The following is a 72089-nucleotide window of genomic DNA, read 5'->3' as shown; positions in this document are numbered from 1 at the left end:
TTCTGAGTTGTTTGCGTTAGAACGTTCAACTTGCACGGTTAGCCGCGGGGCATGATGGGAATTAGTATGCTCAATATGGGCTGGTTTAGCGGCGAAGTCCACTTTCGTTTGGATGGGTTCGTCAATAAGCAAAACCGGGCGTTTGGGGGACTGACAAGGGAACCTCCCCATCGCACCCCCCTCAGATTTAGTTATAAGTTGGCACAGTGGATAGGCCTTGAAAAACTGAACACAGATCGATCGAGAAAACAGGAAGAAGTTGTGTGGAACTATGAAAAAATAAGCAAAATATACAAACTGGGTCGTCCATGTCTAAGATAGGCAATATTAAGGACAAAATGAGCCGAGGAGCCCCGTGGTCCCGTGGTTAGCGTGAACAGCTGCGAATCTTGAGGTCTTTGGTTCAAATCTGCCCTCGACCGAAAATTTTAACTTTTTATTTTCAGTTTATGTGACAAACCCTTATGTTTTCATCACTTTTTTTGGGAGTGATTATTACATCCACAAGAAAACCTAAATCGGGCAAGGTAGAAGAATCTTTTTACCCATTCGCCAAGTGTACAAGTTAGGTGGGTCGACAACATATTCCTGTCATGTGACGCACATGCTGTCACTAGTGTCGTATAGAATATATCAGACGAGTTTTCCTGTGGAGGAATCGGTTGAACTATGACCTTGCGATCAAATGTTTTCGGTTCCCATTGGAGAGACACGTCCTTTCGTCAACTAATCGCACGGTTTTGCGGTGCTGTCGCAAAACACAGACACTAAACTTATTACAGTGAACAGAGACATCAATGAACGAACGGACAGATCATAACTTTGCGAAAATAAAGAAAGCAAAATTTTCAGCCGAGGCCAGATTCGAACTAAAGACCTCTCGGTTCCGCAGCTGTTCACGCTAACCACGGGACCACGGCGCTCCTCGGCTCATTTCGCGATCGAGGAGTGTCTTCGCCCTCACCTGGTGGCTGTGTGGTGTGCAATGTCTTGTAACGGAATAATCGCTGCGATATACCTTGACGGCACGGTGACTACGGAACATTGCGTGAAGATTTTGGAATACGATTTCATCCCCATTATCCAAAGTGTCCTTGATTTTGACAAGATGTGGTTCATACAAGACGGAGCTTCGTCCCATCGAAGCAGGGGAGCGTTTCATGTCCTGAAGAAACACTGGGGACTACATTCTGGCTCTGGGATAGCCAGAGGCCACGGGCATGTGCCTCGATTAGCCGACATATTCACCATAATGGAGTTTATGTTGCTAAAATTTGCCAAAATCCTAAGAGAAATTAATCTAAAACTAAATAAGGAGAAAACAAAAACTATGGTAGTAGGGAAGACAAAAGAAAATGGTAAAGTTAATATTGAACTGGAAGATGATGTTCTAGAGCACGTTGAGAAGTTCTGTTATTTGGGGAGCACAATCACTAACGACAATGAATGTATCACAGGTTTAAAGAGAAGAATACCCTTGGCAAAGCAAGTTTTCCAAAATAAATGGAATTTACTAACAGACAATCATATAAGGCTAGAAAGTAGGAAAAAGTTTGCCAAAACTTTTGTCTGGAGTGTCGTACCATACGGATGTGAAGCGTGGACTCTGGGAAAGACAGATAAAAAGAGACTGGAAGCAATGGAAATGTGGATATGGAGAAGAATGACGAAAACAAGCTGGGTAGATAGAATAAGTAATGAACAGGTCTCAAGAGAAGTGAATGAGAACAGAACGCTGGTAAATTATATAGGAAGAAGAAAATAAAAAATGATAGGGCACATAATGAGATACAACCAGCTCCTAAAGAATGCATTTGAAGGAAAAGTTTTAGGGAAAAAACCAAGAGGCAGGCCAAGAGCAACGTATTTTAATAACATCAAAGAAGATATGGGGATAAAATCGTATGAAGAATTGAAGAGGATGACAATGGAGAGGAGGACGTGGCTAGGTCGACAAGGCATAGCCTTTAGTTTATGATGATGATTGACCATATTCACACATGCGACTCCTCTTTGTGGGTCTATACTTAAGACAAGGTGCACAGCAATAACCCCAAAATCATTTCTGAGCTGTTAGCGACTCAGGAGGTCATCGACAGCATCGATGTCCCGAAACTTCAGCAGGTCATGCAGAACTTCGATATTAGTCGGTGCCACATCATAGCCAATCATGACAGGCGTATCGAACATATCGTGACCTAAATCCGAATATCTTTAGTGACGTTTACATGTTGAATAAAGTGTGTGCGCATCTTAGTTTGTAACTAATTTACGTTTCTTTTCATATAGTTCAAGAACTGTTACCCTGTATATGTGCTGCTAATTAATTTACTTCGTCAGAATATCACGGTAATGGGTGTGTAATGGATCAGACAAAACACAAAAAACTACAACTGATTAAAATAAAGGCGTGCCTTGTCAAACTTACTGCACTTGCACTATTTAATAAGGAATGTTCTTGTCAGTTATTCTCTAGATATATACCACAAAGGAAATCAGTTCAGTTGAAGCAATTGTGTCTCAGATATGTGGAATAGACTCCATTTAAAAGTGATTTTATCACAAATTTGAAAAAAACTTTAATAAATTGATAGAACAAGCAAAGAACCATTGTTAACTTCAGTAACAATATCAGCGCCAATATTTACTACTGCTTGCGCTAGTGAAGGTGTTCTGAGACTCCTAGACTAATTACAAGCTGTCTGTTTTGTCAGGATCTGTCCATGAAAATCAAACAGTAAACAGCAACTCTCTGGAACGGGTGTTTTACAATGAGGGCAACAAGTAAAGATGCAATTAGAGCGCTGAGCTATGAAAAACCCGTTATAGCTGTCTTATCAATGCTGTATAACTTTTTTATGAAACACGAGACGTTCTTGCATCATGCAAACGGAGCACTGAAGGCACGATCTCCAAGTGACCTCACATAGGTCATGTGTTCACGCCGCTGCGTGATGTTACCTAATGCATCATGTGATAATATATGGAGCAGAGTGTGGAAGTTCGACAGGGGTCAACGAAAGCTTTCTACTAGCGCTGCGAAAGGAGAGAGTGGCGATTATGTTCCACGCACCTTTCACGTACTGCGCGAGTGGTCTGCCCAATGCAGCTTCGACACACTGACCTGGTACTCTGTGGAGTCAAACCTTCTCCAAACACACGACATCCTTTCGTAACCCAGTAAGTCACCATGACCTAGAATTGTATCTCCACAGGACATTCTATGCGGAATATTCTGCCACGGAAATCTTAGCCGGCCGCGGTGGCCGAGCTGTTCTAGGCGCTTCAGTCCGTTTCCGCGCGACTGCTACGGTCGCAGGTTCGAATCCTGCCTCGGGCATGCGTGTTTGTGATGTCCTTAGGTTAGTTAGTTCTAAGTTCTAGGGGACTGATGACCTCAGATGTTAAGTCCCATAGTGCTCAGAGGCATATGAACCTTTTTTTCTTTTTTTTTTTTTTAAATCTTGGCTCCTACCACGTTCTTCTGGGATTCAATTATTAAATAATGGATGATGTCGGGAACAAATATGTTTTATCCTTTATTATACCTCGTATATTAGCCCGTTGTTTTTTCATCGTTGGTTTGCTTTGGCAAACATATCGCAGAATAAATAGTGTTTGATAATCTGTGTTTGTGTCAATACGTTGTAAGTAATTTCATTCGTCAAAGATAACTTTATAATCTCTCAGAGGACTATTTGGAGTCAATTTCCAATAGGTTATCGCCGCAGGAAGAGATTACTGTAGTTTCCACATTGATAGAGTATCATCTATTCAGAGATTAAGAAACTTCCTGGCAGATTAAAACTGTGTGCCCGACCGAGACTCGAACTCGGGACCTTTGCCTTTCGCGGGCAAGTGCTCTACCAACTGAGCTACCGAAGCACGACTCACGACTGGTACTCACAGCTTTACTTCTGCCAGTACCTCGTCTCCTACCTTCCAAACTTTACAGAAGCTCTCCTGCGAACCTTGCAGAACTAGCACTCCTGAAAGAAAGGATATAGCGGAGACATGGCTTAGCCACAGCCTGGGGGATGTTTCCAGAATGTCCCAAGTTCGAGTCTCGGTCGGGCACACAGTTTTAATCTGCCAGGAAGTTTCATATCAGCGCACACTCCGCTGCAGAGTGAAAATCTCATTCTGGAAACATCCCCCAGGCTGTGGCTAAGCCATGTCTCCGCTATATCCTTTCTTTCAGGAGTGCTAGTTCTGCAAGGTTCGCAGGAGAGCTTCTGTAAAGTTTGGAAGGTAGGAGACGAGGTACTGGCAGAACTAAAGCTGTGAGTACCGGTCGTGAGTCGTGCTTCGGTAGCTCAGTTGGTAGAGCACTTGCCCGCGAAAGGCAAAGGTCCCGAGTTCGAGTCTCGGTCGGGCACACAGTTTTAATCTGCCAGGAAGTTTCATTTCAGCGCACACTCCGCTGCAGAGTGAAAATCTCATTCTGTATTCAGAGATTGGTAAATAAAGATCGTAACTATCTGTATGGCTTCAGATGCTGTGCCTGTTATTGTGAATTTTACTCGTGATGTTAGCGTATATGGAGCGTTTTCAACGTGGTGCTGTCGTGTTATTGTTACGAAACTTTCAAGATTTATTTGCTGAAATAGCTGAACGTATCGAAGACGGCTTTAGATGGACAAGCTCTATTCAGTTTTCAAAAGTTGACTGACACGGCTAACTTCAGTGACTGGAAATTTAGTATGGAAATGTACGTAAAACTCGAGAAACTATGGGAAGCCACTGCTGGAACTGATGAATATCCGAAGAATGTACGGTAAGCATTATCCAAAATACAATTTAAGGAGAAAACAAACGACGCACCACGGAGGAATTATCCGAATGGGATGGGAATCGGTAGATTGGATGTACATATACACACAAACAAACAGTTTCAAAAGAATTGGATCATTTATTCAAGAAAAAGAGCTTCACAAAATGAGCAATTCAATACCGCGTTGGTCCACCTGTCGCCCTTATACAACCAGTTATTCGCTTTGGCATTGACTGATCGAGTTGTATCGACTGATAGGTTATATCATCAAAATACTGGGCTAGTTAGAGGGCCATGCACATAATACTCCAGAAATTCTCAATTGGGGAGAGATCCGGCAATCTTGTTGGCCGAAGTAAGGTTCGAATGGTTCAAATGGCTCTGAGCACTATGGGACTTAACATCTGAGGTCATCAGCCCCGTAGCGGTCGCGCGGTTCGAGACTGAAGCGCCTAGAACCGCTCGGTCACACCGGCCGGCTGGTAGGATTCGGCAAGCACGAAGACAAGCAGTAGAAACTCTTGCCGTGAGCGGACGGGCATTTTCTTGCTGAAATGTAAGGATGGCTTGCCATGAAGAGCAACAAAACGGCGCGTAGAGTATCGTGGACCCAGACCATCACTACCGCTTGTCGAGCCGTATGGCGGGCGACGCTCACGTCGATATCTCACCACTGTCCAGACCACCTCCAAAGATGTCTTCGCTAGTTTTCGTCGCTCATTTCGAAGCAGGACTAGTAACTGAAGAGATTTCTACTCTAGTCTATGAGATTCCAGATCGAAGACGTGTCTTGACGCCCCGGACAGTGGTCAGATAGAAAGAAATAGAACCTGATTGTCGGCCGTTATATGCCCTGACAACCAGGAGCGCTATTTTCATTTCATAGCAAGAAGAGGAGTTTGTGGTGAAAGGGTACAGTACCGCCCGACATTGAAAATAACTACAACATACCTCATTATTTTTGTCAGAACAACACATTTTTTTGTAAAATAACTCAATTTCAATTAATACAGCGAAGCCGGATACCAGTGTGGGAAAGAATGACAATTTATTTATCTAATTGATCACATGTGCACTCCCACAAAATAAATCCCTACATCCAGTTTGGTGAGATCTGTGAAATGAATGAATGTATGGTCGTCTGCTAACCGCAGATAGTGAATGTGAATATATGATCATCTTTGAGACGATCCTTTGGCCACCTTTGGTGGGACCAAAGAGATGAAATTTACCTGAGCTTTGAGCGCCTGAAATGGGGCTGACCAATATGGTAGCAAGGTGCTCCCCCACTTCGACAGAGGTGCGAGAGGACCTGAAGAACGGCCATGTTTCGGCACTCTGCCGCTGGATCTTGTGCTGTTAAGACCTGTCTTAGGTGTGCTCCGTAAAGACAAATGAATGGAGACATGGTATGCATGTGGAATACTTAAGAGTAGTTTGAAATAATAATTTCTCTATTTCAGGAACCTTTGTGGGGAGAATTAAATGTCAGGCAGGTAATATTAATGGGATCGTATTAATCTTCGGAAGTGACCAACGGTCACAATGAAACCATGTGTAGTAACAAGTTGAAATACTTCCGTGTGCTTAAGTTAAGCTGAATTACTAGCGTGTGTACTATAAGTTGAAATATTTAAGAAATGGCGTGTGCAGGACTTGAAATTAGAGACGAGTACTTCCACGTGGTGAGTATTGTGTGAGTCTCAATCTGTGTATGAGACAAAGGAGAAAGAGAAGTACTCGTCCATGGTATCAGTTGAGGACTCGCGTGTGTGATGAATATGTTCTTAATATTACTTTGCGTGTTATGTTTCCGTGTGACGCTTGATTCAAACTATAATACTCTGAGAGAGAAGCAAGGTGAGTCAGCCGTCTATCCAGCAACGCCACTTTGCTTGCATTGCACAGGAAGACGTGCATTTATCTCCAGAGCTCATAGTAGGAAAGTAGAATTACGAAGTGGGGCAGTGTCGTGTGAAACTGGGATAAATATTAATTGAAGTGGGAAAGCTGAAAGTGATAATGTTGTGACTATTCCCTGTGTTGTATTTCATGTTGTAGTGTGGTGTATGTCATGTAATTTAAGTATGTGTGGTTTGCATGGCAGAGTAGCAAGGTAGTTTCACAGGTAGTGGGTTATGCGTGTTCCTTTTGTACCGCTCGGTCTGGAGGAAAGTTTCGTGATGATGGTTGTGAGAGTCGAAGTGTGAGATATAGCAAAAGATCCACCACACTATCCAGAAAGTGCACTGTAGCGTTAAATAATTACGAGACCATAAGGTAGAGAATCACCAATGTAAAGCCATGCCCACTGGGCGGAATTTCTCATGTGTTATCGTTGTAGGTTATAGAATTTGTGTGTTTAGGTTATAGAATTTATCGGAATAAATAAGATAGTGAAAAGAAAAAGATTGGCGGCCTTTTCCTTCGAATTGTATGTTGTCATGATATCCAGAATTTATAATGTGTGCGACACTCATATTCAGTGCGATGGCCCGGTGTTGATAAAAGCCGTTAAATAAAAAAAGAAAATGTGGTATTGCCAGTGCGTAGTAAACAGTCAGAGTTCTGTGAATTACTGATAGTCAGACGTGCGTTTCCGTTGCGTATTATTCATATAGGAGGATAATTTGTAACTTAATTGTGAGTACGAGCGTTCATGTTACTCGATAAATAAGAATGAATCCACTCGCTTGGCAGACCACTCATCTTGCAGGCCTGACTGCTTGATGCCACAGTATGAGCAAGGCATGTGGGTGCCTCTCAGTGGCACAACTTGACTAATAGAAGGGATCGATTGGTAGGACATGTTCTGAGGCATCAAGGGATCACCAATTTAGTATTGGAGGGCAGCGTGGAGGGTAAAAATCATAGAGAGTGACCAAGAGATGAATACACGAAGCAGATTCAGAAGGATGTGGGTTGCAGTAGGTACTGGGAGATGAAGAAGCTTGCACAGGATACAGTAGCATGGAGAGCTGCATCAAACCAGTCTCAGGACTGAAGACCACAACAACAACAGCAAGACTCCTTTGGTTGTCATCCTCTGCGCTCTTACAGCACAGCAGTACGTCGCCGATATTCTATGAGTTGTCTTGCCCTTCATGGCATGCCACACCAGGCTTACTTTTCGGCAAGATAATGCTCGCCCGCAAACGGCGAGATTTTCTACTGCCTGTCTTCGCTCTTTCCAAGCCGTACCTTGGCCAGCAAAGTCGCCGGATCTCTCCCAAATTGTAAGTAAGTTTGAAGCATTATGGGCAGAGCCCTACAACCATCACAGAATTCTGACGACCCAACGCGCCAATTGGGCAGAATTTAGCACAGTATCCCTTATGGGGACATACAACAACTCTATCAATTGAATCATTAGTTGCATGACGGTCAGAGGTGGAACAAAGCGTTATTGACTTGCTCAATTTGTGAAGCTCTTTCCTTTGAAACAATCATCCAATTTTTCTGAAATTGTAATCATTTGTTTGTCTGTACATGTATATCACATCTGCCGATTTCCGCCCCATTCGGATAACTGCTTTATGGTGCGTATTTTTCTTTTTTTCGTATCTTTGAGTGTATATTGAAGGTACGAAGAAAGTGAAAGGAAAAATCTTAAATGGAACAAGGTGGTTATTAAACGGAACATTTGTCTTAGTTTGTTTAACCGCAAATTCACCTGTGTATCCAAAATTTCGTGGAGCAACGACTGGTAGAGATGGGTGGCAAAATTGACAATCTTCATTCTAAGATCAGAGTTAATCTACACTCATGCTCATAAATTAAGGATAATTGCAGAATGTGGTGCCACACAACGTGGCACTACACAAAACTGGCGCTAATATCATAGGCACATAGGGAACACACACGACACAGATCTGTAAGTCCACGGTATTGGTGATAAGTTGAGAAAACCGTCAAGAAACACATGTGCTACAAAACGCCACTGTTTCCTGCGCATGTACCCCGACGTCAATATCGGATATGATCACAATGAACACGTACACAGGCCGCACAGCGGGTTGGCACACTCTGGATCAGGTGGTCGAGCAGCTGCTGGGGTATAGCCTCCCATTCTTGCACCAGTGCCTGTCGAAGCTCCTAAAGTGTCGTAGAGTTTGAAGACGAGCAGCGATACGTCGACCGAGAGCAACCCAGACGTGCTCGATGGGGTTTAGGTCTGGAGAACAGGCAGACCACTCCGTTCGCCTGATATCTTCTGCTTCAAAGTACTTCTCCACGATGGCAGCTCGGTGGGGCCGTGCGTTATCATCCATCAGGAGGAAGGTGGGACCCACTGCACGCCTGAAAAGACGGACATACTGGTGCAAAATGACGTCCCGATACACCTGACCTGTTGCAGTTCCTCTGTCAAAGACATGCAGTGGTGTACGTGCACCAATCATAATCTCATCCTACACCATCAAACCCCGACTTCCATACAGGTCCCTTTCAAGGACATTAAGGGGTTGGTATCTGGTTCCTGGTTCAGTCCAGATGAAAACCCGGTGATAATCACTGTTCAGGTTATACCTGGCTCGTCCGTGAACATAACCTGGGACCACTGTGCCAATGACCATGTACTTTGTTCTTGACGCCAGGGTTTACGGGCTCTCCTGTGACCAGGGATCAGTGGAATACACCTTGCAGGTCTCCGGGCGAATAAACCATTTCTGTTCAGTCGTCTGTAGACTGTGTGTCTGGAGACAAGAGTTCCAGTGGCTGCGGTAAGGTCCCCAGCAAGTACTCCGTAGCCATCTGCGGGTGAGATATCGGTCTTCTTGTGGTGTTGTACACTGTGGCCTCCCCATACTGTAGCGCCTGGACACGTTTCCTGTCTGCTGGAGTCGTTGCCATAATCTTGAGATCACACTTTGTAGCACACGGACGGCCCTGTTTGGCTCTGTTTGGCCAGCCCCCAGTCGCCCTAGTATTCTACCTCTCATAACGTCATCAATATGTGTTCTTTGAGCCATTTTCAACACACAGTCACCATTAGCACGTCTGAAAACGTCTGTACACTTAGTCGCTGCACCGTACTCTGACATGCATCAACACACCTCTGCGTATGTGGAGTGCTGCCAGCGCCACCGTGCGACGACCGCAGCTCAAATACACCGCATGGTCATACCCCGAGGTGATTTAAACCCGCAAACCGCCCACCAGAGCGTTGTTTCACAAAGTATCAGCATTATCCTTAATTTATGAGCATGAGTATAGATCCATTGGGCTCCTACAGTGCTTCAGAAATGTGCGATTGGCTTCTGAGGAAAGTATGAATGTGTATTTGTCGAAAATTATGGCACTTGCTCAACAAACTCGAAGCATTGGTAAGAAAATTGTCGATGACTTTGTAGCTGCGATTGTGTTAAGTGGACTTCGAGCCGATTTCCAACCCTTGATTATAGCGATTGAGAATTCGTATGTCACTGTTTGGAGTTATTATGTGATTAACTCAAGAACCAACGAGTCGTCAATTTGCTTCGACAAATAAGACTACAGATTCGACGCTGACAACTAGTAGGCAGAACAGTACACGCCAGAACTCTAACATCAATTGTGATGTAAGTAATTCCAAGGCATTTAAATGTTATAAATTTCAGAAAGTTGGTAGCAAGATAATTGAGTGTAGAAAAAAGGAGAAGCCAAATAAATGTACAATTTCTACGAATACTGTTACAATAGAAAACGAGAATGATGGCTCTAAATGCATCTTCGCATTACGGTGACGGTTGGAACAGGGTGAAAATTATTGAACTATATGAAAAAGGAGGGCAACGGCCATGCCGCATTGGATACACCGGTTCCCGTGAGATCACCGAAGTTAAGCACTGTCGGGCGTGGCCGGCGCTTGGATGGGTGACCATCCAGCCGCCATGCGCTGTTGCCATTTTTCGGGGTGCACTCAGCCTCGTGATGCCAATTGAGGAGCTACTCGACCGAATAGTAGCGGCTCCGGTCAAACAAAACCATCATAACGACCGGGAGAGCGGTGTGCTGACCACAAGCCCCTCCTATCTGCATCCTCATATGGGGATGACACGGCGGTCAGATGGTCCCGATGGGCCACTTGTAGCCTAAAGACGGAGTGCTATATGAAAAAGGAACATAAATTAGTCACAAACTGCGGCATGCACACATTTTATTCAACATGTAAACATCACTAAGATATTCCGATTTAGGTTATGACATATTCGATTCGCCTGCTATTATTGGCGATGATGCGGCGCAGACGATTAGCGAAATTCTACGTGACCCGCTGAAGTGTCGGAACGTCGATGCTGTCGTCGATCTCCTGAGTGGCTGCTTTCAGCTAAGCAACGGTTTTGGGATTATTGCTATACACCTTGTCTTTAATATAGCCTACAAAGATGTGGCATGTATTCAGATCCGGAGAACATGGCAGCCAATCGAGGCCCATGCCAATGGCCTCTGGGTACCCCAAAGACGGAATGCGGTCCCCAAAGTGCTCCTCCAGGACATCAGACAATTTCCTGCTTCGATGGGGTCGAGTTCTGTCTTTCATGAACCACATCTTGTCTAAATCAAGGTCACTTTGGATAACGGGGATGAAATCGTCTTCCAAAATCTTTACGTACTGTTCAGTAGTCACTGTGCCATCAAGGAATATCGCACCAGTTATTCCTTGACTGGACACTGCACACCACACAGTCACCCGTTGACGGTGAAGAGACTTCTCGATCGTGAAAGGCGGATTCTCAGTCTCCCAAATGCGCCAGTTTTGCTTATTGTCGAACCGATCCAAATGAAAGTGGGCTTAATCGCTAAACCAAACCATACAGCGCGTACTAATTCCCATCATGCCCCGCGGCCAATCGTGCAGTTTGAACGTCCTAACGCACACCGTTCAGAAGTTATGACGATTTTATATCATATAGTTCAATAATTGCCACCTTGTATGTAGATTCTGGGTGTACGTGACCCGTTCGTCAATTTCCATTCGACCGCAATTTCAGAAGTTTCGGTAGCTGATAACAGCAATCTTGAGGCAATTGGAGAGGGAAACGTTCATCTTCAAGTTACAAGAATAAACAGACAACTGTTAACGACAATGCTTATATTCCAGGCCTTGAATACAACTTCCTGTAGGCTAGTCATACGAAAAGACGTAGATTGTGCGCCTTGTTTGATGATGTGCAGCGTGGTATACACAACAAAAGTGATGTAGCTGTCTCTGAACTACCAGTAGCAACTGCAACTCAGTTAAGCAGCGTATATCAATTTGAAGAAGTTTTCCAGTACGCAGATGCTGTAGAAATCAAGAGTTACGAAATGTGGCATCGAAGATTGAACGTGCAAGCATGAGATTATTAGAGGGAAAAATGACTGATGGACTCAACATTGACTTACGCGCACGTGTGTCTTACATAAAAGGCAAACGTTCTCGACAACCTTCTCCTAAAACATTAAGTAGAAGATCAAAAGATCTACATGGCATAGTGCATTCTGACGTTTGTGGATCAATCAGTATGAGTTCGTGGGGAAAAGCACGTTATCTAGTCACTTTTACGGATGATTTGTCGAGTCTTTCTGCTACGTACTAAAATCAACAAAAGAAGAAAAGTAAATCTTTAATTTCTTTTAAATATTTACTGTTAAAAACAGTCTTGACCACGATTTATTTATCAAGGTGACCGTATTCGACCACTGCTGTGGTCATCTTCAGACCATTGAGTAGGAACCTCTTTCTGTTGGGCCGGCCGTTGTGGCCGTGCGGTTAAAGGCGCTTCAGTCTGGAACCGCGTGACCGCTACGGTCGCAGGTTCGAATCCTGCCTCGGGCATGGATGTGTGTGTTGTCCTTAGGTTAGTTAGGTTTAATTAGTTCTAAGTTCTAGGCGACTGATGACCTCAGAAGTTAAGTCGCATAGTTCTCAGAACCAACCACCTCTTTCTGTTGGAGAATGACTACTGGTGATTCTCCAACAGAAATAGGTTCCTACTCAATGGTCAGAAGATGAACACAGTAGTGGTAAATCGATAAATAAATCGTGATCAAGACTGTTTTTAATAGTAAATATTTATAACACATTGATCACTGCCACTCCCATAATGTGTTCAAAAGTATTTAATTTCTTTCTGCGTGGTTCTGTAATGATGTTCCGTAGCAGATTTGCGGTACCCGGCGATTGTGCAACTATATATGTATCGCATAACAGATACTGAAAATTCTTATCCTTCGCTGCTGTCACGCCCATTCATTTTTAGTGCTTGTGACGACAGATCGCTAGACTGCCTCTTTTTGTGCGAACAGCCACTGGACCTGTGAATCTCTTTTATACGGCAAACAAATAGCGAAAGGTAAAAAGCGTTGTCACCACTATTTTGCCAAATTGAGGAGAGTTGTGCCGACGAAAAAGGCCGCGAGGCACTGCTGGATGAAACGTCGGGCTGTACCGACTAGTTCCGAGAATAGCCGAGCTAAGCCGAGAGAAGGCCTGCATATCGTCTACGGACGCTGTTAGCTACGCCGTGGCTATCACCCTGTCTTAGCAGTATTGGAGATCTACGTTGCACAAAGGAACGAGCCACGCAGATGGCTCAATGCGCAGAATTAGATCGCTATTAACGTCTCTCATTTGTGACGATCGGCTCAGCGGAACCAGATGCCGTAACTTGTTTCTGCTGGAATTGCTGGAGTCTGCAATGACTTGCGGTGCCGACGTGGAAACCATCAGCAACATAAACCAGCCTGTTGCATGAAGGACAGTGCGGTCACTTACTACACTGGTTCTGATTTTTTAACGTTTAAATTCTGATTTTCCTACTTTTATGACGCATACTGTCTGCTAACATGAAACATCATCATATGCATTGTCACCTTAAAATTATATTTGTGTATTGTTGTACAAGTTACTTTACGACAAATACTCTGTCCTTTTAACATTCATCTTATGGAATATACGATTTAATAATGCTCATAAGTCTTTCATTTAACATTGTAATGTATTGTACTGAATGTTAACCGGGGGCCTAGAAACGACGTTGAGGCTCCGTCCCCGCCGCAGCCGCAGTGGTCCACAACCCCACGACGGATACCGCAGTCCACTTCACCCCGCCGCCGCCCCACACCGAACCACTCTTTCAGCGCTTTCAGGGCTATTGTGCGGTTCGGCCACCGGCGGTGGACCCCCCCCCCCCCCCCCCCCCAGGGAACATCTCACACCAGACGAGTGTAACCCCTACGTTCCGTGGTAGAGTAATGATGGTGTATACTTACGTGGACAACTTGTTTGCGCAGCAATCGCCGACATAGTGTAGCTGAGGCGGAAGAAGGGGAACCGGCCCACATTCGCTGATGCAGATGGAAAACCACCTAAAAACCATCCACAGACTGGCCGGCTCACCGGACCTCGATACCAAGTCCGCCGCGCGGCTTCGTGCCGGGGACCAGGCGCTCCTTCCCAATCCGGTGCGTTAGACTGCACGGCTAACCGGGTGGGCTTCCATTTAGCATAACTAACTATCATATGCAGAACTGATAATGAATTAAGGATGGGTCCGCCTTTTTCGCAGGTACACAAGTACTGTTTTCTTCTATCACCCAAACATGTTTCACCATACTTGTGATATGCTCAGCAGATTTTTTTTTTTATTTTCGTGAAATACTTACAAGCAGGTTATTTTTAGTTTAAACAATACGATACATCAGATCTTGTTGTCATTTAAATAGTAAGTGCGCTTTACCTTTTATTTCACATTGTGTGCATCCTGTGCTTGCCAAGGAAATTCAGCCACAGGTCTAAAATAGGAGACCATATCATCTACAAACTTGAAGCATGTTAAGTAGCCTGCATTGCATTTTTGTTCATTATCCGGTCTTTAAGATGTATATTCTGGTAAAATTTGTGGCATACGCTTCTTGTTGTCCTTACTGTTGAGGTATTTTCTTAGTCCTTCGCTGTGACAAGTTTTTTTTTTTATGTATGGAGAACTGTAATTATGAAGAACATTGTTTTAATATTTTGAAGTCACTTGTAGCGTATGTGCGTTGCCGTGGTAGGAGAAGTTATACAAGTTATTTTACGACAAATACTCTGCCCTTTTAACGTACACTTACGGAATATACGATTTTATAATGCTCATAAATCTTCCATTTAGCATTGTATTGTATGTTAACCGGGGTCCTAGAAACGACGGAGAGGCTCCGTCCCCACAGCAGCCGCAGTGGTCCACAACCCCGTGATGACTACCGCAGTCCACTTCACCCCTCCGCCGCCCCACACCGAACCACTCTTTCAGGGCTATTGTGCGGTTCGGCCCCTGGTAGACCCCTCAGGGAACGTCTCACTCCAGACGAGTGTAACCCCTATGTTTGCGTGGTAGACTAATGGTGGTAAAGCTACTATTGTCGCCTATATACGAACATAATCCTACCCTTTCAGTTAGTATGACAATGCATATTACACGTATCAAAAGATGATACACGAATATGGACCATATTTTATGTTAATTTTGAAGTATGCTTTGCTAAGTAGAACAGTTTTTTAATTTCCATGCTTGTAATTAGGTTTTTACGTCTTCCATTGTTGTTTCAATATCTGGTCGTAAACAAAAATGTTGCAATTACGCCAGACAGAAAAGAAAATAAATTGTGATCACTTACGACTGCAAAAGCTTCTTCGGCATTACAGTTCCTGTTCGAGTATCTCCTGTCCTCTTTATCAGAAAAAACTTTTTGTGAAGTAAAACAACAAGTAAGAGCCGTCTGTTCATACACCTGCGGAGCAAGTTGCAGAGTCCGGAGAGGGAGGGATTAGTGGAACTTTTCTCGAGCTTTCCTGGTCGCAAGTTTCACTGAGGGCAGTTTACAGGACATCGCTTCCTTCTTCCCAGGTTTGTTAACTAAACAAGCTAGGTATAAGAAGTTGTATAGGGTTTTGAAAGTAGGAGATTCGTAGTGACAGATGTAAGCTTTCGATGTGAGCTGGGAGCCGAGCCTGGGTAGCTCAGCTGGTAAAAGCACTGTTTTTGAGAGGCAAACAGCTGAGTCCAGTCTGCCACCTAACTTTAGTCTGCCAACCGTTTTCAACTCTGTCCTGTGTTTGTAATCAGCTCAGTAATCTCGCTGGTACGGGAATCTACCACGGGCGCGTTTCAGCATGAACAAAGAGACAGGGAACGACCTTGACTGCGGAAGCGCCCAGCGATGTTATCTGTGCTAACAACAATGGCCTCGCCCTGGAGTGATAAGGCCGCTCCTTATCTGGAGATGTAACACAGCTGGTCGGCAGAAGTAGCCGGTCTGACCTTCCCAGAGGACAACAGCCTCGTATCTGGCGCGCCGCTGTTGCTAAAGCCCTGTCAGTCACCATCATCACGTGTGATGCGCGCCGCTCATACGTGAGCGCCCAGTGACAGCAACGAATCGCAGACTGCGCGGCTTCGTCCACAGTCCCTGAGCGTCGCTTCTCCGCCGTCTTCGCGAACAGGCTGTTTCAAAAAGTGTTCATCAGCATCTTACCACACCGTACAGTCGATTCTCGACAATTTGAAGTTCAAGAGACTACACTCTGTTCATCATAACAATAAAACTGTTGCAAAGAAACACAAACGCGATGGTTGGTCAGAAGCCGTAGCTCAAGTACACTGGTGTTGTTACGCTCTTGGAAGTAGGTCCTACTTATGTATTGGATATATTATTACCAAGTTACGGTACATGAAACTTTTATCGTCTTCAGTCCCAAGGAAAATTTTCTATTTTTTAAAATATTTTGTCATAAGAGCATTGCATATGGTTATCATGAATGACCATTGTAATGGGAATTTTTTGTTACTGTTCATTCGGGAACAGATTTTCTTATATCCAGCCAGCTGGACACCCTGGGACTTATAAAGCAACTATTGATGATACATGGTCGTCCAAGGAAGAAGACAAGAATAAGTTTATATTATTTATTTATCATTAAGAAACATTACTTACAGAGTGTTACAAAATTGTGACACAAGAAAAACAGTTTTGTCACAGATATTTCTGAAATTGTGGTAGAACATCATAATCGATTTCATTTGTGGAAGTCAAAGAAACATTTTCTGTCACTTGTTATACACAAATATACTTGGCACTCTGAGCATATGAACTTGGTTTTAGCTTTGCAGCCCTAGTTTCGGCACCTCATCCATTTATTTTTGTCTGTAATTGGGCAGAGAAGTAAATGTTTGCTCCCACTTTTCCTAACATCTTTGTTTGGGATTTGAACTATTTTTGCACGTTTTGTAGGAGCCACTTCATGAAATTTAGATTCAGAGTCTGAAGAGTAAATGTCCTGTCTCGCAGCAGTTGCAGCTGAACTCAGTGATTCACCAATGGAAATCTTGAAATCTAGTAAATCCATAACTGATTTCTTTCCAACACCTAGTGCCTGCTGATCCTTTTTGTACTGAATTCACGAGTTCACAATTGCCATGTCAGTGAAAAGGAAGAAGACTCTTACAGGCCACTTCTTCGTGCATGTGGAGATTCGATAGTAGGAAATCATTCTGTCACAAAGATCCACACCTCCCATTGACTTGTTATAGTCACTGATACATTTGGGTTAAGGTACTTCAATCAACTCTTTTGCTTTTCTGTCCCATCTTTTCGCTACATTAGTAGGAGAAGCACCAGAGAACGTAGATGCTACTGTTACAGAACGATTATCGATCCATTTCAAAACAGAAATTTTTCCATTTTCTCTGACGAACTCGTCGAAGGAATCTCTCCCTCTCTTCATCAATTCCTTGTCTGCAGTGAGTTTCGATTTGAGAGCAGATGGAATATGGCTGATTAAAATCCTTCGTACTGCATATATTTTTCTTTCCATCAGGTACTGTAATAGTGTAATTGATGTGAAATATCGGTCATAATACACGACATGCTCGCAGGGAACCCTACTCTCCACCAGCATCTTCACCACAGAACCTCCCATACCGTTCTGGTTGTCCAGAAGGCCAAGTGCTTGCTCCTTGGTAAATGAAAATGTCAAGTACCAGACGATCAGAAGTTGTCAGCACAAAATTCTTCAGACCGACTGGACATACTGTCTAACAGATATTTTGCCATGAAAAAGAATCATTTGTTCATCTATCGAAAGGTGGCTAGAAACTGGCAGTGAGAGACATTTTCTCCTGATACTGTCAAGCTCTGGTTGCATTTTCCATAGTTTGTTATTTCTCTTGAGTTTGTCTGGAACAATCAGATTATGAACAAAATGCAAGTAGTTCCTCAATTTGAACATACGATTCCTTGGAATTGTAGTTACTGCAGGGATCCTCAATCTACTGCTTTAATACATTCTCAGTCTTGGTAGTTTCATACAACCTGTTATTATGTGTGCACCAACAAGTTTCTTAATTTCTGTAGCTGTTGCATTTAACAGAACCTGGTTATCCTGAAGCGCCTTTATGTTTGTCTGTTCAGCAATGAGACACTAAGTGTCATTTCCAAAATACTGTTCAAAATATCTTACTGGTGTCGATAGTTCCCTGTCATCCACTAACCACTCCTTAATGGTAATATTGGCTTTGTGATCAATAATAGATCCTTTTTTCCAAAACATTTTTCTAGGTTCTCCTTTTTGTTTTCCAGCAGTCCATTTTCTCATAGTTGAAGTGCTTGGGCATAGATTACTATCTTCAGTTTCATTCTGAAAGAAGAAATAATAAGTAAAAAAACTGTTTTCAGACAAATAATTGAAATTCAGTATGTTTTCCAATCTTCAGTACTTTTTGAGTAGGTATCTCAGAAGGATACTATCTTTGTAAATGAAATTAATAATGGAAGGTTTACCATGTCTGATGAACTGTCACTTTGGGTTTCAGGAACATAAAAGTCTGTATTTGTAGTAATATCAAGGTCTTCCTCGTCTCAGAAGTCCCCTACGTCACTCAAATCACTGCCCTCTTCTATTACTCTTAGCAGTTCTCATTTGATTTCAGCATCTGTGAGTCGTTCATTCACGCCTGAAATAGGTGAGAGGAAAATTAGTTGTGGATCTTTAAAGGTAATTAAAAAATAGTAATTACGAAAGGATTATGCATAGTTAATTTCATACATCTCACTAAGTAATGAGAAGCACAGGCATCTGATAGAGTAGATGCTGCACTCATAAATATTAGTCAATGATCAACTACAGTAAGAGCAAAGCTGCAGCCATCTGTCCATCCGTCTGGACTTCATTATTAACTCTGAAAATAATAAGAACTAACGGTTTTAGGCTACTACACAGATTGTAATACAATTCTTTGATCTATTTACATACACAACAATGATAAATAATAATAGAAAACTGAGTATAACATTCGTACTTACGTTTCTTTCTGGAAGACATCGCAGAGATATTATCAGGAGCGGCGGCCTGAGCAGAACCTCTCAGTGTAGCCAACAGCTGAAACTAAATGTCACAAAAAAAAATCCGGACGCATCTCAAATGTCCAACATACTGCACATATGGTTACAGTATAGAAAAATCCGTAACTTCTCTTAAAGAAAAATAGAGAAGTAGTATCCAGGCCGCTGGACATGAGGACCGAAGAGGTTAAGATATGTATTAACAGCCATCAACGTTTTTCTTAATCATGGTTTACCTACGCTGTTTTTATTTCAAAAATCGTGTATAGTCACAGTTTCTGTACTATTATCCTCCGATTGTCGCGCTATTAATACGCAGCATGAAAATGGCTGACGCTGCTTCCTGCTCCTTAGTGAAACACGCGTGTGGAACACGGTTAAAAAGTGCCGAGAAATAGGTCGTCCGTAATATTTTTCGTAAATTAACAGAAAAAAATCGGCTTTTAAGTTTTCCAAGGGACTGTATGTGATACAGTTGAGATACACATACGAGGTGTGGCTAGAAAAAAACCGGACTAGTACTGGTGAAACAATAAAACGAATGCAATAAGGCTGAAAGTCGCGTGGCCTGTCACGTGACTCTCGCTCCGCCTACTGCTCGAGTTTCATCTGCCTCCTGCACTCAGTCTGCCCGTGGTGTCTGTTTTAAGTAGTTGACGTTTTGTCTGTGCGTCGGAAAATGTTGAGTGTACAGAAAGAACAGCGTGTTAACATCACATTTTGTTTCAAACTAGGAAAATCTGCAAGTGAAACGTTTGTAATGTTACAACAAGTGTACGGCGATGATTGTTTATCGCGAAAAAATCGGTAAACTTGTTCCTTGTCAACTCCTGTTAACTCAGACACTGCTCTGATTGTTAAACGGCGATCTTGTCGAACAAGTTTACCGATTTTTTCAATGTTTGCATCAGTTTTTGCTGACAATGGTCTGCCAGTGCGAGTGTCATCACTGGTGTCTTCGCGGCCATCTTTAAATCGTTTAAACCACTCAAACACTTGTGTTCGCGATAAACAATCATCGCCGTACACTTGTTGTAACATTACAAACGTTTCACTTGCAGATTTTCCTAGTTTGAAACAAAATTTGATGTTAACACGCTGTTCTTTCTGTACACTCAACATTTTCCGACGCACAGACAAAACGTCAACTACTTAAAACAGACACCACGGGCAGACTGAGTGCAGGAGGCAGATGAAACTCGAGCAGTAGGCGGAGCGAGAGTCACGTGACAGGCCACGCGACTTTCAGCCTTATTGCATTCGTTTTATTGTTTCACCAGTACTAGTCCGGTTTTTTTCTAGCCACACCTCGTACAGATTGGATGTATAACGCAAACGGTAGCTTACGAGATTGATAACCTAGTGCAGTTCATGGATCGCTCGCTCAAGTCTCGCCATAGTTAACTACCTTTTTCCATTCAATCAGAGATACCTACACCTCGTAATTGTAAAGATCATCATAATTTTTATGAAAATGCCCATCTTCTTGTGTGTGGTTACATATTGCACGCGAAATTCCTGTTTTCATTTCAAATATAAATTCTTGGTTATCGATATTTTATGAAAGATTGTAAATAAAGCTTGCTTAAATTAAGAAAACATAACGTTTTAATTTTTAGGGCGAAAATGAAAAACGAAATATTCTTTATTTGGACCATGTCCATCGTTTTATACCACAGATGTAGTCTCACACGAACCAGAGTGACAAGTCTCGTAGAAACAAGAAAATAATTTTTACAGCACCGATCATACCATACAAATGCTGCATTTTTACATTTCCCACTGTTTCATTACGATACGAACCCAACAGAGCTGGTCTGGAGCGAAGTTAAGGGATTTGGCTCGAGGTATCAAGACCGTTAAGCTGCCAGATGTATTTATTATTTATTTATGTATTTATTGTTCTGTGGGACCAAATTAAGGGGAAGTCTCCATGGTCATGGAACGAGTCAATACATGAAATTATAACACGATATTAGAAACAGATAAAATGAAATATAAGAAACGTATTCAGGCGACAATTCGTAAGTTTAAATAAAGAAAATCAATAATGTAACACTGGAATTTGCTTAATTTTTCAGCTCTTCCAGGAGCTCCTCGACACAATAGGAGTGAGCCATGAGGAAACTCTTCAGTTCAGACTTAAAAGTGTTTGGGCCACTGCTAAGATTTTCGAGTTCTTGTGGTAGATTATTGAAAATGGATGCAGCAGAATAGTGCACTCCTTTCTGCACAAGAGTCAAGGAAGTGCATTCTACATACAGATTTGATTTCTGCCTAGTATTAATTGAGTGAAAGCTGCTAACTCTTGGGAATAAGCTAATATTGCTAACAACAAACGACATTAAAGAAAATATATACTGTGAGGGCAATGTCAGAATTCCCAGACTATTGAATAGGGGTCGACAAGAGGTTCTCGAACTTACACCACATATAGCTCGAACAGCCCGTTTTTGAGCCAAAAATACCCTTTTTGAATCAGAAGAATTACTTCAAAAAATAATAACATACGACATAAGCGTATGAAAATATGCGAAGTAGACTACTTTTCGTGTTGAAGTGTCACTTATTTCAGATACTGTTCTAATGGTAAATAAAGCAGCATTTTGTTTCTGAACAAGATCCTGGACATGGGCCATCCACAACAGCTTACTATCTATCCGAACGCCTAGGAACTCGAACTGTTCCGTCTCGCTTATAATATGCCCATTCTGTCTGATCAAAATATCGGGTCTTGTTGAATTGTGAGTTAGAAACTGCAAAAACTGAGTCTTACTGTGATTTAGCATCAAATTATTTTCCACAAGCCACGAACGTATTTCATGAACTACATTATTTGATACTGTTTCAATATTACACACAAGATCCTTCACTATCAAGCTGGTGTCATCAACAAACAGAAATATTTTTGAGTCACCTATAATACTAGAAGGCATATCATTTATATAAATAAGAAACAGCAGTGGCCCCAGCACCGACCCTTGGGGAATGCCCCACTTAACAGTGCCACATTGGGACTGAACATCACTACCACTCTCAATATTGCGGAGAATTACCTTCTGCTTTCTGTTCTTAAAGTAAGAGGCGAACCAATTGTAAGCTACTCCCCTTGCTCCATAATGGTCCAACTTCTGCAGTAATATTTTGTGGTCAACACAGTCAAAAGCCTTCGTTAAATCAAAGGAAACACCTAGCGTTCGCAACCTTTTATTTAATTCGTCCAAAACCTCACAGAGAAAAGAGAATATAGCATTTTCAGCTGTTAAACCGTTTCTAAAACCAAACTGAACATTTGACAGCAAATTATGTGAATTTAAATGCTCCACTAACCTTGTATATACAACCTTGTCGATAATTTTAGCAAACACCGATGGCATAGAAATAGGTCTATAACATTATCCCTGTCTCCCTTTTTATAAAGTGGCTTCACTACCGAGTACTTTAATCGGTCAGGAAACCGACCACTCCTAAAGGAAAAGATACAGATATGGCTAAGTACTGGGCTAACATACATGGAACAATACTTCAGTATTCTGCTAGATACCCCGCCATATCCATGAGAGTTCTTGGTCTTTAGTGATTTAATTATTAACTCAATCTCCCTCTTGTCAGTATCATGGAGGAGCATTTCAGGTAACAGTCTCGGAAAACTTTTTTCTACAAGCGCTATATGATTCCCTGTTGGGACTAGGTTTCTATTTAGTTCACCTGCTACATTCAGAAGGTGATTATTAAATACTGTACATATATGCGACTTATCAGTAAAAAAAATGGTTCAAATGGGTCTGAGCACTATGGGACTTAACAGCTATGGTCATCAGTCCCCTAGAACTTAGAACTACTTAAACCTAACTAACCTAAGGACATCACACAACACCCAGCCATCACGAGGCGGAGAAAATCCCTGACCCCGCCGGGAATCGAACCCGGGAACCCGTGCGTGGGAAGCGAGAACGCTACCGCACGACCACGAGATGCGGGCACTTATCAGTAACACTGCAACTAATCCACGCAGCTTTTTCACATGTCACTGCTGAACGCTGGCGGCATATAGAACAGCACGTCATAAAAGAAGAGGAGAAAATGCGGAGCCCGGCTGGCTTGGAGGATTCTGTTGCTGGCCGACTCGTTAATCAACGTAGCAGATGACAGTTCCAGAACTGAAATATATTTTGCGGATTTGTATGGGGAAGGAGCTAATAGATTACCAGACGATGGACCACTTTCAATGGCTTCAGTATTCAATAGTACGGTGAACTCACTGCAGTATGCTTTTGCGTCACACACAGCTCGCTCAGAAAAATTACGTTTTGTTTAAGTTAGGAATTTTCGTCACTCCTGTTTGGAATTAGAATACTGTGTTAGGGGAGGACGACAGCATTTTATGCTTTTCGTCTGGTCACCTAAGAAGCGTGTGGTAGTGCTGGAGTTTTCGCAAGTATTATTTCATTCTCGTTAAAAATTAAATGATATTCGAAGCTATTTTGTTTCTTTGCTCGTCTCTTTTTACGTCTGAACTGCAACTGCTGACATCATTGCAGGTTAACTAGACCAGCTGGCTGACCAGTGCTGTCCAAGTTTAATGCACCGGTAAGGCTGTTGTCCTGCATTATCGCTCAATCTATGCGCATGTAACACAGCATAAAACGTATCCTTTTGATCCTACTCGACTTCTGGACACAGTTTAGCTTCCGCTCCACGTCAAACGAAATTCAACGACATTCAAGCAAACGCGGAAGAATACATGACGTAATGCAAACATCAGGTTTATTCTTACGATGAACAGAGTATCGTACGGTTACATCACATCTTCTACTACCAGAATACACTCCTTTCACTATGAATGTATGAATGATGGACCTACTGTCACTGTTCTTAACTGCCGAACCGTTATTCTTCATCTATGATACTTTAACCAGGACTTGAATGACCGTCCAGACACTCGTTGTTCTGTCAAAATCAAGCGGAATTGAACAAGCGCCTACACTGATCTGGTACATATCTAACAAGGGGAGGCCACGACGTTTGGAACGCAGATTTACTGCAAACTTCGTACACTCGTAGTACTCCATGAGGACAACAAAATGTGTAAGCAATAGCCCGTACTTCTCAAGCGTTACTGAGAAAACTGCAAGATAATTTCGGTCGTCAAATATGTATTTGTGCGTGGCTATTTTAACCTAGTGGTGGCGGTGCGGTAGCCCAACGTGTTAGCCGGCACGGTAGCTCAGCGTGTTCGGTCGGAGGGTTAGCGCCCTCTGTAATAAAAATACTGAGTTAATCGATCAACAACGGACTTAAACGGATGTCTTACGACGTCCGCCCCGAGCAGATGCAACGAACAAAATGAGTTTAAAAAAAAAGCGTATTCGGTCACAGCGTTAGCTTTCCTTTCTGATAAAAGAACTGAGAGAACAGACCGTCGAACAGACGGAACGGTTGTCATCGGACGTCCGCCTGAACAAATTCAACGAATAATTTAGAACAATTTTTATTTTATTTTTAAAGTGGTTGGCGTTCAAGCCGCTGGATCGCTGGACCGAGTTCCGTTCGTCAGTTTTTTTTTTCTACACAGTCATTTTCTTTATTATTTATATTACAATTGACATAATGGGGAAAATACGTGTAATCGGATGAAATTTTATTAAATTTTTAATGTTATTTGTCAGTCTACTAATTTTTATTATCACAAATAATGTAATATTCATAACTATCGCCTAGTAAACGGCCGAACGCATAAAGTGATACTGAAAATGTATGCTTGTCCGTGATTTGAGAAACCCCTTATACCTGGAAGGAGCCCGAAACGACTTGTTACCTCCATGTTTCGACCAGCACAGACGGCTTTCGAAAGATGTACAATTAATCGTCGCTTTCGACTTTACGCGTACAAGTTGCAGGATGATATTTTTCGTAAAAACATGGAAAACATAAAGTTAAACGGCACCAGCTGCATTAAATAAATGCTATGTTTCCGCATACGGAAGGTCTTTTGACGTTTTGCGTGGAAAAACAAACCTCGTTAACATTTTCAAAAGCCTCTCTTTCAGACGATAGTTTGGAAGCAAACCATACATAACGCAGTATTTCCTTAAAATTAGGTGCTGATAATTGGTTATGCAGTATCGAGTATATTTTAATAGCGTATTCCAAGAAGCAATTTCTCGTTCTCTTTCGATTAAATACGAACAGTTTTGGAGACACGGACAAGCATACATTTTCAGTATCACTTTATGCGTTTGGTCGTTTACTAGTCGATAGTTATGAATATTATATTATTTGTGATAATAAAAATTAGTAGACTGCCAAATAACATTGTAAATTTAATAAAAGTCCATCCGATTACGCGTATTTTTCCCATTATATCAATTGTAATATAAATAGTAAAGAAAATGACAGTGTTGAAAATAAAAAAAAACTGACGAACGGAACTCGATCCAGCGACCTAACAGCTTAAACGCCAACCACTTTTTTTTTTAAATTTTGTTCTGTATTGTTCGCTGCATTTGTTCAGGGCGCACGTCCGACGACATCCCTTCAGTTTTTTCGCTCATCCGCTCGCTCAGTTCTTTTAATCGAAAGGAGAGCTTACGCTCTGAGCGAACACGCCGAGCTACCGCGCCGCCACCGCTCGGCTGCAACCGCTTTATGGTTAAAATGGCCACGCATAGATATATATTTGACGACCGAAATTATCTTGCGATTTTCTCAGTAACGCATGAGAAGTACGCGCTACTGCTTACACATGTTGTTGTCCTTATGGAGTACTACGAGTGTACGAAGCTTGCAGTAAATCTGCGTTCCAAACGCCGTGGCCTCCCCTTGGAAGTCTCACATCTACACTTGGAAACAAAAGCAAACTGAGTTCACAAGCGCATACTCAATCTCCCATACATAAACAGATGCAATTATAAACTTACAATAAAGTTTAGTAGTTTATTAGGTAGAATGGATCGTGCTTCAACTCATGCAAAGCCAGTGAGCGTTGATGTCGTTGGTGCAAATTTTTCAGTGTGAAGTTTTTAATGTTTGACTTCTTACACACTTATTAAAGCCGGTTCAACAATCTACGCATAATCAATTGTAACTGAATAGAAACTGTTCTATGAGATAAAAACGAGCTCCTCCCCAGGCTGCAAAGGCCCAATGGACGTCTACCGGCCGCCGTCTCACCCTGTACCTTGTGGCGCCATACGGATGCAATTCATAAGAAAGTTACTGCTGTTCTGTACGAGTCGCGTGTGTAAAGTACAGTATTTCATTACTGTATTAACACAATGTCACAACTGAACTGATAGCGAAAATAAAAAGTTATGCTTTCACAAAAAGAGTTTCCTTACTTAAGTTTTACACTGACGTAAAGTATCAGACTGCAGGAAATATTTTAACTTCCCTGTCATACACTTAAGACAACATATTTAGTTTTGGTATTTTTTATTTCGGCCTGTTCAGATTTACATTGCTGTTGAATATATTGAAGTAGCGTTAGTGACATGTTATTAGGTTCGCCTTCACACACTCTTACGCTTGTTTTGAGAATGGCTTCACCAGGGATGTACGCTTTATTTTTTCTCTCTCACTTGTAGCTGCAGCGATGACGCTGATTGAGGAACAATGCTGACCCCGGCTGGCAGATGCTTTGCTGTAGCGGGAGTTGTTAAGTTGACGACAATCAATTTCGTAAAAGAACAAATTTAACTGAAAATATTAATGGCTAGTATTAGGGTTTTCCCACAATGTCCTGTTGCCAAGATTTCTTTAAATGCATTATCAAAGCCATTTAAGTCAAGACAATCGACACAGAAGCAGGCAGAAGAATGAAGAGTTCGTTAAAGGAGCGTGAGTATACAGAATACTAGCAGTGGCTGTGTATGAATAAAATAAAAGCAACTTTTTTACCGAAAAGAGGAGAGAGCCAGTGAAGACAAAACCACACTTCCTCTCTCTCCAAGTTTCAACTTTCAAATGCCCTACATCAGTTTTTTTTATTAAACCTATTTAAGCCTATTAAGCCTATTTAACAACAACCCTTCGAAAATCGAGTGGGAAACTACAACATAATCAGAACGAATGTAATAACTACTGGTTGCACCCTCAAAAACCGTATCTTTCGTGTTGTCAAAACTTATCAAAATTCAGGAACAGGGTCTCAGAGCACCAAATGAGCTCCAGCAACATCTTAGTACAGATGTTAGTACATCTCTATAAATAGGGGTTTGAAAAACATAACATTTCCTTCTTATGGCTCTCGATATTTAGTATGCACTGCTGTGTGGCATTACACTATTTCAATGCATAATCAATTCGGGCCATTCCATAGTATAAATCAAGTTATAATTAGTGGAAACCGTTGTACGTTACACCCTGCTTTACAAAACCAGACGTTGTACACAATACTTTCCATCACTTGTAATTTAATTAATACTGTGGAATAGCAAAACCCAGTTACTTATGAAAATGTTTACGCCAAATTGTAATAGCACATTATAAAATATATACAGTCATAAGAAGACTTGGCGTCTTTCAGAAGAACCCATACAAACGGTGAACACGTTATCCAAGAAGATAGTTGAAGGAATTGTATAGTACCCTTTAGTTATAGAGTGGACGTCCAAGAAAATAAAGACAGAATATCCAGCAACAAATAAATACAATAAACAAACCTACACGCTGACAGTGTACCATTTCACTAAGAACTGAGAAACGATTAGGCCACCAACAAAAAGATAAAAAAGCTGCTACATAACATAAAAAACCAAATATGGACACATTTTCGAACTCTAACATCAACTGGACTAAAGTGTGCAGCACAGTAAATTGATCGGACAGGCAGAAACTGCGCGACCAGATTGAAACAAAATAAACTGATAATCTGATAGAACTTCATGAACCAAACAAAGGCCACAGAACGAATCTTTATCAAGAGTCGGGAAACTTTGCAGACAACAGGAAACATGGACAATACATGTTAACATCAAAGCTGACACAATAGTAATGAACACTTTTAGCAGCTTGACAGATATATTGCACAATGTAATAAAGCCATACAGTAAATCAACCTGGTGCAGTTATGGCTTTTACAATAACACAAATTAATGAAAACAGAAGTTAATGAAAGCCAAAAACAGCACCTGTGATGATACATTGCAACAATCCCAATACAAAGTATTATTTTTATGTAAAAGGATATTATGAAAAAGAATAAAGTGAGATATTTTTAAAGATGAAACTGTCAATTGATTTTATGTACGAATGCATGCTCTCGCAATGATAGCAATTACCAGTCCATGACACTGATGTGGGTGTGCCAAATGTAAAAATGGTTAGTTCGCCTATGCAGGTCATTCCAAAGGATTTAAATATGCTAAATCTCATGTTGGTAAATTGTCGAAGTGTCTGTAGCAAGATCCCCCGAGTTACTCTGTGAAATAAACATTAGTAATGGCAATATTGTAGTAGGTACCGAAAGCTTGTTGAAACCAGACATAAATAGCAGTGAAATTTTGAACTCGGGTTGGGTAATGTTTGGAAAGGATAGAACTGATGCTATGGGAGGTGGTGTGTTCATTGCAGTTAAAAGGTATTTAAACGCAGTTGAGATCGATACTGGGTCGGACTGTGAAATAGTCTGGATGTTTTTATAGACCACCAGCATCCGCACAATCGTCGCAGAATGTTTCAGGGAAAGTCTTGATTGAGTACATAGGAAATAAATATCCAAATTATCCATTAGTTATAGGTGGAGACTTTAATCTGGCGTCCATTGACTGGGAAAATTACATGTTTATCACAGGGGCAGAAGCAAAGACTCGTGTGAAGTTATTCTAGGAGAGCTCTCAACATACGACCTTGAGCAGTTGGTTAGGAAACAAACTCGAGATGGGAACATATTAGATATCTTGGTGACAAATAGACCTGATCTTTTTGAGGAAGTTAATCTACTGTAGAAGAAGGCATTAGCGAACGTAAGGTCGTTGTGTCTTCTATGTCAGTGGAAGCTGAAAAAAAAAACAAAGAAACAGCGTAGAGCTTTCTTGTTTGGGAAAGCAAATAAAAGTGTCATTAATGATTGTCTTCATAGTTAGCTCTAAGCATTCGCCGCGGGACACAAAGTTGTTGAGCATCTTTGGTCGGAATTTAAAGGTATTGTCCACCACGTGCTAGAGAAATATGCGCCTAGCAAAAATATAGGGGAGGGAAAGAATCCACCTTGGTTCAACAATCATATTAGGAAGTTCCTGAGAAAGCAGAGAATTTTGCACAGTCGTTTTAAACGTAGTCACTGCCCCGCTGACGAACAGAATTTATGCGAAATGAAAGCAGCTGTCAAAAGGTCAATGAGAGATTCTTTTAACGAATTTGAAAGCAATATTTTATCAGCAGATTCTAAAAATAACACCAAAAAATTTTGGTCGCACGTAAAATCTATGAACGCTACAAATAATTCAATACCATCTCTTGCTGCCAGTACGTGTAATGTAACGGATGATGATAACCAGAAGGCCGAAATTCTAAACCTAGGTTTCAAAAATTCGATTACGGTAGAGGACTGCAGCACCATTCCCCCTTTCAATTATCGAACAAAGATGGCTGACATAGTGTTTAGTGTTTCTGGGATTGTAAAACAGTTCAGATCCTTAGACGCCAGAAAGGCATCTGGCCCAGACGGTATTCCCGTAAGATTTTGTGTTGGCTATGCTACAAATATAGCACCATTCTTATCCATCATCTATCAGAGGTCATTGGAACAGCGGAAAGTTCCACGGGACTGGAAGAAGGCCCTGGTTATAGCAGTCTATAAAAAGGGTAGGAAATCGGATGCACATAATTACTGACATCGATTTGTTGTAGAATCGTGGAACATACTTTGTGTTCAGACATAATAACCTTTCTAGACTGAGAAGATCATCTACAAAAACCAGCACTGTTTTAGGAAACAGCGAACATGCAAGACACAACTGGCCCTCTTTGTGCATGATATACAACAGTCTCTAGATACCGTCTCCCAGGTTGATGCCGTATTCCTCGGCTTTCGAAAGGCGTTCGACTCAGTTCCGCACTGTCGCTTGCTCCAAAAAGTGCGAGCTTACGGTCTGTCCGATGATATATGCGGTTGGATAGAAAGTTTTCTAACAGACAGAGAGCAGTGTGTCGTCCTGAATGGGGACACTTCAATAGAAACAAACGTAACATCAGGTGTGCCCCACGGCAGCGTAATAGGTCCGCTGCTTTTTACAATTTACATAAACGATCTAGTTGATGGTATTGACAGCGGCATTAGACTGTTTGCCGATGATGCTGTAGTCTACAGGGAAGTAGTATCACATAAAAGTTGTGAACAAATCAATGAGGATTTGCAGAAAACAAATGCGTGGTGTAATGATTGGGAGTTATCTCTCACTATTAGTAAGTGTAAGCTACAGTGTGTAACAATCCGAAAATCCCCATTAATGTACGAGTACAAAATAAATGCCCAGCCTTTGGAAGAGGTAACATCTGTCAAGTATCTGGGTGTGACTATTCGAAATGATTTCAAATGGAACGATCAGATTACACAAGTAACAGGTAAAGCGATCTCTAGATTGCGGTTTATTGGTAGAATCCTGAAGCGATGCAGTCCTTCAGCTAAGGAAATACTTACAATACGTTAGTTCGTCCAGTCTTAGAGTATTGTTCGTCTGTATGGGACCCTTACCAGTTGGGTCTGATTCAAGAAATTGAGAACGTCCAAAGAAGAGCGGCAAGATTTGTGACTGGTACATTTAACCATCGCGAGAGCGTTAATTTCATAGAAAGTTTGAAGTGGGACACACTTGCAGATAGACGACGAGCTCAACGGAAGGGACTGCTCACTAAATTTCAAAATTCGATCTTCGCCGAGGATGTAGAGCATATAACGGTTCAAATGGCTCTGAGCACTTTGGGACTTAACATCGGAGGTCATCAGTCCCCTAGAACTTAGTAAACCTAACTAACCTAAGGACATCACACAAATCCATGCCCGAGGCATGATTCGAACCTGCGACCGTAGCGGTCGCGCGGTTCCAGACTGAAGCGCCTAGAACCGCTCGGCCACTCCGGCCGGCTGTAGAGCATATATTATTACCACAAACTTTCATATCGTGCGACGATCACCATTCAAAGATAAGGGAAATCAGAGCTCGTACTGAGGCGTTCAGACAGTCGTTTTTCCCTCGCGCGGTCCGCGAGTGGAACAGAGGGGGGGAAATATGACTTCGGCGCGAATAGTGCCCTTCGCCACACACCGCTTGGTTCTTACTAGCGGGGTGTATATGTAGATGTAGATAGCCGCGCGGTCTGGGAGGCGTCTTGTCACAGTCCGCACGGTTCCCCAAGTCGGAGGTTCGACTCCTTCCTCGGGCATGGGTGTGCGTGTTGTCCATATCGTTAAGTTAGTTTAAGTTAGATTAAGTAGTGTGTAAGCTTAGGGACCGTTGACCTAAGCAGTTTGGTCTCATAAGATCTTACCACAATTTTACAAAAAAATTTATTTTTTCGCAATAATATCCATTAATAAAATAGTCTCGGGTTTCAAACCGCATCACGTGGTTAACTGCTCACAAGCTCTCCGCACATATCTCCTCTGTCATTGCCAAATGGTTGACTGTCGTATGCACGGCGCTACCGCGCTTATAATATAGCTGCGCCGCAGCCAGTGACGTCACTGGTGTTCAGTCCTGCACCACATAGGGTAATATATTACTTGACAGTGGCAGAGGAGTGGATAGTTAACCACCTGATGCAGCTTTAATCCCGAAAATATTTTATTAATCAATTACTTACACTTTTGATTATTTGTGTAAATGTAGCAGTGCACTTTTACTTATAAGCCATACAGAAACTATAAGATCAGGTTCATTAAAGGACTTGAGCTGCATTAAATACATTTACTTAATTTCACATACACTTTTGGGAACTCATACTATAACTAGATGGTTATTTCTTTGAAATACATCTAATGCAGCTGACTACTTTTAATGAAATAATGATTTCCTCAAAATTAAATAAATAATTAAAATAACCGTATTACCCAATACAGACAGTATAAAACTCATTCGTTTATTTGCAACTATTGATGGCTTAATAAATTAATTACACTAACGTACATGAAATATGTTACCTATCAAACTCTGTACAGATGGGATGAGAAGTTCCGCCTTGTGCAAGACACATTTTTCTGTTTTGTTTCACCCATACATGTTTCAGCACTTGTGTGCTATCATCAGTGGCTTTAATATTCGCCTGGGTTCCCGGGTTCGATTCCCGGCAGGGTCTGGGATTTTCTCTCCCTCGTGATGACTGGGTGTTGTGTGATGTTCTTAGGTTAGTTCGGTTTAAGTAGTTCTAAGTTCTAGGGGAATGATGACCATAGATGTTAAGTCCCATAGTGCTCAGAGCCAAAGGAGAAGGAGAAAGGGTTTAATATTTATTTTTAACTGTAAAATCGTTGTGACATTTTAACACATGTGTTGTTTATAACATTATGTCAAAGTTCCATTTATAGCTTAATTAGCGAAAAGTGGATTATGCATTAGTTAACATATCTTACATGATGTTATTGTCCATTTATTTTGGTAGCTATTTTGCTACACAATATACAACTTGTCATCTGCAAATAGAAAAACGTAATTTATTTTTCTGTTTGTTATTCATTTATGAGCGGAAATGAGTTTGTATCACTTTTTTGTGTGTAACTTAGCGTTTTGAAGTTGTCGTGCGTTCTCCTGTGTCGTTGGCGAAGAAATAGGCTTACTTTGTGACCTATGGTCGCTTGGCACTGCACTTTTCGATTTCTCAAAACATAGGCGGAGTTCTCGCTGCCATTACGTGTCGTTGTGGCTGTGTGGTGTTCATTTGTTTCGTAGCGTGTTTGGCTGGATGAGGCGAGCGAGTTTGAATTGTATTTGGCGTCAGTGTTGAATGGTTTGTGTGAATTTGCATGTGTGTGTTGAGTACTGGGGCAGATAGAGAGAGAGAGAGAGAGAGAGAGAGATGGAGAGATAGGTAGGTAGATAGATAGAGAGATAAAGAGAGAGAGAGAGAGAGAGAGAGAGAGAGAGAGAGAGAGAGAGAGAGAGATAGGGAGGGAGGGAGAGATAGAAAGTTTTTTTTTTATTTTCCATGAGTAGTTTTGGTGTGGTTGTTATTTGTATAGTTCTTCTATTGTGGCGAAGTAGGTTTTGTTGCACAGTGCTGTGTATGCATTGAGTACTCTCTTTCCTTGGGCTACTGATTTTTGGATGTAATAGTTTTCTTTTATTGTAAATTTTTGGTGTCAGCTGCTACCAGTTTTTAGGATGAGTAAGGCAGTTTCAAAGTTTGTTGGGTGGTGATTGTGTGCTATCAGGTGGTCTGCAAATGTTGAATGTGAGCTATTGCTTTTCAGTACTTTGAGGTGTTCTGTATACCTGGTTCTGAAATTCCTACATTTGGCCCACATATACATACTGACAGCAGTTGAAGTAAGTTGGTACATACCGCACTGGTTGTATTTGTCGGTGTTGATGGTATTTCTTCCAAGTCTGCTTTGTATTGTGTTGTCGGTTCTGTATGCGATGTTGAGTCCTTGTTTCTTCAGTATATTACCCACCCTGTGTGTTGAGTCCTTGTTTCTTTAGTATATTACCCACCCTGTGTGTGGGCACCAAAAGTGGGGGAGTGTCAGAGAAGCTGAAAGACGGCTCCTTACGGCTATTCAAGAATCTATAATAACTCACAGCAAATCTGAATACATCTGTGATCTCATACAAATTAGACACATCCCATGACACAACAACATCTACATCTACATCTACATGGATACTTTGCTAACCACATTTAAGTTCCTAGCAGAGGGTTCATGGAACCACATTCACAATTTTCTATTACACAAATTTCGTATATCGCGAGGAAAAAACGAACACATTTATCTTTCCGTACGATCTCTGATTTCCCTTATTTAATATGGTGATCGTTTCTACCTATGTGGGTCGGCGTCAACAAAATATTTTCGCATTCGTAGGAGGAAGTTGTTGATTGAAATTTCGCATTTTCGTGAGAAGATTCCGCCGCAACGAAAAACGCCTTTGTTTTAGTGATGTCCACTACGAATCCTGTATCTTTTCTGTGATACTCTCTCCCCTATTTCGCGATGATACAATACGTGCTGCCCTTCTTTGAACTTTTTCGATGTACTCCGTCAGTCCTATCTGGCATGGATCCCGCACCGCGCAGCAGTATTTCTAAAAAGACGGACGGACAAGCGTAGTGTAGGCAGTCTCTTTAGTAGATCTGTTACATTTTCTAAGTGTCCTGCCAATAAAACGCAGTCTTTCGTTAGACTTCTATGCGTTCTTTCCAATTTAAGTTGTTCAGAATTGTAATTCTTAGGTATCTAGTTGAATTTACAGCCTTTAGATTTGATTGATTTATCGCGTAACCGAAATTTAACGGATTCTTTTTAGCACTGATGTGGATGACCTCACACTTTTCGTTATTTAGGGTCAATTGCCAGTTTTTGCACCATACACATATCTTTTCTAAATCGTTTTGTGATTTGTTTAGATCTGCTGATGACTTAAACAGTCGATAAACGACAGCGATATCTGCAAACAACCTAAGACGGCTGCTCAGATTGTCTTCGAAATCGTTTGTGTAGACAAGGAACAGCAAAGGGCCTATAACACTACCCTGGCGAACGCCAGAAGTCAGTTCTGTTTTACTCGAAGACTTTCCGTCAATTACTACTGACTGTGACCTCTCTGACAGGAAACCACGAATACAGTCGCATAAATGAGACGATATTCCATAAGCACGAAATTTCAGTGCAAACGGCCTGTGTGGGACAGTGTCAAATGCCTTCCGGAAGTCCAGAAATTCGGGATCATTTCAGTATCTTTAAAACTACAGAACTTGATATTTCACAGTGAATAATCATGTTCACAATGACCTTCTGAATCAACAACTTTTAAACGCTAGATGCATTTTCAACAGCAATACCTCAAATGATAGTATTGCACTCCAGTTATCATCTCAGAGCAAATTAGTTCCATCTATTTTATTTACTGACTTATGACGTCTTTTACATAATTTTTATTACATAAATGTTGTCAGAACATCATATCCTCCACAATTAGACGGTAAATGAGTACAGCATGTAACATTTAAAAAGCTTCTATTCTCTTCTTGTCTAAACTGTTTATCGTCCACATTTCACTTCCATACATGGCTACACTCCTCACAAATACTTTCAGAAACGACTTCCTGACACTTAAATTTGTACTCGATGTTACCAAATTTCTCTTCTTCAGAAATGCTTTCCTTGCCATTGCTAGTCTACATTTTATATCAGCTCTGCTTCGACCATCATGTTAATTTGCTCCCCAAATAGCAAAACTCATTTACTACTTTAAGAGTCTCATTTCCTAATCTAATTCCTGCAGCATCACCCGATTTAATTCGACTACATTCCATTATTCTCGTTTTGTTTTTGATGATGTTCATATTATATCCTCCTTTCAAGACACTGTCCATTCCGTTCAGCTGATCTTCCAAGTTCTTTGCTGTCTCTGACAGAATTACAATGTCATCGGCGAACCTCAAACTTTTTATTTCTTCACCATGGACTTTAATTCCTACTCCAAATTTTTCTTTTGTTTCCTTTACTGCTTGCTCAATACACAGATTGAATAACATCGGGATGAGCCTACAACCCTGTCTCACTCCCTTCCTAACCACTGCTTCCCTTTCATGACCCTCGACTCTTATAACTGCCATCTGGTTTCTGTACAAATTGTAAATTGCCTTTCGCTCCCTGTATTTTCACCCTGCTACCTTCAGAATTTGAAAGAGAGTATTCCAGTCAACATTTTCAAAAGCTTTCTCTAAGTCTACAAATGCTAGAAACCTAGGTTTGCCTTTCCTTAATTTATTTTCTAAGATACGTCGTAGGGTCAGTATTGCCACACGTGTTCCAAAATTTCTACGGAATCCAAACTAATCTTCCCCGAGGTCGGCTTCAACCAGTTTTTCCATTCGTCTGCAAAGAATTCGCGTTAGTATTTTGCAGCAGTGGCTTATTAAACTGATAGTTCGGTAATTTTCACATCTGTCAATACCTGCTTTCTTTGGGATTGGAATTATTATATTCTTCTTGAAGTATGAGGGTAATTTGCCTGTCTCATACATCTCGCTCACCAGATGGTAGTGTTTTGTTAGGCCTGGCTCTCCCAAGGCTGTCAGTAGTTCTAATGGAATATTGTCTACTCCTGGGGCCTTGTTTCGACTTAGGTCTTTCAGTGCTCTGTCAAACTCTTCACGTAGTATCATATCTCCCATTTCACCTTCATCCACATTCTCTTCCATTTCTGTAATATTGTCCTCAAGAACATAGTCCTTGTGTAGACCCTCTATATACTCCTTTCATATTTCTGCTTTCCCTTCTTCGCTTAGAATTGCGTTTCCATCTGAGCTCTTGATATTCGTGGAAGTCGTTCTCTTTTCTCCAAATGTCTCTTTAATTTTCCTGTAGGCAGTATCTATCTTATCCCTAATGATATGTGCTTCTACATCCTTACATGTATCCTCTAGCCATCCCTGCTTAGCCATTTTGCACTTCCTGTCGATGTCATTTTTGAGACGTTTGTATTCCTTTTTGCCTGCTTCATTTACTGCGTTTTTATATTTTCTCCTTTCGTCAATTAAATTCAATATTTCCTCGTCTTTTTACCTACTTGATCCTCTGCTGCCTTCACTACTTCATCCCTCAGAGCTACCCATTCTTCTTCTACTGTATTTCTTTCCTCCATTCCTGTCAATTGTTCCCTTATGCTCTCCCTGAAACTCTGTACAACCTCTGGTTGTTTCAGTTTATCCAGGTCCCATCTCCTTAAATTCCCACTTTTTTGCAGTTTCTTCAGCTTTAATCTACAGTTCATAACCAATAGATTGTGGTCAGAGTCCACATCTGCCCCTGGAAATGTCTTACAATTTAAAACCTGGTTCCTAAATCTCTGTCTTACCATTATATAACCTATTTGACACCCTCCAGCATCTCCAGGCTTCTTCCATGTATAGAACGTTTCTTTATAATTCTTGAACCAACTGTTAGCTCTGTGCAAAATTCTACCAGGCGGCTTCCTCTTTCATTTCTGTCCCCCAATCCATATTCACCTACTACATTTACTTCTCTTCCTTTTCCTACTATAGAATCCCAGTCACCCATGACTATTAAATTTTCGTCTCCCTTCACTATCTGAATAATTTCTTTATCTCATCATACATTTCATCAATCTCTTTGGCATCTGCGGAGCTAGTTGGCATATAAACTTGTACCACTGTGGTAGGCGTGGGCTTCGTATCTATCGTGGCCACAATAAGGCGTTCACTATACTGTTTGTAGTAGCTTACCCGTACTCCTATTTTTTTATTCATTATTAAATCTACTCCTGCATTACCCCCATTTTATTTTGTATTTATAATCCTGTATTCACCTGACCAAAAGTCTTGATCCTCCTGCCACCGAATTTCGCTAATTCCCACTATATCTAACTTAAACTTATCCATTTCCCTTTTTAAATTTTCTAACCTACCTGGCCTATTAAGGGATCTGACATTCCACACTCCGATCCGTAGAACGCCAGTTTTCTTTCTCCTGATAACAACGTCCTCCTGAGTAGTCCCCGCCCGGAGATCCGAATGGGGGACCATTTTACCTCCGGAATATTTTACCCAAAGGACGCCATCGTCATTTAACCATACAGTAAAGCTGCATGCCCTCGGGAAAAATTACGACTGTAGTTTCCCCTTGCTTTTAGCCGTTCGCAGTACCAGCACAGCAAGGCCGTTTTGGTTAGTGTTACAAGGCCAGATCAGTCTATCATCCAGACTGTTGCCCCTGCAACTACTGAAAAGGTTGCTGCCCCTCTTCAGGAACCACACGTTTGTCTGGCCTCTCAACAGATACCCCTCCGTTGTGGTTGCACCTACAGTACGGCCACCTGTATCGCTAAGGCACGCAAGTCTCCCCACCAACGGCAAAGTCTATGGTTCATTAACATTATTCACCACAATTCTCTGCCGTCTGCATCAGTTACAACCGGTAGAATAGAACCCTTGCTATTACATTATTAATTTATCATTTGGTTTGTATTTCTGCTATTTCATTAATGGCAATTCTCGCCAATGCATAGACTAGACAGATTATTATTCTCAGTATATTAGCTGCAAGACCTGAAAGCTAGATACACTATGTGAGCAAATGTATTCGGACACTGAAAATGACTTACAAGATCCTGACGCCCTCCATCGGTAATTCTGGAATTCAACATGGTGTTGGCCCACCCTTAGCCTTGATGACAGCTTCCACTCTTGTAGGCATACGTTCAATCAGGTGCTGAAAGGTTTCTTGGGGAACGACAGCCCATTCTTCACGGAGTGCTGCACTGAGGAGAGGTATAGATGTCGGTCGGTGAGGCCTGGCACGAAGTCGGCGTTTCAGAACATCCCAAAGGTGTTCTATAGATTTCAGGTCAGGACTCTGTGCAGGCCAGCCCATTACAGGGATGTTATTGTCGTATAACCACTCTGCTACAGGGCGTGCATTATCAACAGGTGCTCGATCGTGTTGAAAGATGCGATCGCCGTCCCCGAATTGCTCTTCGACAGTGGGAAGCAAGGAAGTACTTAAAACACCAATGCTGTGCTGTGATAGTTACACGCCAAACAACAAGGGATGCAAGCCCCCTCGATGAAAAACACGACCACACAATTAACACCACCACTTCCGAATTTTACTACTGGTCCTGCACATGCTGGCATGGATGTTATTGTCGTATAACCACTCTGCTACAGGGCGTGCATTATCAACAGGTGCTCGATCGTGTTGAAAGATGCGATCGCCGTCCCCGAATTGCTCTTCGACAGTGGGAAGCAAGGAGGTGCTTAAAACACCAATGCTGTGCTGTGATAGTTACACGCCAAACAACAAGGGATGCAAGCCCCCTCGATGAAAAACACGACCACACAATTAACACCATCACTTCCGAATTTTACTACTGGTCCTGCACATGCTGGCAGATGACGTTCACTAGGCGTTCGCCATACCCACACCCTGCCATCGGATAGCCACATTGTGTACCGTTATTCGTTACTCCACACAACGTTTTTCCACTGTTCAATCGTCCAATGTTTACGCTCCTTACACCAAGCGAGGCGTCGTTTGGCATTTACCGGCGTGACGTGTGGCTTATGAGCAGCCGCTAGACCATGAAATCCAAGTTTTCTCACCTCCCGCCTAAATGTCGTAGTACTTGCAGTGGATCCTGATGCAGTTTGGAATTCCTGTGTGATGGTGCGGATAGACGTCTGTCTATTACACATTACGAGCCTCTTCAACTGTCGAAGGTCTCTGTCAGTCAACAGACGTGGTCGGCCTGTGCGCTTTTGTGCTGTACGTGGCCCTCCACGTTTTCACCTCACTATCCTATCGGAAACAATGGACCTATGGATGTTTAGGAGTGTGGAAATCTCGCTTACAGACGTATGACACAAGTGGCACCCAGTCACCTGACCACGTTCGAAGTCCTTCGAGTTCCGCATTCTGCTCTGTCACGATGTCTAATGACTCTGAGGTCGCTGGTATGGAGTACCTGGTACTAGGTGGCAGCACAATGCACCTAATATGAAAAACGTACGTTTTGGGGGTGTCCGGATATTTTTGATCACATAGTATATGCGCGGGTCGACCCCATGACTACATCGAGTTATTCTTTTCAAACTGAGGCGTGCAAAGCCCAAGTACCTAAAGTACGAGCAACTGCAGTTTCGATGCAGCTGGTTAGCTCGTAGGATATGCTGTTTGGAAGGGCAACTATATTAACAGTAACCTTGAGGTACTGTGGCAATAATCAGTTAAAAAATTGGAAAATCACGAAAAGAAATTAATATCTACATTTTTAACAAGTGGCTATTCATATGAGGGCCGTTCAAAAAGTATTCGACTTTTATTTATAAAATCAATCTTTATTCAGACACAACTGTTTGGCATTAATGACCTTCGTAATAGTCTCCTGATACGCACCTCTCCCAACGCTGCTGCCACTGCTGGAAGCATCGCTGGAAAGCGTCTTCTCAGATGGTCCGCAGATGCTCCGTCGAATTCCGTGTAATGTCTTCCCTGTACTGAAATCCGGTTCTTTTCAAATTCTTTTTCAGTTATCGAACAGCTAGAAGCTACTCGGTGCTAGGTGAGGGGAATAGCGAGGGCGGCAAATCATAGCCGCCTTGTGTTTGGCCGGAAAACTCTGATTTAACTGTGAACGATGAGCGCGTTCGTCATCGCGATGAAGATGCCAACTGCACGCTGCCGTTTGCGTCACACCGCTTCACGAAGGTGATTCAGAGCCTCTTCGTAGTTCTCCTTATTGACATTAGTACCTTTTGGGGGGTGCGCGTGATAATCGCCCATTGGAGTCAAGAAAGACGGTCATCATGACTTTCACATTGCTGCACACCTGCCTCGCTTTTTTGGGTCTCGGGGATGACGAATGCTTCCATTGCGACGACTGGAACTTTGATCCTGGATCGTACCCATAAACCCATGACTCATAATCAGTGATCATTATGTTAAGAGAGTTGGGATGACTGTTCACAGTATCCAGCATGTCCTGTGCAATTTACAAATGAACTTTCTTCTGCTCAGTTGTTAACAACTTCGGCACATATTTTGCTCGGATCCTCCTGAGGTCCAAATGTTCCGTTAAAATGGAATGCATGAATCCAGTATTAATTTTAACCTCGTCTACAAGTTCTCTGATCGTGAGTGGTCTATCCTGAATCACCAGGGTCCTTTCGTGACCAATAACAACCTAATCTGTAAATGTTGAGGGCCGTGCCTGAGCGTGCTTCTCTCTTCACAGATAAGCGGCCATTTTTGGAGCGCTCGCACTACTCCTTTACCTGTTTGGTCCCACTGCGTCGACCGCAACCACTTCTCGAATTTTGCGGATCGTTTCAACTTGAGAATCGTCAAGCTGAAAACAAAATTTTATGGACTGATGCAATAACGTTGTTCCACTTTTCCTGTCGTTTTGCTCTCAATACGAAATCCGACGACTTCAACTGGCACATATTCACTTGCCAAAGGCTAGTCAGCGACTGGTTGTTTCCGCAGTCGTCAGAAAACCAGGCATTCGCACTGCGATTGCCTACATGCATAGAGTGCGCGCCCCGATACCATTGTTGATATCAACAATAAGAAATAAGGTCGGATACTTTTTGAACAATCTAATCCCAGACAGGCTGTTTGAAAGATAAAGAAGAGGACCAAGCAGACCACTCAAGGATACGTTGTGAGGACACCGTTGTTGCATCTCGATCGATTGTAGAGGAAATACAACCCCTGGGAGGTGCCAAAACGCTCTGTTAAGCATCTCTCGTCTCAACAATGAGCTTCATGGTGGCTTGTTTCTGAGCGTACACCATCGTGGTAGTCGCTGATGAGGAATTTCAGGTTCTGTCGGTCGCGAACACCCGGTCAGAGAAAGTCAAGTAGTGTGCTGAATTTTACGGTCGCGTGTCGGAAGAATATTGAACATCACTTCGCAGGTTGGGTATGTCGCTCAAGATTTAAGCATTTAACGAAGTTGAAGTTTTATTCGAATCTCGCGGCATGACTTCATTACAAGGATATAATAAATAAGTAATGGTATCTCAGTCTATTGTTTTTGGAAAAAGCGACGTTTTGCCTATGGAGTGCGTGACTGATTCTTTTGTAAATTTTTTTGTTTATTTATGGACGCAATCACATGTTTATGACAAAGTCATAACTGGTTTCGGCCATACAATGACCATCTTCAGATTCTAAAGGCTGCATACACTGAACACAGGTTCATGCGTTTGACAACCGGTTATGACTGTGTCATAAATATGTGATTCAGTCCATTGTACTTGCTGAACTTCACCCAGCTGATCGTTACTAGTGGTGAAACAATTTGTCATCCACGTGGAGAGGGGTAATGACAATAAAGTGAGGTGATCCCTCCCTAACGTTGTGTGAACTGCAATGTGGGGCATTATACAGTTGGAATATGTCATTCCGGATCTTAGCTTAAGGAGGGTGTGACATTAGAATTTAGCTTTCTTACCACATTCCTTCAACAATCACCAAATGAACCCTGATGTCGTATGCAGAATCTACCCACACCTTGGTACCAGGACACGGAGAAATATGGTTCTCGAAAACGTCTGCTATCTGTGACCTGTTACTAGGTCGTCTGTTTACCCGTTGTCTCACCAACGGAAGTGAGACTCGTCCCTGAATGCTACCTGGTGTCCCAGGTGACTCTGACTCTAAACAATGCAAGACTATAGTGTTGAAACTAATATCCAGGATTTGGGTGAGCAGGAGATACTAGGCCAGCAAGAAAACTTTAATTAGAATCAAATGTGACAAACCTCTTATTTCAATTTTTAATTTTAAAAACTTCTCAGCAGCAAAGTAGTTAAGTCTTTAACCGTTTACACAAATTGAACCAGCTTGATTAAGCAGTCTTGAAAAGTTGAAACAGTAAGCAAAGTAGGAAAGGCGTTGATTTGAATTCTGGCGTAATATTAGTTTTAACAGTTTCATCACAGCAATTCAGAAGCCAGTCCACTGTTCGCCTCCACTAATGGGCCATGTCTAGAAGTGAAACAAGGACGATAAATAGTTTAGACAAAAAGAGAATAGAAGCTTTCTAAATATGATGCTACAGAAGAATCCTGAAGATCAGATGGTCTCGATCACGAAACTAATGAGGAGGTACTGAACCGAATTAGGGAGAAGAGAAATTTGTGGCACAACTTGAGTAGAAGAAGGGATCGGTTGGCAGGACACGTTCTGAGGCATCAAGGGATCACCAATATAGTATTGGAGGGAAGCATGGAGGGTACAAATCGTAGAGAGAGACCAAGGAATGAATGCACTAAGCAGGTTCAGAAGGATGTACGTTGCAGTAGTTACTCGGAGATGAAGAAGCTTGCTAAGGATAGAGTAGAGCTGTATCGAACCAGTCTCTGAGGACCACAACAACAATGGGCACAATTCTTAAATAGTAGAACAAAAACAGAGAAAAGATTGCACTGTAAAAGGGTCACAAAAAAACTTGTTTAAACAACATGAACGTGGGTCAAAAGTATCCTGACAGTAAATTGACCGGCAAGAAACAGTAATAATCGAGACAGAAAAGTGATTTCTTTTGATGTAATTGCTCAAATCAGGATATAAGACACGATCAAAACAACAGCTTTGAACATTAAGGTATTAAAACCATTGTAGTACACTAACAAAAAAGTTAAAGCCATTTACAATGAAACTAATAAAAAGTAACTGGTACCTGAACAGACAAAATAGTTTCATGAAGTACAACAGATATCGAAAAAACCAGTGACTGAACAGTAGTTCAGTAGTGGTAATATTACAAGCGTTTGCCATAAATTAATAAAATTGATATGTGAGCACAGAAAATTGTTTTATAGAGCACAACAGATGGCATAACAGCTAACGACTACATAGTTCTAATTCCTGCTAACCATATGAAGAAAACTCATGGCAATATGACGATTTAGAAAGAAAAACAGCACATTCATTAAAAAAATGGAATACCGCATCTGACTCAGCGAAGCGTTAACCCAAGCTTAGATTAGTTCGCAAAACCTGTGGCCAACTTCAACGGCCTACATGCTGCAGATTGGAAATCTACATCTACATTTATACTCCGCAAGCCACCCAACGGTGTGTGGCGGAGGGCACTTTACGTGCCACTGCCATTACCTCCCTTTCCTGTTCCAGTCGCGTATGGTTCGCGGGAAGAACGACTGCCGGAAAGCCTCCGTGCGCGCTCGAATCTCTCTAATTTTACATTCGTGATCTCCTCGGGAGTTATAAGTAGGGGGAAGCAATATATTCGATACCTCATCCAGAAACGCACCCTCTCGAAACCTGGACAGCAAGCTACTCCGCAATGCAGAGCGCCTCTCTTGCAAAGTCTGCCACTTGAGTTTGCTAAACATCTCCGTAACGCTATCACGGTTACCAAATAACCCTGTGACGATACGCGCCGTTCTTCTTTGGATCATCTCTATCTCCTCCGCCAATCCGACCTGGTACGGATCCCACATTGATGAGCAATACTCAAGTATAGGTCGAACGAGTGTTTTGTAAGCCACCTCCTTTGTTGATGGACTACATTTTCTAAGGACTCTCCCAATGATTCCCAACCTGGCACCCGCCTTACCAACAATTAATTTTATATGATCATTCCACTTCAAATCGTTCCGTACGCATACTCCCAGATATTTTACAGAAGTAACTGCTACTATTGTTTGTTCCATCATATAATCATACAATAAAGGATCCTTCTTTCTATGCATTCGCAATACATTACATTTGTCTATGTTAACGGTCAGTTACCACTCCCTGCACCAAGTGCCTATCCGCTGCAGTTCTTCCTGCATTCGCTACAATTTTCTAATGCTTCAATTTCTCTGTATACTACAGCATCATCCGCGAAAAGCCACATGGAACTTACGACACTATCTACTAGGTCATTTATATATATTTTAAAAAGCAATGGTCCCATAACACTCCCCTGTGGCACGCCAGAGGTTACTTTAACGTCTGTAGACATCTCTCCATTGAGAACAACATGCTGTGTTCTGTTTGCTAAAAACTCTTAAATCCAGCCACACAGCTGGTCTGATATTCCGTAGGCTCTTACTTTGTTTATCAGGCGACAGCACGGAACTGTACCGAACGCCTTCCGGAATTCAAGGAAAATGGTATCTACCTGGGAGACTGTATCTAATATTTCCTGGGTCTCATGAACAAATAAAGCGAGTTGGGTCTCACACGATCGCTGTTTCCGGAATTCATGTTGATTCCTATAGAGTAGAGTCTAAGTTTCCAGAAATGTCATGTTACGCGATCAAAAAACATGTTCTAAAATTCTACAACTGATCGATGTCAGAGATATAGGTCTATAGTTTTGCGCATCTGCTCGACGACCCTTCTTGAAAACTGGGACTACCTGTGCTCTTTTCCAATCATTTGGAACCTTCCGCTCCTCTAGAGACTTGCGGTACACGGCTGTTAGAAGGGGGGCAAGTTCTTTCGCGTACTCTGTTTAGAATCGAATTGGTATCCCGTCAGGTCCAGTGGACTTTCCTCTGTTGAGTGATTTCAGTTGCTTTTCTATTCCTTGGACACTTATTTCAAAGTCAGCCATTTTTTCGTTCGTGCGGTGATTTAGAGAAGGAACTGCAGTGCGGTCTTCCTCTGTGAAACAGCTTTGGAAAAAGGTGTTTAGTATTTCAGCTTTACGCGTGTCATCCTCTGTTTCAATGCCATCATCATCATCCCAGAGTGTCTGGATATGCTGTTTCGATCCACTTACTGATTTAACGTAAGACCAGAACTTCCCAGGATTTTCTGTCAAGTCGGTACATAGAATTTTACTTTCGAATTCACTGAACTCTTGACGCATAGCCCTCCTTATGCTAACTTTGACATCGTTTAGCTTCTGTTTGTCTGAGAGGTTTTGGCTGCGTTTAAACTTGGAGTGAAGCTCTCTTTGCTTTCGTAGTAGTTTCCTAACTTTGTTGTTGAACCACGGTGGGTTTTTCCGTCCCTCACGGTTTTACTCGGCACGTACCTGTCTAAAACGCATTTTACGATTGCCTTCAACTTTTTGCATAAACACTCAACATTGTCAGTGTCGGAACAGAAATTTTCGTTTTGATCTCTTAGTTAGTCTAAAATCTGCCTCCTATTACTTTTGCTAAGCAGATAAACCTTCCTCCCTTTATTTATAATCCTATTTACTTTCATATTCAGGGATGCTGCAACGGCCTTGTGATCACACCAAATGGTTGCATACCGAGTCGGGGACGTCTTTCACCGACCGGAACTCAGTTAGCTCCAAAAGACCACAGTGGTTCATAAGTCATCAAATAATGGCGGAGACACGGATGTACATTGTAATTAGAAATATTTAATTATCTGAAGGAAGTAGTCACAAAACTTGATCACTACATGTGACAGACTTGTGGCAACTCCAAGCAAAGTCATCGCGACGCAACTTGTAGACATTCGAAGTCACTACGACACGGCCGAATAGACGTTGGTCTACAGAAAAGCTGTCTGAGGTGACTGTGAGGGAATGCGTCTCACACCCGGCCGAAACCCTTTCCGCCGCTGACACGGAACCGTAACATCTTCGTTGCGCCACGAACAACCACCTCGTGGACGCTACAATGCCTGTTGGCCGGCGATAACGTGCAAGGATGCTCACAATCGATCAGTCGCACTCGAGACAGTACCATATTGGCCCAATTACCTGCGTTACGGTGTCAGTGGTAAAGGCCGTATGGCAACATGAGATTTCAAGCCCAACTTCCGGTAATCTGTTCCCGACAGATCGCATTCACTCTGCCCAGATTTCAGCTGATGTCATCCTTCTGTTCGTCAGAGCTAGTCGAACAATGCTACAATCTTGTCGTGGTGCAGTCTTTTAGAAAGGTCCCATACCTACCATTTTTACCACACTTCAGTCCCAAGACCATCTGCCCACACTCTTCTAGGCAGTCGCTGCACTAGAGCCGATGGTCTGTGCCATACGACGCACCCATGCCCCTCATGGGAATGATTCGACCTTTCACAAAGTCCGAAAGCTGGGTGAAGCTCCAAGTTAATGACTTCTGGGTATGTTGTGTTGCCACCAAACCCCTAAAATTGGATGACTAAATAGGTGTATGAATTCCACTTCTCCTGATTACTTATCTTGTGCCATAACCAACGCTCCGCCTCACTTTTTGTAAACTAAAAGTCTGTAATTGAGCTGAATTACAAAAAACTGCAATGTAGCACAAATGTTGAGGCAAATCCTAATCATTATCAAAACAACCTTTAAATCTTTTTCACTGAACCAAGAACAGAAAAAAAACCACGCTGAGCAAGGAATAGAAAAATAAAAATGCGTGACAATATCAGTGTACGTTTTTAAAATAAGATAAACTGATTTTATCTTCTTGCACAGTATTTTCTCTGTGCTGGTTTTAGACGTCGATTGAAGAAATAAAACAGCAATAATTACAACAAAATACATGTTAACTAAAATAAGAATTAGACGCGTAATCAAAAAAAAAATACATGAACCATAGACCTTGCCGTTGGTAGGGAGGCTTGCGTGCCTCAGCGATACACATAGCCATACCGTAGGTGCAACCACAACGGAGGGGTATCTGTTGAGAGGCCAGACAAACGTGTGGTTCCTGAAGAGGGGCAGCAGCCTTTTCAGTAGTTGCAGGGGCAACAGTCTGGATGATTGACTGATCTGGCCTTGTAACACTAACCAAAACGGCCTTGCTGTGCTGGTACTGCGAACGGTTGAAAGCTAGGGGAAACTACAGGCGTAATTTTTCCCGAGGGCATGCAGCTCTACTGTATGGTTAATGATGATGGCGTCCTCTTGGGTAAAATATTCCGGAGGTAAAATAGTCCCCCATTCGGATCTCCGGGCGGGGACTACTCAAGAGGACGTCGTCATCAGGAGAAAGAAAACTGGCGTTCTATGGATCGGAGCGTGGAATGTCAGATCCCTTAATCGGGCAGGTAGGTTAGAAAATTTAAAAAGGGAAGTGGATAGGTTAAACTTAGATATAGTGGGAATTAGTGAAATTCGGTGGCAGGAGGAACAAGACTTTTGGTCAGACGAATACAGGGTTATAAATACAAAGTCAAATAGGGGTAATGCAGGAGTAGGTTTAATAATGAATAAAAAATAGGAATGCGGGTAAGCTACTACAAACAGCATAGTGAACGCATTATTGTGGCCAAGATAGACACGAAGCCCACGCCTACTACAGTAGTACAAGTTTATATGCCAACTAGCTCTGCAGATGACGAAGAAATTGAAGAAATGTATGATGAAATAAAAGAAATTATTCAGATAGTGAAGGGAGACGAAAATTTAATAGTCATGGGTGACTGGAATTCGGTAGTAGGAAAAGGCAGAGAAGGAAACGTAGTAGGTGAATATGGATTAGGGGTAAGAAATGAAAGAGGAAGCCGCCTGGTAGAATTTTGCGCAGAGCACAACTTAATCATAGCTAACACTTGGTTCAAGAATCATAAAAGAAGGTTGTACACATGGAAAAATCCTGGAGATACTAGAAGATATTAGATAGATTATATAATGGTAAGACAGAGATTTAGGAACCAGGTTTTAAATTGTAAGACATTTCCAGGGGCAGATGTGGACTCTGACCACAATCTATTGGTTATGAACTGTAGATTAAAACTGAAGAAACTGCAAAAATGTGGGAATTTAAGGAGATGGGACCTGGATAAATTGAAAGAACCAGAGGTTGTACAGAGTTTCAGGGAGAGCATAAAGGAACAATTGACAAGAATGGGGGAAAGAAATACAGTAGAAGAAGAATGGGTAGCTTTGAGGGATGAAGTAGTGAAGGCAGCAGAGGATCAAGTAGGTAAAAAGACGAGGAAATATTGAATTTAATTGACGAAAGGAGAAAATATAAAAATGCAGTAAATAAAGCAGGCAAAAAGGAATACAAACGTCTCAAAAATGAGATCGACAGGAAGTGCAAAATGGCTAAGCAGGGATGGCTAGAGGACAAATGTAAGGCTGTAGAGGCTTATCTCATTTGTATGAATATCAAGAGCTCAGATGGAAACCCAGTTCTAAGCAAAGAAGGGAAAGCAGAAAGGTGGAAGGAGTGTATAGAGGGTCTATACAAGGGCGATGTATTTGAGGACAATATTATGGAAATGGAAGAGGATGTAGATGAAGATGAAATGGGAGATACGATACAGCGTGAAGAGTTTGACAGAGCACTGAAAGACCTGAGTCGAAACAAGGCCCCGGGAGTAGATAACATTCCATTAGAACTACTGACAGCCTTGGGAGAGCCAGTCCTGACAAAACTCTACCATCTGGTGAGCAAAATGTATGAGACAGGCGTAATACCCTCAGACTTCAAGAAGAATATAATAATTCCAATCCCAAAGAAAGCAGGTGTTGACAGATGTGAATATTACCGAACTATCAGTTTAATAAGTCACGGCTGCAAAATACTAACGCGAATTCTTTACAGACGAATGGAAAAACTAGTAGAAGCCGACCTCGGGGAAGATCAGTTTGGATTCCGTAGAAATATTGGAACACGTGAGGCAATACTGACCCTACGACTTATCTTGGAGGCTAGATTAAGGAAAGGCAAACCTACGTTTCTAGCATTTGTAGACTTAGAGAAGGTTTTTGACAATGTTGACAGGAATACTCTCTTTCAGACTGTGAAGGTGGCAGGGGTAAAATACAGGGAACGAAAGGCTATTTACAATTTGTACAAAAACCAAATGGCAGTTATAAGAGTCGAGGGATATGAAAGGGAAGCAGTGGTTGGGAAGGGAGTGAGACAGTATTTTAGGGTTGTAGCCTCTCCCCGATGTTATTTAATCTGTATATTGAGCAAGAAATAAAGGAAACAAAAGAAATGTTCGGAGTAGGAATTAAACTCCATGGAGAAGAAGTGAAAACCTTGAGGTTCGCCGATGACATTGTAATTCTGTCAGAGACAGCAAAGGACTTGGAAGAGCAGTTGAACGGAATGGACAGTGTCTTGAAAGGAGGATATAAGATGAACATCAACAAAAGCAAAACGAGGATAATGGAATGTTGTCCAATTAAGTCTGGTGAAGCTGATGGAATTAGATTAGGAAATGAGACACTTAAAGTAGCAAAAGAGATTTGCTATTTGGGGAGCAAAATAACTGATGATGGTCGAAGTAGAGAGGATATAAAATGTAGACTGGGAATGGAAAGGAAAGCGTTTCTGAAGAAGAAAAATTTGTTAACATCGAGTATAGATTTAAGTGTCAGGAAGTCATTTCTGAAAGTATTTGTATGGAGTGTAGCCATGTATGGAAGTGAAACATGGACGACAAATAGTTTGTACAAGAAGAGAATAGAAGTTTTCGAAATGTGGTGCTACAGAAGAATGCTGAAGATTAGGTGGGTAGATCACGTAACTAATGAGGAGGTATTGAGTAGGATTGGGGAGAGGAGAAGTTTGTGGCACAACTTGACTAGAAGAAGGGATCGATTGGTAGGACATGTTCTGAGGCATCAAGGGATCACCAATTTAGCATTGGAGGGCAGCATGGAGGGTAAAAATCGTAGAGGGAGACCAAGAGATGAATACACCAAGCAGATTCAGAAGGATGTAGGTTGCAGTAGGTACTGGGAGATGAAGAAGCTTGCACAGGACAGAGTAGCATGGAGAGCTGCATCAAACAAGTGTCAGGACTGAAGGCCACAACAACAACAATCAAAAAAAGTGAACACTCGTATTTCTGTTAATGATATGAATGATTTGTTAAAAGTTGTTGTAGATAAATCTAGTTTCTCCAAATTTTTGTTAACTAATCTGTGTAGATAGTAAAATTAAGACGTGAAATACAACACACCCTATTTTCTTCACCTGTACTTTAAGAAAAATTCAGTTTTACTGCGAACACTGCATTCACCTATGAACCCTAGAAATAATCTAAATTTAAGTCTACTATCTTTGTAATTTTATAATAGTAGATTGTTCCGAGGCGTGGTTATGATGCTGGTTTCAACACGAAGCGTTAAACATCGTTTTCAATCCGTGAGCAGTCTCGGGAATCACGCGCAGGGACTCTGCTCTGGAAAGATAATCAAAATAAGTATCAGTGGGAATTCCGTTAAAGGAAGACACTTCTCTTCAAAGTCCGCGTGTCATTCCTTATCGAGCTGATGAATTCATGTAGATTACATCAGATACAAGGGACAAGGCGATACTGGCATCGTTTTAAGTTATACAACACTGTGGTTTAAGGGCGAAAGAAAATGTCTTCATCACTGTGTTGACATTGTAGTTAATGCTGTTGTAGAATTTAGCAGCATGTTTTATTGCTCTCATATTATAGCATTTTTGCAGACCGAATATCTTCTCTATAGTAATCAACATGGTCTCTGAAAACGAAAGATCGTTTAAAACCCACCTCGCTCTGTTGCTCTTTGAGACTCAGGAAGCAGCAGGTACAGGCGCCCACCTAGTACATGCCTTCTGAACTGCCGTCTAATCTACATCTCTACATCTATACTCCGCGAGCCACCTTACGGTGTGTGGCGGAGGGTACTTATTGTACCACTATCTGATCCCCCCTTCCCTGTTCCATTCACGAATTGTGCGTGGAAAGAACGACTGCTTGTAAGTCTCCGTATTTGCTCTAATTTCTCGGATCTTTTCGTTGTGATCATTACGCGAGATATATGTGGGCGGTAGTAATATGTTGCCCATCTCTTCCCGGAATGTGCTCTCTCGTAATTTCGATAATAAACCTCTCCGTATTGCGTAACGCCTTTCTTGAAGTGTCCGCCACTGGAGCTTGTTCAGCATCTCCGTAACGCTCTCGCGCTGACTAAATGTCCCCATGACGAATCGCGCTGCTTTTCGCTGGATCATGTCTATCTCTTCTATTAATCCAACCTGGTAAGGGTCCCATACTGATGAGCAATACTCAAGAATCGGACGAACAAGCGTTTTGTAAGCTACTTCTTTCGTCGATGAGTCACATTTTCTTAGAATTCTTCCTATGAATCTCAACCTGGCGCCTGCTTTTCCCACTATTTGTTTTATGTGATCATTCCACTTCAGATCACTCCGGATAGTAACTCCTAAGTATTTTACGGTCGTTACCGCTTCCAATGATTTACCACCTATGGCATAATCATACTGGAATGGATTTCTGCCCCTATGTATGCGCATTATATTACATTTATCTACGTTTAGGGAAAGCTGCCAGCTGTCGCACCATGCATTAATCCTCTGCAGGTCCTCCTGGAGTACGTACGAGTCTTCTGATGTTGCTACTTTCTTGTAGACAACCGTGTCATCTGCAAATAGCCTCACGGAGCTACCGATGTTGTCAACTAAGTCATTTATGTATATTGTAAACAATAAAGGTCCTATCACGCTTCCCTGTGGTACTCCCGAAATTACCTCTACATCTGCAGATTTTGAACCGTTAAGAATGACATGTTGTGTTCTTTCTTCTAGGAAATCCTGAATCCAATCACAAACCTGGTCCGATATTCCGTAAGCTCGTATTTTTTTCACTAAACGTAAGTGCGGAACCGTATCAAATGCCTTCCTGAAGTCCAGGAATACGGCATCAATCTGCTCGCCAGTGTCTACGGCACTGTGAATTTCTTGGGCAAATAGGGCGAGCTGAGTTTCACATGATCTCTGTTTGCGGAATCCATGTTGGTTATGATGAAGGAGGTTTGAATTATCTAAGAACGTCATAATACGAGAACACAAAACATGTTCCATTATTCTACAACAGATTGACGTAAGCGAAATAGGCCTATAATTATTCGCATCTGATTTATGACCCTTCTTGAAAATGGGAACGACCTGCGCTTTCTTCCAGTCGCTAGGTACTTTACGTTCTTCCAGCGATCTACGATAAATTGCTGATAGAAAGGGGGCAAGTTCTTTAGCATAATCACTGTAGAATCTTAAGGGTATCTCGTCTGGTCCGGATGCTTTTCCGCTACTAAGTGATAGCAGTTGTTTTTCAATTCCGATATCGTTTATTTCAATATTTTCCATTTTGGCGTCCGTGCGACGGCTGAAGTCAGGGACCGTGTTACGATTTTCCGCAGTGAAACAGTTTCGGAACACTGAATTCAGTATTTCTGCCTTTCTTCGGTCGTCCTCTGTTTCGATGCCATCGTGGTCAACGAGTGACTGAATAGGGGATTTAGATCCGCTTACCGATTTTACATATGACCAAAACTTTTTAGGGTTCTTGTTTAGATTGTTTGCCAATGTTTTATGTTCGAATTCGTTGAATGCTTCTCTCATTGCTCTCTTTACGCTCTTTTTCGCTTCGTTCAGCTTTTCCTTATCAGCTATGATTCGACTACTCTTAAACCTATGATGAAGCTTTCTTTGTTTCCGTAGTACCTTTCGTACATGATTGTTATACCACGGTGGATCTTTCCCCTCGCTTTGGACCTTAGTCGGTACGAACTTATCTAAGGCGTACTGGACGATGTTTCTGAATTTTTTCCATTTTTGTTCCACATCCTCTTCCTCAGAAATGAACGTTTGATGGTGGTCACTCAGATATTCTGCGATTTGTGCCCTATCACTCTTGTTAAGCAAATATATTTTCCTTCCTTTCTTGGCATTTCTTATTACACTTGTAGTCATTGATGCAACCACTGACTTATGATCACTGATACCCTCTTCTACATTCACGGAGTCGAAAAGTTCCGGTCTATTTGTTGCTATGAGGTCTAAAACGTTAGCTTCACGAGTTGGTTCTCTAACTATCTGCTCGAAGTAATTCTCGGACAAGGCAGTCAGGATAATGTCACAAGAGTCTCTGTCCCTGGCTCCAGTTCTGATTGTGTGACTATCCCATTCTATACCTGGTAGATTGAAGTCGCCCCCTATTACAATAGTATGATCACGAAACTTCTTCACGACGTTCTGCAGGTTCTCTCTGAGGCGCTCAACTACTACGGTTGCTGATGCAGGTGGTCTATAGAAGCATCCGACTATCATATCTGACCCACCTTTGATACTTAACTTAACCCAGATTATTTCACATTCGCATTCGCTAATAACTTCACTGGATATTATTGAATTCTTTACTGCTATAAATACTCCTCCACCATTGGCGTTTATCCTATCCTTGCGGTATATATTCCATTCTGTGTCTAGGATTTCGTTACTGTTCACTTCCGGTTTTAACCAACTTTCCGTTCCTAATACTATATGCGCACTATTTCCTTCAATAAGAGATACTAATTCAGGAACCTTGCCCTGGATACTCCTGCAGTTTACCAATATTACGTTAACTTTTCCTGTTTTTGGTCTCTGAGGACGGACATTCTTTATCAACGATGATAATGTCCTCTCTGGTAAGCCGTCAGGTATTTTATCGTTTCGCCCCAGGGGGGGTCCCTCTAACCTAAAAAACCCCCGTGTGCACGCCACACGTACTCTGCTACCCTAGTAGCTGCTTCCGGTGTGTAGTGCACGCCTGACCTGTCTAGGGGGGCCCTACAGTTCTCCACCCAATAACGGAGGTCGATGAATTTGCAACCATTATAGTCGCAGAGTCGTCTGAGCCTCTGGTTTAGACCCTCCACACGGCTCCAAACCAGAGGACCGCGATCGACTCTGGGCACTATGCTGCAGATATTAAGCTCAGCTTGCACTCCGCGTGCGATGCTGGTTGTCTTCACCAAATCAGCCAGCCGCCGGAAGGAACCAAGGATGGCCTCAGAACCCAAGCGGCAGGCGTCATTCGTTCCGACATGTGCTACTATCTGCAGCCGGTCACACCCAGTGCGTTCAATAGCTGCCGGAAGGGCCTCCTCCACATTACGGACGAGACCCCCCGGCAAGCACACCGAGTGCACACTGGCATTCTTCCCCGACCTACCCGCTATTTTCCTGAGGGGCTCCATAACCCGCCTAACGTTGGAGCTCCCTATAACTAATAGGCCCGCCCTCTGTGACTGTCGGGACCTTGCCGGAGAATCGGCCACTGGCCCAACAGGCGAGGCACCCTGTGGTGGCTCGGAAACGATGTCATCACCACTAGGAAGCACCCCGTACCTGTTGGAGAGGGGTAAGGCAGCTGCCACGCGGCCAGATCCCACCTTCGCCTTTCGGCCAGGCACGCGCGAGCCCACCACTGTCCGCCATTCACCCTGGAGTGATGGCTGACCGGTAAGATGCTCACTGCCGGAAGACGCAGCGACATCAGGGGTTCCATGTGATTCCAAGGCCACCGAAGTAGGCATAGGTCTCACCACAGTTGCCCCAACGCCACTACGAGCCGACGCCTGCGCCTCGAGCTCGATGAGCCTAACAGACAAAGCCTCCACCTGCCCCCGAAGAGTGGCCAATTCTCCTTGCGTCCGCTCACAACAACCACAGTCCCTACACATGACTATGTTTACCCTACTCTATACGGTGACAAATTCCCAAGATAATCTTCTGATGAGCTACTCTGATAATCAAGAAACACTCACTGAAATACGAGACGCGAAAACTACGCTAGGTTTTCCCAGAAAAACTATTTAAAAGCTAAGCACAGCAAATAAGTACAAAAACGCTTTATACAAACAGTACTCGCTGCTGCTGGTGCTGTCGCTCTGGCTGTCACAAGACAACTGCTGATTCAGGTGACTAGTGGCTAACGGCCGCGAAACAAACAAAAGACGGTTTTAGGGCGCTTTCTGTTCTAAACGATCAAGAAAACACTAAGAAATGTAACACGAAAACTACGTAAAGTTTTATCAAGAACTGTTAGTTACTATGCAGAGCAGATAAACACAAATAGAATCCCTTCCTTAGTGGAAGGTCGTAAACAAAATGCAAAATAAACGCTTTATACAAACAGTACTCGCCGCTGCTGGTGCTGTCGCTCTGGTTGTCACAAGACAACTGCTGATTCAAGTGACTAGTGGCTAACGGCCGCGAAACAAACAAAAGACGGTTTTAGGGCGCTTTCTGTTCTAAACGATCAAGAAAACACTAAGAAATGTAACACGAAAACTACGTAAAGTTTTATCAAGAACTGTTAGTTACTATGCAGAGCAGATAAACACAAATAGAATCCCTTCCTTAGTGGAAGGTCGTAAACAAAATGCAAAATAAACGCTTTATACAAACAGTACTCGCTGCTGCTGGTGCTGTCGCTCTGGCTGTCACAAGACAACTGCTGATTCAAGTGACTAGTGGCTAACGGCCGCGAAACAAACAAAAGACGGTTTTAGGGCGCTTTCTGTTCTAAACGATCAAGAAAACACTAAGAAATGTAACACGAAAACTACGTAAAGTTTTATCAAGAACTGTTAGTTACTATGCAGAGCAGATAAACACAAATAGAATCCCTTCCTTAGTGGAAGGTCGTAAACAAAATGCAAAATAAACGCTTTATACAAACAGTACTCGCTGCTGCTGGTGCTGTCGCTCTGGCTGTCACAAGAAGTCACAACAAAATGAACAAAATACGAGCGTACGGCGGTTCTAGGCTCTTCAGTCTGGAACCGCGCGACTGCTACGGTCGCAGGTTCGAATCCTGCCTCGGGCATGGATGAGTGTGATGTCCTTAGGTTAGTTAGGTTTAGGTAGTTCTAAGTTCTAGGGGACTGATGACCTCAGATGTTAAGTCCCGTAGTGCTCAGAGCCATTTGAACCATATTGAACGAGCATACGGAATATCAGACCAACTGTCACTGGACTGAAAAAAGTCTTCAGCCGTAAATGTAGCTTCGGACGTGTCTCAAGAGAGTCATATAGGACCATTGCTTTTCACGAAATATACTGATCAGCGAGAATATTATGACCACCGACCTACTATCGATATAAACCCGTTCAGCCGATAGCAGCGTAACCTAGCGAGGAATGACTGCTAGTCACACGCACGCACTGTGTATGTAGTATCAGGGTGCGTGCTGCCCGAGTTTAGAATGGCGAATGCGCGCGATGTATCTGAGTTTGACCAAAGGCAGATTGATGATGGCCCGGTGGCTTCACTTGTCGGGTGTTCGGGGAGTGCTGTGGTGAGTGTCTTCAACACGTCCGAAACCTAGGTAAGCCACGGCCAGACGTCTTGGGGTTGGGCGGACACCCCTCCCATTACAGATGTTTGGCGTCGTAGGCTGCGCAGGCTGGTAAAACAGGATGTAAGAGGTCCAAGAAGATGTAATTTCGATGTATTGTTCATGCGCTGCCTGCGATATGCAAGGTCTCTGACCAGAGAGCAGTGTTGACTGCAGTAGGAACTGTGTAGCTGTAGCAGTAAGTTGTTGCTAGTCTGGAGTCTCCTCTGGTCTGGTCTTGTGTATCGTGTTGGCTGGCCCGGTCGCGGTGCAGCGATGCCGGAGCCTGAGTATTATTGTATAAGATAAAAAGCAGCCTCGCGCATATGTAGTAATGTTATCTCAAGTCGCATGTAAATGTTTTAAAACTCTCGTAATAATAATCTTCCTCATAAAAAGTAACTTTTAACAACCATTCATTTCAGTTTAAAGAATATACTAATTTCTCCCATCCATGATCATCCCGATTATTGCAATAGAAAAATCAGTTGCTTCGTTTCATAAATGACAGATAGGTCGGCCAGCATTGCACAGAGCTGTGCCGAGAAAAAAATTATTGTAAGAGCAGATATATCCGGCGACTTCATTAAGGTAAGAATTTTTCCCTTTTTTATTCAGAATGATCTTTTAGGGCCATGACGCAGCACTGCTGTCGTCCAAAATTTACCAGGTTAAACTCACAGCGAATTATTGAAAAGTCATAAGTGAGCGACAATTTAATTGAGAGGTTAGTAACATTGTTTTATTGCCAGGTTACTGAATTTATTTTTTTATTGGGACGTTACACTGAATGTGAACGACATAATTATAATTTTTACTGTTGAGAGATTTAGGAATTCTTCTGTTTTGAGGTTACACTAGTTAATAATAAATTTTGTGGGCAGGTTACACTGAATGACGATATTTATTTATATTATTGATATTAAATTTTTGTGGCGAGGTTACAAGGACAGGCGGCGAACTGAGGCGGAACTAACATCAGACTTTAATGCTGGGCAGAGAACAAGTGTGTCTGAACACACAGTGCACCAAACACTCTATCGATGGGCCTCCGAAGCCGACGACCCATGCATGAAGAGCGTAGCGTTCCAAAAGATTGGAAAAGGGCACAGGTCATCCCCGTTTTCAAGAAGGGACGTCGAACAGATGTGCAGAACTATAGACCTATATCTCTAACGTCGATCAGTTGTAGTATTTTGGAACACGTATTATGTTCGAGTATAATGACTTTTCTGGAGACTAGAAATCTACTCTTTAGGAATCAGCATGGGTTTCGAAAAAGACGATCGTGTGAATCCCAGCTCGCGCTATTCGTCCACGAGACTCAGAGGACCATAGACAAGGGTTCCTAGGTAGATGCCGTGTTTCTTGACTTCTGCAAGGCGTTCGATACAGTTCCCCACAGTTTAATGAACAAAGTAAGAGCATATGGAATATCAGACCAATTGTGTGATTAGATTGAAGAGTTCCTAGATAACAAAACGCAGCATGTCATTTTCAATGGAGAAAAGTCTTCCGAAGTAAGAGTGATTTCAAGTGTGCCGCAGGGGAGTGTCGTAGGGCCATTGCTATTCACAATATACATAATTGACCTTGTGGATAACATCGGAAGTTCACTGAGGCTTTTTGCGAATGATGCTGTAGTATATCGAGAGGTTGTAACAATGGAAAATTGTACTGAAATGCAGGAGGATCTGCAACGAATTGACGCATGGTGCAGGGAATGGCAATTGAATCTCAGTGTAGACAAGTGTAACGTGCTGCGAATACAAAAATTACAAATTCCTAAGGCAAAACAATTTGTATTAATATTCGCCATGAAGCGAATAAATTCGATAAGGCAGATGATATTCAACTCCCTGATGAGATTGTTTGCGGGGCAGATTATGTCAGATTCAAATGATTGGCCACCTAACAGCAACAGGAAACATAGGGGCAAAATGGTCACTTGATTTATCAGCAGAAGTAAGTTTTGCCAACACGATTGCTGAAGGGCTCATGAAAGTCACTGAAAAGCGATGGCTGTTCTGGCTTTCGTGGCGTCTGAATCAGAGAACTGTAACCTTGCGCAGACTCGGAACACACACCTAGAGTTACGTTTACAATCAGTCGAGTTGATCGAGATGTATTTCCTGAAAGTCTGAAACATGCACGAGTAGAACAATTTATGTAAGTGAAAACAAGCAGTTGACCTCTGAAAACAGACACATCCATCATCCTTCCCGTATTCTTAAAAAGCGTAGCTTTCAACATAATACTGAACCACTTTTCTTAGAATAAACTTTTTATTTAACAGATCACTTTGGTTTCTATGAAGGCTTCTCTACTGAACCCTCACGAACACATTTCACACATAACTAAACCGTTTAACTACCCTGCTACAGCAAAAAGAGGGCTCATAAGGACCAACACACTCAAAGATAGGAACATAAACTGTAAGGAGCCAGGGCTCAATTCGAGGATTTCACTACTAACTCCTGGTGTTTAGAATGCCGTATTAGTCTCTTATGGTTTAATTAAACCTTAACAGGCTCTTCCCACAAGCAAACTATGCTGTTTTGATGTTTCCCTAAAGCTGTGTGTCGTCACAGAGCAATATCATTTTCGGAATGTTTACGAATTACGAGTGGATCGGTGCTCAATCCAATTAAAAAATATGGAAACGACAAGTTGCATAGTCGTACGAAGTCCACATTTAAACTATAGGTCCCCCTAATGCTAGTTCATACGTTGTAGAATGGTAAGGGCCTAACTATTCCAGTTGGAACATGCCTACCAGAGCAATGTGGTGTGGGCAGTCTTTGGGCTTGGGGTAGCTTTTCTATTCAAATTCCTGGCAGAATGTCAGGAGACAGGAGACGATTTCGCCTTGCATAAAAGGTACTAGAAGAGGTAAAGAAGTAGGGCAATACTGAAAGCAATTTCTCGTCGCTTCTCTTAGCTCTGAGGATACTTTTCCTGGAGTGTTCACTACAGACTCAGTGCCGAGCTTGTAGACAGAAAAGACTTAATAGAATGTAAATCAAAAATTTGTGAGTTAGTACACACAACCTCTACTGGATTGCGTGTACCAGGAGGAAATTGGCGGCAGGTGGGCTACAACGAAATCTTTCCGATGCTTATCGGCTTTATCTTCGCCAAGAGGCTATATTCCACCTTCGATTAGGAAACGAACGTCTCCAATGACCTTTATGAAATGAATAAGACTTCTAAGATAACGCACGTAAAGCAAAATCTGGCGCAATTCAAGATAACTATCCACTGCGGACCCGCGTCAATGACGGCTATGTTGCAAAATAAACTTCGTTCACGCCACACTGGGGACAATGAAAAAGCGCTATTACTGGAAACAGTTTCAAAACTGTGTGATATGTACAGTATTTCTAGATTTCCAGAAGGCTTTTGACACTGCACCACACAAGCGGGTTGTAGTGAAATTGCGTGCTTATGGAATATCGTCTCAGTTATGTGACTGGATTCATGATTCCTGTCGGAGAGGCCACAGTTCGTAGTAACTGACGGACAGTCATCGAGTAAATCAGATGTGATTTCTGACGTTCCCCAACGTAGTGTTGTAGGCCCTTTGCTGTTCCTTATGTATATAAACAGAGACAATCTGAACAGCCGTGTTAGGTTGTTTGCAGATGATGCTGCCGTTTACCCAGAAGATGAAAACAAATTGCAAAACGATTTAGAAAAATATCTGTATGGTTAAAAAGTTGGCAATTGCTCGTAAAGAGCGAAAAGTGTGAGATCATCCACATGAGTGCTAAAAGGAATCTGTCAAACTTCGGTTACACGATAAACCAGTCAAATAGGCCGTAAATTCAATTAAATACCTAGGAATTACAATTACGAACAACTTAAATTGGAAGGAAGACATAGAAAATGTCGTGGGGAAGGCAAACCAAAGACTGTGTTTTATTGACAGGACACTTAGAAAATGCAACAGATCTACTAAAGAGACTGTGCTCTTTTGGAATACTGCTGCGTGATGTGGGATCCTTACCAGATAGGATTAACGGAGTACATCCAGAAAGTTCAAAGAGGGGCAGGACGTTTTCTATTACCGCGAAATAGGGGAGAGAGTGTTACTGAAATGATACAGGATTTGGAGTGGACATCATTAACACAAAGTTGTTTTTCCTTGCGGCAGAATCCTCTCACGAAATTTCAATCAAAAACTTTCCTCTCCGCATGCGAAAATATTTTGTTGACGCCGACCTACGTAGGGAGAACGATGATCTTAATAAAATGAGGGAAATCAGAGTTCTCACGAAAATATATAGGTGTTCGTTTCTTCCACGTGCTGTACGAGATTGGAATAATAGAGAATTACTGTGAAGGTGGTTCGATGAACCGTCTGTCAGGCACTTAAATCCTGTTTGCAGAGTATCCATGTAGATGTAGATGAAGAAGTGTTAATACGACGGAGAACTCGAATTAAGATAGATATTGGCCTTTCCTTTTGACGTTTACCTACATTATCTTAACTTCATGTTATTCATGAGGTGAAAAACTACGGACACCCCTAAGTAATGTGAAATTCCCCACTAGATGTCACGAGGGGCCGACCCACCGGTATTAGAGGAGGCGGGGAGTACTGTGTTGCCAGTTGAGCAGCAGCAGAATTGATGGGTCCGGAGAACTCAGTAAAATCGGTCGTCGGATGTCAACTGTGTGACAAAGCTATAAGGGACATTTAAACCTTTATACAGGATGGAGAAAAATTGTGCCACGAAATTTTAATCCTGGCTACCTGATGGCAGTAGGAACCAAAATTACTAATGATATGTAGGTCGACAACGCACCATTGTTAAACTACGGGAACTTGACGCCACGCGCAGCGATTGGCCGTGGAATTGCCCTGTTGCCGTTCGTCGGTTGACGAGCAGCGCTATGGTTGTCGGTTCACACAGACAAGCGCCCCTGCCCCGTCACTCCCCCAACGTTATACGCACACGTGTCGAATAGGTCTTGCTGTTTGTCTCCTCCTCACGGCAGAGGCATTCACCCGTAAACTTCGCTTCGGTGCACACTCACGCCACTGCGATTCAGTCATACAGTAAGCAAGGCGGCACAGTATTCGTCTGAAGAACAAAGAACTAGCCGACGGTAACGTGCATGAAGCTCGACGCTTGTATGAGGAACGGTACCCAGCAAGACGCCACTCACACCCGAAAACGTTTACAGCAATTCACCGGCGACTTGGCGAAACAGGTTCGTTAGCGGGATATCATGGTGATGCTGGAAGAGCTCGAACACGACGGGATGCTGCATTTGAAGAGGCTGGTCTCGAGCGCTTCGAGGAGGCACCTACGACAAGTACTCGAGCGGTTGGACACGACATGGGGGTCACTCATTTGTTAGTCTGGGAGGTTTTGAGGGATGACGGCCAGCATCCACTTAGTTTCCACTCTGTCCAAGACCCAAATCCTGTAGCGGTCTATGAACTCAGGGTAGGGTTTTGCCGGTGGTTTCTGCGACGTGTTGCACGAGATCCCGACTTCCCAGCCATTGTGTTGTTTACCGACGAATGCATCTTCCATCGGGATGGCCTGCACTCGAAACGTTCATTACTGGGCAAGGGAAAATCCTCACCTCACTTGCGTCCACGGACACCAGGAACAACATTTGGGCAGGCATTGTGGGTGACCATCTGACTGGTTGGGTTGTTTGGAGGAAGAGACCAAACATCGAGGTCATCGGTCTCATAGTATTAGGGAAGGACGGGGAAGGGAGTCGGCCGGGCCCTTTCAGAGGAACCATCCCGGCATTTGCCTGGATCGATTTAGGGAAATCACGGAAAACCTAAATCAGGATGGCCGGACGAGGAATTGAACCGTCGTCCTCCCGAATGCGAGTCCAGTGTGCTACCCACTGCGCCACCTCGCTCGGTACCATCTGATTGGGCCGCTCTGTCCACCTCCTTGACTTGCTGGGGCAAATTACCTTCAGTTTTTGCAGGAAACCCGACGCGGCCTATGGGAAAATGTTCCCCTGGACATACAGCTCCGCATGTGGTTGCAGCACGATGGGGCGCCCACACATAACAGTCGTGCTGTGCGCGGATATTTAAATGAACTCTCCGACAACCGGGTTATTGGCAGAGCTACTCGTAGGTCATGGCCCCGCGATCAACAGACGTCGCGCCACCATACTTTTTCCTGTTGGTATTCTACAAGGCTCTAGTTCACCCACCTGGACGCGAAGCACCTGGAAACGAAGATAAATTAACGGATCACATTCAACCTGCCACCAATCACATCAGGGCAATGCCAGGTATCTTTGAAAAAATTCGGCAAAACACCGTTCGACGTTGCCAAGCTAGTGTCGCGTCAGAGGGTCGTCAGTTCGAGCACCTGCTTTAAGTAAACAATGTCCTAGCTACAAAAAAGGCCCTCTTCCGGGCCGACACAATTTTAAAAGACTTTCTGTACGCGAACTAACAGCCGTTGACGGAGTTGTTCCTGGTACGTCTTATGATGAAGCGACATTGGATGTGTCGGGACCTCGGCGGATTCACCCTCCAGGCCTCCAGAGTGGAAGGCTGGCGCGCTACCAACGAGCTTGCGGCTCACCTTGGATACATCGCGATCTCCGGCAGGAAAAGCACTCGCCGTCATGCGTTGTCCAGAGCATCCGGCAACATGGCAATCCCGCGGCCAATCGGAGCGCGTGGCGCCAAGTTTCCGAAGTTTAAATATGGCGCGTTGTCGACCTACACAACATTAGTAATTTTGGTTCCTACTGGCATCAGCTGCCCAGGGTTAAAATGTCGTAACACAGTTTTTCTCCACCCTGTAGTCGGCGTGGTTGTGAAGTGGAAATGCGTAGGAGCAACCAAAGGTAAACCAAAACGAGGAAGACTTCATGTACTTGGAGGGGGATCGTCGAGCATTGTGGAGTGTTGTTGTAAAAAATCGCACAAAATCAGCGTAAGGGGATCTTCCGTGAGTTCCGAAGTACTACCAGTAGTGCAGCTGGCACAATGACCGTGCTTAGGTAGTTAAAAGGGATGGTGTACAGTGGTCGAACAGTTCCTCATAAGCCACGCATTTCTGGAGTCAGTGCTGTTCGACACTTGAGGTGGTGTAAGCAGCGAAGCCACTGGACAGTGGACGTCTGGAAACGAGTGATCTGGATTGATGGCAATCCTATGGGAGAGTTTGGGTTTCGTGAATATCTGGAGAAAGTTACCTGTCAACACGTACAGGGTGGTCCATAAAGTGACGGGGCCAAATATCTCACGAAATAAGGGTCAAATGAAAAAACTAAAACGAACGAAACTCGTCTAGCTTGAAGGGGGAAACCAGATGGCGCTATGGTTGGCCCGCTAGATGGCGCTGCCGTAGGTCAAACGGATATCAACTGCGTTTTTTAAAGTGGGAAGCCCCATTTTTATTACATATTCGTGTGGTACGTAAAGAAATATGAATGTTTTAGTTGGACCACTTTTTTCGCTTTGTGACAGATGGCGCTGTAATAGTCACAGACGTATAAGTAAGTGGTATCACGTAACATTCCGCCAGTGCGGACAGTATTTGCTTCGTGATACACTACCCGTGTTAAAATGGACCGTTTACCAATAGCAGAAGAGGTCGATATCGTGTTGATGTATGGTTATTGTGATCAAAATGCCAAACGGGCGTGTGCTATGTATGCTCCTCGGTATCCTGGACGACAATATCCAAGTGTCCGGACCGTTCGCCGGACAGCTATGTTATTTAAGGAAACACGAAGTGTTCAGCCACATTTGAAACGTAAAGCACGACCTGCAACAAATGATGATGCCCAAGTATGTGTTTTAGCTGCTGTCGCGGCTAATCCGCACATCAGTAGCAGAAAATTGCGTGAGAATCGGGAATCTCAAAAACGTCGGTGTTGAGAATGCTACATCAACATCGATTGCACCCCTACCATATTTCTATGCACCAGGAATTGCATGGCGACGACTTTGGACGTCGTGTACAGTTCTGCCACTGGGCACAAGAGAAATTACGAGACGATGACAGATTTTTTGCACGCGTTCCATTTAGCGACGAAGCGTCATTCACCAGCAGTGGTAACGTAAACCGGCATAATATGCACTATTCGCCAACGGATAATCCACGATGGCTGCGACAAGTGGAACATCAACGACCTTGGCGGGGTAATGTATGGTGCGGCATTATGGGAGGAAGGATAATTGGCCCCCATTTTATCGATGACAATCTAAATGGTGCAATGTATGCTGATTTCCTACGTAACCTTCTACCGATGTTACTATAAGATGTTTCACTGCACGACAGAATGGCGATGTACTTCCAACATGATGGATGTCCAGCACATAACTCGCGTCCGGTGAAGCGGTATTGAATAGCATATTTCATGACAGGTGAATTGGTCGTCGAAGCACCGCATGGCTCGCACGTTCACCGGATCTGACGTCCCCGGATTTCTTTCAGTGGGGAAAGTTGAAGGATATGTGCTATCGTGATCCACCGACAACGCCTGACAACATGCGTCAGCGCATTGTCAATGCATGTGCGAACATTACGGAAGGCGAACTACTCGCTGTTGAGACGAATGTCGTTGCACGAATTGCCAAATGCATTGAGATTGACGGACATCAATTTGAGCATTTATTGCATTAATGTGGTATTTACAGGTAATCACGCTGTAACAGCATGCGTTCTCAGAAATGATAAGTTCACAAAGGTACATGTATCGCATTGGAACAACCGAAATAAAATGTTCGAACGTACCTACGTTCTGTATTTTAATTTAAAAAACCTACCTGTTATCAACTGTTCGTCTAAAATTGTGTGCCATATGTTTGTGAGTATTAAAGCGCCATCTATCACAAAGCGAAAAAAGTGGTCCAACTAAAAAATTCGTATTTCGATACGTACTACACGAATATGTAATAAAAATGGGAGTTCCTATTTAAAAAAAACGCAGTTGACATCCGTTTGACCTATGGCAGCGCCATCTAGCGGGGCAACCATAGCTTTCCCTCTTCAAGTTAGACAAGTTTCGTTCTTTGTAGTTTTTTCATTTGACGCTTATTTCGTGAGATATTTGGCCAGGTCACGATCAATGGACCACCGTGTATAGTGCCTACAGCAAAGTGAGGAGGTGGGGGTAATGTTACAGTACAGGGTTGTTCTTCATCGTCAGGGTGTGGGGCCCTTAATTCGCTTAAAAACGTTGTATACAGAAGGATATGAAAACATTTTGCAGTACTGTGTACTGCGTGCAGTAGAGGAACAGTTCGGAGGTATTCATCGTGCCAGTATGACAATGCACCATGTCTCAAAGCAATATCAGCGAGACGGTGGTTTGGGGACAATAACATTCTTGAAATGGACTGCCCTCTCCATAGTTCAGTCCTGAACTCTGTGGACAGCCTGTGGGATGAGTTAGAACGTAGCCTTCGCTTCAGTCCCTGGCGTCCCACAACAGTAACTTCTCTGGTTTTGGCTCCTGGGGAATAATGGGCTGCCATTCGTCCACGGACATTCACACACTTCCTTGAAAGAGTCCCCAGCAGAATCCAAGCTGTCATGAAGGCAAAGTGTGGACACTCCCCATATTTTGAACACGGAAATTCAGGGCTATTACAAATGATTGAAGCGATTTCATAAATTCACTGTAGCTCCATTGATTGACATATGGTCACGACACGCTACAGATACGTAGAAAAACTCATAAAGTTTTGTTCGGCTGAAGCCACACTTCAGGTTTCTGCCGCCAGAGCGCTCGAGAGCGCATTGAGACAAAATGGCGACAGGAGCCGAGAAAGCGTATGTCGTGCTTGAAATGCGCTCACATCAGTCAGTCATAACAATGCAACGACACTTCAGGACGAAGTTCAACAAAGATCCACCAACTGCTAACTCCATTCGGCGATGGTATGCGCAGTTTAAAGCTTCTGGATGCCTCTGTAAGGGGAAATCAACGGGTCGGCCTGCAGTGAGCGAAGAAACGGTTGAACGCGTGCGGGCAAGTTTCACGCGTAGCCCGCGGAAGTCGACGAATAAAGCAAGCAGGGAGCTAAACGTACCACAGCCGACGGTTTGGAAAATCTTATGGAAAAGGCTAAAGCAGAAGCCTTACCGTTTACAATTGCTACAAGCCCTGACACCTGATGACAAAGTCAAACGCTTTGAATTTTCGGCGCTGTTGCAACAGCTCATGGAAGAGGACGCGTTCAGTGCGAAACTTGTTTTCAGTGATGAAGCTCTTAATGGTGAAGTGAACAGACACAATGTGCGAATCTGGGCGGTAGAGAATCCTCACCCATTCGTGCAGCAAATTCGCAATTCACCAAAAGTTAACGTGTTTTGTGCAATCTCACGGTTTAAAGTTTACGGCCCCTTTTTCTTCTGCGAAAAAAACGTTACAGGACACGTGTATCTGGACATGCTGGAAAATTGGCTCATGCCACGACTAGAGACCGACAGCGCCGACTTCATCTTTCAACAGGATGGTGCTCCACCGCACTTCCATCACGATGTTCGGCATTTCTTAAACAGGAGATTGGAAAACCGATGGATCGGTCGTGGTGGAGATCATGATCAGCAATTCATGTCATGGCCTCCACGCTCTCCCGACTTAACCCCATGCGATTTCTTTCTGGGGGTTATGTGAAAGATTCAGTGTTTAAACCTCCTCTACCAAGAAACGTGCCAGAACTGCGAGCTCGCATCAACGATGCTTTCGAACTCATTGATGGGGACATGCTGCGCCGAGTGTGGGAGGAACTTGATTATCGGCTTGATGTCTGCCGAATCACTAAAGGGGCACATATTGAACATTTGTGAATGCCTAATAAAACTTTTTGAGTTTTTGTATGTGTGTGCAAAGCATTGTGAAAATATCTCAAATAATAAAGTTATTGTAGAGCTGTGAAATCGCTTCAATCATTTGTAATAACCCTCTATAATTTTCCATAACATCATGTCAAAATAATAGTCAATATCGCACTCACCCATTAGTAGGAACATATACAGTCACGTCAGAAAAGTCATGGGGTACCTCCTAATATTGACTTGGACCTCCTTCAGAGTGACGCAGCTCGGCGTAGCATGGCCTCAACAATTCGTTCGAACTCCTCTGTAGAAGTATTGGGCTATTCTGCCTCTATAGCAGTCCAAACTGCGAAAGTGTTGTCTGTGCAGTATTTGTGAACGAACTCACCTCTCGATTATGTCCCATAAATGTTCGATGGTATTCCTGTCGGGCAGTATGGGTGGTCAAATACATTCGTACGAATTAACCAGGATGTTCTTCAAATCAGTTGTGGAACTATAAGATGGCGTATTGTCATCCGTAAATATTCCTTCGTTGTTTGGGAACATCAAGTCCACAAATGGCAGCAAATGGTCTGCAAGTAGACGAACATAATCATCTCCAGTCAATGATCGGTTCGCTTCGACCAGGGTGCAGTCCATTCCATGTAAATACAGGCCACACCATTATGGAGCCACCACCAGCTTGCACAGTGCGTGTTTGACAACTTGGGTCCACGGGTTTGTGGGGTTTACACTGCACTCGAACCCTACCATCAGCTCTTACCAACGGATATCGGGACTCACTTGACCAGGCCACCATTTTCCAGTCGCCTAGGGTCCAACCGATATGGTCACGACCACAGGAGAGGCGCTACAGGCGATGTCGTACTGTTTGCAAAGGCACTCGCGTGAATCATCTGCTGCGATATCCCAATAACTCCAAATTTCGCCGCACTATCCTAACGGATACGTTCGTCGTAAGTCCCACATACATTTTTGCGATTTGTTCACGCTGTGTTGCTTGTCTGTTATCACTGACAAGCCTACGCAAACGCTGCTGCTCTCGGTCATCAAGTGAAGGCCGTCGGCCACTGCATTGTCGCTGATGAGAGGTAATCCCTGAAGTGCGGTATTCTCGGCACACTATTGGCACTGTGGACCTCGGAATGCTGAATTCCCTGACGATTTCCGAAATGGAATGTCCCATTCGTCTACCTCCAACTACCGTTTCGCGTTCAAAGTCTGTTAATTACTGTCGTACAGCCATAATCACATCGGGAACTTTTGCACGTGAATCACTCGAGTATAAACGACAGCTCCGCCAATGCACTGCCCTTGCGTACTTTGTCTATGCAGTAATACCGCCATCTGTATAGGTGTATATAGCTATCGCGTCGCTTTTGTCACCTCAGTATAATATCCGCTATCATGTGTCCGTATACTTTCGATAATGTAGTGTACAGTGGTACGTGCAAATTGACTACAATTGCCGGCCGCGGTGGTCTCGCGGTTCTAGGCGCGCAGTCCGGAACCGCGCGACTGCTACGGTCGCAGGTTCGAATCCTGCCTCGGGCATGGATGTGTGTGATGTCCTTAGGTTAGTTAGGTTTAAGTAGTTCTAAGTTCTAGGGGACTGATGACCACAGATGTTAAGTCCCATAGTGCTCAGAGCCATTTGAACCATTTTTTTGACTACAATTGTGACTCTCCATACGAAGAGCAAAAATAATCGAATGTGTAATTACCCTAGTAACGTGGACTGTATTAGCATGCCTTAACTACAGGTCTTTGCTTAGGGAAGCGAAAAGTCTTTACACTGTTCCTTCCTCGTCTTTACACAGTTCCTTCCTATAGTAGTTCGAAGCGCCGCCACCAGTAAGGCAGTTACACAGAGCTAAACCGAAGTCGACGGTCAAAATTTCGGAGATCGTTTTCGGCTACTTTGGTATAAACGACTCGCGGTCTCCGCCGTGTCGTTAATGAGTAGGTAACTGCGTTTAGTTTGCTTTCTTACCCCCCCCCCCCCCCCACCTCTTCTTTTATCTGTGTGTCTTTACTGCACTGAAATATCCGCTCAGCAAAGCCAATGTCGACGGCATGCGCTGTGTAGCTTGTTTAGCAACAAACTCACTCCACTCACTCATTCACCTTACTTGCTGTTGACAACAGTAGAGCACTCAAGTTTCTCATCAGTAGTGCTCTGTTCTGCCTCGCGTTTTGTTTTCCCGGGAGTATAACAATAATAATGGCGCGTGACGAGGGCCTCCCGTCGGGTAGACCGTTCGCCTGGTGCAAGTCTTTCGATTTGACGCTACTTCGGCGACTTGCGCGTCGATGGGGATGAAATGATGATAGGGAGTGTTACAGTTCCATCCACGAACCATGGCGATTCGCGCATGTCGAGGCACGAACGGGGATTGCAGTGTTGACGGTTCCAAGCGACAGTTGCGGTACGCGCATGCGCGCGCTTTCCGCTGCAAGAAAGCGTATATCCTGCAACTTATGTCTCTCGCTTGCTTAAGCAGAATTTATCACTTACCGCCATCATGAGCGATGACACCTCGCAACAAATGAAACAGAAATTCAGTAAACAACTGAATACGGTCGTGTTTAATGCTCGCATTAGCTACGGTATTCTCAGCGGAGTGCTCGGAACACTTCTGAACGCACATTGGCTGTCGGAGAATGCGTGATATAGATGCGCAGAGCAAGCCCAAGCTCGACTGCCATCGTTCATGACTCCAACTATAGTTGGAGAGTTGGTTCCACGTGTTCGGTCTGCTGAATCCAATGGAAAACAGACACAAAGGCGCAATGGTGCTCTGTTCCAGCATCGACCGCAATCGCATCGTAGTACTTTTGCACCTCAACGTGGGGCTTCCGAAAAAACCGAATCCTTCGATGTTACAATGGTAGATATTATAGGTTCTCTCACTGTTTCAAGTTTTCCACTGAAACAAAGGTAACTGGGGCAACAAACGAAATAAGTAGATACTTCTACATTGTTGCTTTGTAACGAGCCACCGCGTACCACGGGACCGCGCAACAGCACCAAGGCAATGCCGTCTAAAAACCACGGAAAACATGAAAAAAGTGCAATTTAGCGACTGCTGTCCAAACTAAGCCGTACGATGATTCAGGTTCCACTGGCATTGCACCAATCGACTGAACAACTGCGAGGAATCTCTGACGCAAAAACTGTTAGGTAGCTAATAATGGTGATTTTACTAGCGTAATGATAGTCTTCCGTGATTATCCACAATGATAGAAGTAGAAATAATAACGGTGAAGGTTGAGTTGTTTAGAAGCAATAGTAGGAATAGCGACTGTGATCGTAGCAGTAGAGGAAAGTTTGCTAAAATGGACTCCGCCTCCCCCTAAAGTGGAGCCACTGGTCTCTTGCTTCTGCGTTCTCCGTAACTTTAGTGGGACCAAGTGTAAATACAGTTTAGATTCCTACCACTCTTAACAATTGAAAACATAAAAGTCTGTAAATGATTCCGCGATGGTGTTACGGCAATTTATTTTTGAAGACTGCAAGAGCTGACAAGTGCGAGAATTATCGCACAATCAGCTTCACAGGTCATGCATCCATGTGGCTTACAAGAATAATATAGAGAAGAATGGAAAAGAAAAATAAGGATGTGTTAGATGACGATCAATTTGGCTTTGGGGAAGGTAAAGGCACCAGAGGCAATTCTAACGTTGCGGTTAATAATGGAAGCAAGACTAAAGAAAAATCAAGATACGTTCATAGGATTTGTCGACCTGGAAAAAGCGTTCGACAGTGTTAAATGGTGAAAGATGTTCGAAATTCTGAGAAAAATAGGTGTAAGCTACAGGAAAAGACAGGTAATATACAATATGTACAAGAGCCAAGGAGGAAGTGCTATGATTAAAAAGGCAGCAAGACAGGAATGTAGTCTTTCGCCTTTACTGTTCAATCTGTACATGGGAGAAGCAATAATGGAAGTAAAAGAAAGGCCTAGGCGCGGAATAAATTCAAGGTGAAAGGATATCAATGATACGATTCGCTGATGACATTGCTATCCCGAGAGAAAGTGTAGAGGATTCGCATGATCTGCTCAATGGAATCAACAGTCTAATGAGTACAGAATACGGACTGAGAGTAATCGAAGAAAGACAAAAGTAATGAGAAGTATCAGAAGTGAGAACAGCGAGAAACTTCACTTCAGAATTGATGGTCACACAGTAGATTAAGTTAATAAATTCTACTCCCTAGGCAGCAAAGTAACCAATGATGGAGGAGCAAGGAGGACATCAAAGGCAGACTAGTACTGGCAAAAAGGACTTTCCTGCCCAAGAGGAGTCTACTAGTATTCAACATAGGCCTTAATTTGTGGAAGGAATTTCTAAAACTGGAACAGAAGAGAACTGGGGCATTTAGATGTGGTGCTACAGACGAATGTTGAAAAGTAAATCGACTGGTAAGCCAAGGAATGAGGAGGTTCT

Source organism: Schistocerca americana, chromosome 1 (genome assembly GCF_021461395.2).
Source record: "Schistocerca americana isolate TAMUIC-IGC-003095 chromosome 1, iqSchAmer2.1, whole genome shotgun sequence".
Classification (NCBI taxonomy): Eukaryota; Metazoa; Arthropoda; class Insecta; order Orthoptera; family Acrididae; genus Schistocerca; species Schistocerca americana.
This window is presented reverse-complemented; position numbering follows the sequence as displayed.